The following is a 70713-nucleotide window of genomic DNA, read 5'->3' on the forward strand; positions in this document are numbered from 1 at the left end:
TTGCCACAATATAAAATAATTGGAAAGGAGCTAGGGAGATGGCTTCGTAGGTGAAGTGCTTGGCTTGCAAACATAAGGACCTGAATTTGGATCCTCAGCCCCCACATAAGAAGCCAAGCATGACAACATGTGCCACTAACCTAGCACTAGGGAGGCAGAGACAGGAGGAGCCCCAAGGCTGGTTGGCCAGCAATTCTTACTGGATCAACAAGGTTCAGCTTCAGTGAGAGACCCTGACTCAAAAGATAAGGTGGAGAGCCACTGAGGGAAGACACTTGATATGGATTCTAGTTAACATGGGCATACACACATACACACACACATACATGCACGTGCGCACTCATGAACCTCATGCTCAACTAAAACATAGCTATTGAACCATGAACAGAGAGAAAGGCATCTTGAGTGTGTATTGGGAATGGGAAAGAGCCATAACCCAACCATATGACATTCTGGAGAGAAACAAATGGTGGAGACGGTGAGGCAGTTAGAATGTTCCAGGGGAAGGGAGAGGGTAGCCGTGGAACAACTAGGATGATTAGCATGGAAAAAAGTACTCCGCCTGGTACAGTGGTGGCCAGTCCCTAGCCCAATACACTTGTCAGAAGCTACACACATCTCCCACCAAGACAGAAAAGCAGTGTGACCTAGAGACTCTGCTGACAAAGGTGTGTCAACGTGACCTGTAGACTGTGACAAGTGTCCCTCTCTGGAGTGATAATGGGTCAAGCTGTATATGGGGGCTGGGGATGACTGGTACATGTGGCTGACAGGTAGATGGAAGGACAAGTGGGGTCAAGTGGGGAGACTGCGGGTGCATGGGAAGACAGGTGAGCGGGCTGGGGGACAGATGTGTGTGGAGTCCAGTGCACGTTGGGTCTGTGTGCTCTGCCCAAGTCGGTTGTGAGCCCAAAGCTACTGAAAAAAATGAGGCCTATTTTTACAAAATCGATCAAAGGCTTAGTGATAATCTAACTGTACATGTTCAGAATTTGTTTACTACAAATTACAAGATATTGACTGGAGGAATCGATGAATATATGCGTGGAAAGAGCATGCCCTGAGGGTTCAGTTTAAGACTCGGAGGAGAGACGATGCCAGGTTCCTCAAACCCAGTTTCAGACTCACCGGGGTTTACGAGCAACACAGGGTTCTACGCAGAGAAAGACACACTGTTAGTGGAATGTATGTGGAGAGGGGGTAAAGGAGCATCTAAAGAAACTCTGAAACAAGAAATCAGTTAGGAGGAAAGGGAATTTACTGATTATATAAGACTTTTGTGAAGTGGCAGTGGTCTAGACAGAAAGCATAGCCCCATGTTTTTGTCTGAAGTTCATTATGCTCAATTTACTCCCTTGGTGTTCGTTTGTCCATGTGGATGGGTAAACATATATGCATGTGTGTGTGCGTGTGCATGTGAAGGCCGGAGGTGAAGGCCGGAGGTCAACACCGGGTGTCCTTCCTCGATCACTCTCTACATTGTTCTTTAAGACAGTGACTCTCAATGAGCCTGGAGCTTGTTCACTCAGCGGCCTGGCTGGCTAATTAGCTCTGGTGTGGGATTCCCCTCTGTATGCTGTGCATATGTTTCATTAGCATTGGTTATTAAAGAAGCTGTGGCTAAGCCAATGGCTTTGCAGAGTAAAGCCAGGCAGGAAATCCGAACAGAGATAGAGAGAGAGTAGGTGGAGTCAGGGAAATGCCATGTAACTGCCGAAGAAGAAGAACATACTGGAAGAAGAACACAGCCTCATGGCGATACACAGATTAATAGAAATGGGTTAATTTAAGATGTAAGGGCTAGTTAGGAACACACCTAAGGGTATTGGCCAGACAGTGTTGTAATTAATATAGTTTATGTGTGATTATTCGGGTCTGGGAGTCTGGGAACGAAAGAGCAGTTCCCAACAACGTAGCTCCAGGGATCCTCCTGCCCAACCTTCCCAGCACTGGGACTACAGATGCCTAACACCACAGCTACCTTCTTACATGGGGATCTGAACTTGGGTCCTCACACTTGTGTGGCAAGCACTTTAGACTGAATTGTCTCTCCAGTCCCTTGGCAGTTCATCTTGAATGGGTGGGGAGAAGCCTGGGCATGAGTGATACTCCCTTCTGGTGGCTCTGTGAGGATGTTTCCACAGACATTGGTCCAAGAGGCAGAGGGACGATCATGAAGGGGAAAGACCCATCCTCAGTGTGGGAAGTACCACTTAACAGTTTGGTCCCAGACCCGATGAAAGTGGGAGGAGAGGAAAGCAGGCAGCGCACACAAATGCTATTCACCTTGCTGGTGCTGCTACCATTTCCATGAACGTTAGAATCCCATTTCCTCCAGCTCTCCACATGAGCTCACAGGAGTGGCCCTCGAGAAATCAACCTCCGGCTGGAGTTGCATCCTTGGTCTCTCTCGTTCTAAGGCTCCTCACGTCTTGAACTGAGCAGCTACCAGATTCTTAGCTTCTCCAGCATGCAGACATCACTGGACCATCCAACTGCCTATGATGTAAGCCAGCCTACTAAATCCCTCCTTAGGACACATAAACATGTTTACGTACGTAGATACATGTACTGAAGAAAAAGAAATCCCACCGGAGGCAGTCCAAATTTCCAACCACTTTTACAATGAGGAATCTCAGAGGGCAGAACACTTCCTGTGTCTGAAATAATAAAAGCTGACTGGCATGGCACCCCACACCAGTAATCCCAGTACTCGGGAAGCTGAGGCAGGAGGATTGTAAATTCCAGGCCAGCCTGAGCTACATGTCTCAAACAAACAAACAAAAAAGACAATAGTAGAAAGTCAAAGATAAATCTGGTACATAGGGAGTTCAAGGCCAGCCTGGGATACGTGGGATGGAATGAGAGAGGAGGGGGATTAATGGACTAACAATTTATTATGAGATACTAGAATCAGGAAAAGCGAAAAGAACAGTAACTCTTTAAGAAATTAAAACCAGCCGGGCAGTGGTGGCGCACGCCTTTAATCCCAGCACTCGGGAGGCAGAGGCAGGCGGATCTCTGTGAGTTCGAGGCCAGCCTGGTCTACAAGAGCTAGTTCCAGGACAGGCTCTAAAAAAGCTGCAGAGAAACCCTGTCTCGAAAAACCAAAAAAAGAAAAAAAAAGAAATTAAAACCATCTGTATCTGTTACCTTTCTCAGTACTGTGATCAAATGCCCCAGAAGAAGAACCTTAAGAGGAGGAAGGATTTACTTTGCCTCATAGTGCATTGTGGGGAAGGCCAGGTAGCTGTGGCTTACAATGTGGCTTGTCACATCTCAGTGGATCAGGAAGCAGAGAGGTCGTTCTGGAAGGAGAATCAAGCTGTGGGCCCTCAAGTCTTGCCTCTGCGGACCTCCTATGTCTCCATCCAGACTCACCCCATGTCCTAAAGGCTCCAGGAACTCCCAGGACAGCAGAAGCTTCTGGGACCCAGTGTTTATACATTTAAGACTGTGGAGTGCGTTTCAAATTCAAAGCATGACTCCTTCCACTTAGAGACTCCAGGGCACGTGGCCCCATCATCTGCTGCTCCAAACACAGCACAAAGACACCCCACTCCCAGTGATATGTCCCCAAGGGAGCGGGAAGAACACCAAGTCTATCACATGCCTCTGCGTCTGAAGAACAGCAAATACAGCAGTGTTTTAAAAATACTAATACAAAGTGAATATTTAAATTTGGTTCAGACATACAAGGTTATTTCAATGTTAAAAAACAAATAGAATAATTTACACTCATTTTTTAAAGATTTATTTTTATTGTGTGTGTGGGGGGGGGTTGAGTGCTTATAGTGCTTGTAGAGGCAGGAAGAGTGCGTTAGATCCCCTGGAAATGGGGTTACAGGGGGTTGTGAACTGCCCAATGTGGGTGCTGTGACTCAAACCCAGGTCCTCTGCAAAGGCAGCCGGTGCTCTTAACCACTGAACCTTCTCAACAGTTCCAGGTTTATTTTTTATTTTAAATTATGTATAGTGTGGTGCGACACATGCGTGTGAGTGTGGTGTCTAAGGAGGCCAGAAGAGGACGTCAGATCCCCAGGAGCTGGAGTTAAGGTGTTATGAGCTATCTAATGCGGCTCCTGAGAACTAAACCTGGGTCTTTCACAAGATCAGCCAGTGATCTTAACCACTGATCTATCTCTTCAACCTCTAACTTAATAAGGGAGGAAAAATCACACAATTAGATCAAAAATGCAGAAACACTGTTACAGAGCACTCCGTAGAAATTAAATATTATTGTGCTGGCAAGGTGGGCAAAGGCACTTGCTGCTCAAGCCGGATGACCGAAACTCAATCTCTGGTCCTTGAGTAAAAAGAGAAAAACGGACTTTAGACTCTGACCTTCACATGTGTTCTATGACACACGTGTGGCCATGCTCACATCATACACAGAATAATAAAAACATTTCAATGTTTAAAAAATTGCTGGAAAGCTGGCTCATGGTTAAGAGCACTTGTTACTCTTGCTAAAGACCTAGGTTTGCTTGCCAGCACCCACATGATGGCTCACAGCCATCTATACCTCCAGTTCTAAGAGAGCTGACGCCCTCCGTGGGCACCACATGCACACAGTGCAGACATACGTGCAAACGATATTCAGCGAGAGCGAGGGCAAGCAGGCAAACACAAGCACTTCCTTCTTCCACGTCTTTTTATATAGGCTGCCATCAGCATGTGTCCCAGATTAAGGAAGGGTGGGACTTCTGGCTTCAGGTAATCTGATGGAGAAAATCCATCACAGGAGTGCCCAGCAGCTTGGGTTTTAGTGGATCCCAGATGCAGTCAAGTTGACAGCCAAGACTGGCCGTGACATATCATTGCCATTGCTGGTCCTCTGCTGACTTCAGATTCCAGCTTCTTCGGCCTTGCACCCTGACTGAAAACCACTGTTGATATGCACTACATTTTCTTTATCCATTTCCCTGCTGATGGACACCCAGACTGGTTCTGGAACTTCCCTATTGTGAACAGTATTGCAGTGAATGCTGATGTGCGAAGTCTCTTTGATATGTGCCCGGGAGAAGTATGAGTTTTACCGTTTAATCTTATTTGAGTATACGTGTGTAAAAGGGCATGTAGAGGCTGGAGGTTGACGTTGGATGTCTTCCTCAGTTGCTCTCCATTTTATCTTCAGAGACAGAATTCCCATGAAGCTGGAGCTCACCAATTCTACTTGGCTGGCTGGCCAGTGAGCCCCTGGGATCTGCCTTTGTTTCCTTCCCCAGTGCCAGTGGCTGACTTTCATGTGGGTCCTGGGGCTTCTCATGATTACAGGACAGGCGCCTTACCCACTGAGTGCCTCCGCAGCCCCAAGCTTATTACTTTTTAATGTACGTTTTCATGGAATGCAAAAATTTGTCCTACCATCTTTGCAGTCTAGCAAGGAAGCCCTCATGGGCATATTATGAATAGTCGTGAGCTTCCTTATGCAAATTCTAGAGAACTGCAAATAGTCAGAATAATTATCTTAGGAGGTCACGTGACCTTGAAGGACTTATCTTTCCCATGAGGGTTACACAGAGAAAGCCTGCTTTCCCAACTGCTCTGCCACACTGTAAATGAGGCCTTAGGAAAGGCAGACAGTGAAGAAACCCAGTGCATACTGATGAGCTTAGATATCCCGGGAGCATACACAGATAGAGCCCCACAGCTACAGAAAAAAAAAATCAGATCAAAAGACCCACTGAGAGAGATGCTGGCCGTGCACCTGTGATTTGAATATCAGTTACATTTCGTGACAACTGTAATGTATACCCAGAGAAGAAAATATCTCAGGCTGTGGCTTTAACAACCACATAAAAATTCTTTGTTTAGAAATCAACCCGACAAACTCTTTGAGACAGTACAGAAAAGTAGAAAACATTCTGGGCAGAAATCAAGAGAGGCCTAACGAAAGGCAGCCTACTGCACACTCGGGGATTTGGGAAATTCAGTGTTGTTTGGCAAATGTAAGCTCCCTCCCCCGGTGTATCTACGGATTTAACCAAATTCCCACGAGGCTTTTGCTTTTGTTTTTGTTCTGTACTTGACAGACAGACGGATTCTGAAAACCGAATGCAAAGCAGAGTGGAGTAGTCAGGGAGGTTTCTGAAGAAGGACAGCACGAGGTAGCTCTGCGGCTGTTGCAGGTCTGAAGTGCATCCCGGGCAGAACTTTAGAAGACTCAGGTTGGAAGGGACAAAGAAAGAGTGGCTGTCCAGAAAAGCAGGCGGAGTTTGCATCCACTCTGCCCGACTGTGTACCTACATGTTAAAAGGATCCTAAAAGCAAGTGCAGACAAGTTAGGACTGTCTGTTATTTAAAGGAAAAAAAAGTCACCCTGGAAGGAGACTGCCTCACAGGAAAGGATGTCCCAGTAGGTGACATAAACACTACAGCCACCAGAAAAGACTGATGGCACCTACGACATTGAAAACCTATTCCTTTCTGGTCTTTCTGGGGCAGGGCAAGAGTCCCAGGCCTGGTTTAGTGTCCACCATGAGAGCAGCCGGAGAAGATGTCCGCCGAGGAAACAGTGAACAATGTCTCCACTAGGTTCCCAGCCTGTCAGACATTTTGTGTCCATCCTCACTGACAGTGACGACCCTGACACATTTCCTAATATGGCTATCCCTTCGTGGTCAGCCTCCATCACCTGTCCTCACACCTGGATCCCTGGCCACCTCTCTTCCTGCCCTTCCTTTTATGTGTCCTGCCTGCCCCATGGATTTTCCCCTGTCTTTGTGGGTGTTTTAGTTCCTAATAATAACCATTAAGCCCCTCCCCACCTGCTTTTATCCCCACGGAGACAGCTTGTGTCTAGGCATAATAATGAGCAAATATTTTTTTTAAACTAGCTTTTCTTTAAAAACCAAAGACAACACCTGTTCTATGCTGGAATCATTTATGAATGACTTCAGGATGACTATCCTCAGGGAAGTTACTGGAAACTCAAACCAAGATGTGCTCATGCACATATTTTGTATTCTTATGCATGTGAAAACGTATTAAAGGGTGATTTTGGTTGTCTCCTCCTGTGGCATTTATGCACAACACACTATAAATGTGTACGCATAAACACATGCACGTTGAACAGAAGTTACATAGAGTAAAACCTGTGACTTTATACTTTGGAAAATAGCCAGGCAGTGGTGACTCATGCCTTTAATCCCGCAGTCAGGAGGCAGAGGCAGGAAGATCTCTGTGAGTTCAAACCCAGCCAAGTCTACAAAGCTAGCCCAAGACTTCCAAACCTACATAAGAAATTTTGTTTCAAAACAAAACAAAACAAAACTGGGAAATAAACGCGTATGTGACCCCCACCAGCATCCCACAGGTCACTATGGGTACCTGATGGTCATATAAGCTGCCACAAGTCACTATGGATACCCTGACGGTCATATAAGCTGCCTTTTCATCCTAGTGTCTTCAATTTAAAAAATATATTCTTAAGAACTATGTATTTCTTATTTTATTTATGGCCCATGCCTTTGCTGTGTGAATATATGTGTATCATGTGCATGCAGGAGCATTGGATCCCCTGGAGCTGGAGTTTCAGATGTTTCTGAGGTGCCATGTGTTTGGGAGAACCGAACCTGGGTCCTCTGGACGAGCAGTAAGCGTTCTTAACTGCTGAACCGTCTCTTCAGCCCCCAAATGCCTTCTATTGATATGTTACAGAGAAGCAGTAGTCATGTAAATGGTGTCAAGAAGATGTGGAGAGCTGCCTGCCACACCCTCCAAGTGTTGGCTGACAAGGAAGTGGCTAAAAAGTGACAGCCCCATAGGAAGTGGTCAGGACTCTACCGTGTTCTACTAAAGGGGCCAAATATCCAGGGAGGTACAAGCTGAAGCTACCATTTTACCACCATGAGCTTGGCAGATGCAGACACCAGGCAGCAAGGAGGGCGGGGAGCCACAGGGGCATAGCCTCTGATATAAACAGAGGTATGAGCTCTTTAAAACTGGCATCTCCTACCAAAGAATGTGTTCTTGGAACCCCATGGCCCAGTAATTTACCTAAGGATGAGCCCCAAGAAATGCACTATTTCCTGGAGGTGCTAAATAGCCCATCATTTTTCATGAACAGTCACCTCTCCCCTGCAGCTTTGAAAATAAGACCAGGATAAATACGCCATTCTTCTTTTCTTTGTCCTTCTGCAAACGTGCAATGATTTTCTTGCCTCTGCTCAAACGCCTGATGAGAAACAATGTGCACAGAAGTATCTCTTGGCTCAGGATTAAAGTGGGAGGGCATGGCTGTGGCAGAGGAATGTGGGCTAATTCGCATCTCAGTGTACCTGAGAGCAGAGAACACCGACTGGGGGTTCTCAGCTCCTGTTCTCCTTTCCTTCTTTGGGTTGGTCTGTTATTATTTTCTTGCCATGTAACTCAGGATGTATTGACCCCCCAGTGACCCCAGGCCTCCTCATCTCTCATTCTCATCCACAGTCTTCTCTAACCTTCCAGCTATCTAGTTAAGACAAGCTCAAGCTTCTGCATGTGCACAGCCCCCCACTGACCTCCATCTATACTCTGTGCCCACTGCTGGCGATGACCTCTATTCTTGCCTGTCTTGGCCCAACACTTCTGACACTGCTGAGGGTTTGATCAGACAAGGGGGCCGAGCCTCCCCACCACTAAGCATGTCACTGGCCCCTGTCTGAGTCCCATGGTACCTACTTTTTTCAGGCCAACCAGGCCCTCATAGGGTGGGGGCTATGTCCACTCTGTCCACTGTCCATTTTTCAGCTTATCCCCACCCCAGCTCACAGGGCAGCACCCTTCTGGGGCAGCACCACTTCCAGGATCAGCACACTCTGCTGCTGGTCTTGACCTTTGAACAGTGACCTTCAGTTGACAGGGAGTCCCTTTCCCCATTTCAGGGGCTAAGTAGGTAAGAACCTGAGCAACACCCTGCGGGGTACCCCGAGACTGGCAGCGCTTCACCGTCACTGTAGGATGTTTTTCCTGGATACTCCACATCATCTCTCCCACTCCCTACAGGTTTCCCAACTCTGCAAATCCTATGTGGAATCCCTCCACCTAACACCCCTCATTTCACCATCCTACACACCTGGCCATTCCAAGACCACCTGGTTTCTGAGCAAGCCTTGTGCAGAATTAACCGTGTGCAGGCCCTGGGGTTATGGACTGCAAGGAGCATCTGATAAAGGTCCCAAAACCTCCAGGTGACACCTAGACCCTGCTTGGAACATGGACAGAAGACGAAACTGAGCTGGGCACACGTTTTAATGAAAGTTCACAGATACAAGAGCTTGGAGCAGGGATCACAGCTTGGAAGAAGTTGGGGTCAGGAGTGGAGGAGTCCCAGGTGCTGGCAGCTCCCCTTCTGGGAGCTCCCACATAAGCCCTTCTTGCTGGGTGTCAGGTCTGAGGGATGCAAGAGCTTGGGTAGGATGCATGGGTCAGGGAGGGTAGTCACTGGCAACCAGGCAGCAACACAGAGGGAGCCCAGAGATCCAGTGGCAACAGGGCAGGGCAGGAGGCAGATAGGGTGGCTGGGAGGAGTGTGCCACTCCATTGGGCACTCAACTTCTGGCGGCCTTGCTGCCATGCATGGCTCTGGGCCTTGGTAGAAGCCCATTCTGCCCCCACACACTCGGCATCCTGAATCTCAGTGACCATCAGTCTCAGTGCTGTGTCTCCAAGGCCACTGCCTGCTGGGCTCAGTAGTCAGTGAGGGGGTACCGCAGGAAAATGAAGATGAGGATGATGCAGGAGGCCGCCAGCGCAGAGCTGGTGATGTTAAACAGCCGTGCTGTCTTGGCATCTTCCACGGCTCCATTCAGGTCATTCAGGAGCTTCTTATCCCGAACCTGGAGGCAGAAGGAGGAGGAAGACAGGCAGAGGTCAGAGGAAGCAGTGGGTGGAGGTCAGTAGAGAAAGAAAGACAGGGGTCAATGCAGGAGGAGGAAGGAAGAGGGAGCTGTCAGAGAAAGCAGGAAGAGGAAGCCAATAGAGGACAGGGGACCATGGTCATCAGAGGGTGAGGAAGAGATTCAGAAGTCAGGAGAGAAGACAGGACAGAGGCCGGCAGAGGAGGGAGGATCAGTTCTGCCTCGCTGAACATTAGCTAGGACGCTGAGCAGACGAGACATCCTAGGGAAGTGAGGACAGAGCTGGCCATTCCGAAGAGGCTACTTGGTCAGGGCAGACATGTCTTAGGACAGTCCCCATGCACGACATAATCCAGTGAGCGCCAGCTGAACATGACGCAAGCTGAAAGCAGAGCCTAGGAGAAGATGGAGGTGGAGATGAAGGCAGGAGATGAGAACTGGGTTTGGTTGAAAGAAGGAAAGTGGACAGAAAGACACTTGGACTGGCTGATGCCAATGCCAGGGTCAGGAAGCGTGGCGGGAGGGAGGGTGAGTGGGTGGGGATGGGGTTGGGATGTGGACAGGCAGAGGACAACTGAGGCCTACTAGGAGGAGGGACTGTCCTGGGGAGGAAGGAGTGGTAAGGTGGAGCAAGGGCGAGGAGGAGGTGTGCAGTGGGTACCCAACAGCGGGCAGAGGGGGCAGAGAGGAGGAAGGTCGGGGCTGGGGTAGAGAAAGAGGAAGTGATGGGCTCCAGCAAAGGGCAGGGGTGACTTAGAAGGTGGGTTGTGCTCTGTGAAGAGGGCTGAGGAGTCAGGAGAGCAAGGGTAGGAGTGAGACTCTGCCCTCTGGTGATTTGAGGGGGAGCCGGCATCTCTGTCACCGAGAATGAGGTGTGTCCTCATTTACTTAGCTTGCACAATTTGAGTGAAGTTTTTGATGACGTTTTATTATTTTCTCCATAATGTTAAATTCTATCTTCCCTTGGATTTAGTATTAGCCTACTTGGTTTTCAGCTGCAATGTCAAACCCATTCCCCCACAGATGCTTGCTACAGATAGTGGATAACTACCCCGCTGCTATCATTAGCCAGGTGTTCTCTTTAACAAACCAGCTGTTCTACTTCCTCCTGTCAGCCCCTCCTCCGGGCTGCAGCTGTGGTAGAGAAACTCTGCAGGTGTCCACTGGTCACTGTACAGAGTTAAGGGGCCCTGTGGCTTCTCCTAGCGCGTGCCTGTGGGGTGAAGTCTGTGCAGTGTCCACGGCACACTGTTGGGAAAGGCCGTGATTAGTCTCATGCTCCTGGCTCAGCATCTTGCCCATAGGCTCCTATGAGGAAGACAAAGAGGATTCTAGAACAATGCTGAGTAGCAGAGAGTATGCAGGACAGCCTCGGCTCGCCCTTGTTCTTTTGCATTTTATTTTTTTTTAAGAAAATAGATATTTATTCTTTGACAGTTCTGGAAGCTAGAAGGTAGTATAAATACAGAAGTGAATATCAAGTGAACAGTGTGTGTGTGGGCAGGTAAATAAACTCTCTCTCTCTCTCTCATGCACACACGCATGCACACACACACACACACACACACTCCAAGTAGCTTAGGCAAGTGGGGGGTCACTGGTGTTTTGATGTGCGTTCAATGGACAGGAGAGACAGTAGGTGAATTTGGCCATATGCTGGATGAGGGAGGGAGGTACACAGAGGGACCTAGGTCAGATGGAAATAGCAGGACAGAGAGATGTGAGTGGATGTTTGTTGTGGGGGCGGGTAGACAGACAAGGGTATGCATACGTGTGTCCCGGATGAGCAGAGCAGGTGGTGTGAGGAGACAGGAAGTATGTTGCTGTGTAGGGTGCATTGAATGATCAGACAGGTACATGGGAGATAGTAACACATTTATGTACTTAGGATGGATGCCTAGATAGAGGTGTGCTGGATGGGTGGGGCAGGTGGGCAGATAGGTTTTTGAAGGTGTGTCAGATGGGGTATAGTGGTACATTTTGTATCTTTGGGATGAATTCCTGATATGTCTGCTGGATGTGTGGGCTGAGTAGACAAACAGATTTAGGATTACACGTGGGATGGGTGAGGAGAAAGAGGGAGGAGGTTAAAAGAATATACCATTGACTAATGAATGGAAGATAGGTACAGACTCTCAAATTCATCAACCATCGGTCAGTCTTTACTTCTCGCTTGCTCTGGCATCCTGGGTGTGTAACGGCAGCCGTGCATAGCCCAGCTGTGCCCTGGTATGCAGCACAGAACAAAGAAAAGACCCTGTCCTCGTGGTTCACAGACCAGTGAAGAGTCACAAGGCACAGGGCAAGCAGGGCGGGTATCCATGGGATATGGGTCTAGAGAGAGATCTGATGATGTGAGGAGTCAAAGGTGTCCTGGGAGATCCAGCCGCAGCAAATAGCCCAGAAAGACTTCATTGAGTGGATGTTTGTCATCAAATCAGTGACGGGTTTGGTCTCATGGGGGGAAGCACACCAAGTCAGGGGAGCAGAGCCCCATGAAGGGGTGCCTGAGGTCAGCTGGGAGCTGCTGATGGAGGTCAGAGCACAGTTAGGGGGAATCAAGGGAAGCCATCGAGAAGATGGCGGGGCTCTGTGAAGGCTTTTCAGAGCGATATAGAGCCAGAAGAAAGGCAAGGCCAGACAGACTCTAACAGAGACGTTGGCTGAGGATTCAGGTCAGGCAGGGAGGAGGCAGAGTCTGGCATGGGTCGAGTACCATGGACAAGAGCTGTGGCGGTAAGAGTGGGCTGGCAGATGGGCTCTGGACCTGTGTTGAGGGCGGTACTGGCAATGCAGAGTTCAGCATGGTGGATGATGGTGGATGGGGCTTCGGATGAGGATAAACAAAAGGTAAGCTGAAGAAGGAAAACTGGGAGCTCGGCAGTGCAGGTCCCAGCACCAGGCTTACGGCTGGACAGCGGGGAGAGCAGCGCTGCTGAGCCTGGCGTTCAAGGAGGAGGTGGAGGGCAGAGATGAACACGTGAACTGTGCGTGTGATGAGATCACATTGGGCCCTGGGGGAGCTGGCTCCACAAAGATGAGGAACCCAAATTCAAAGACCAGGAAATCAAATGGGAGCAATAAGAAGACTTGGGATACTGGACAGAGAAGCAACAGGAAAGCTAAGAGAGGAGCAGGGGATGTGGGTAGGGCAGGAGCAGAATACTGGAGAAGCAACCCGAGCAGGAAAGACACGCAGTGCTCTGTGGGGCTGAGAGGTGACAGATGACATCTGCTGTGGTAAAGGAGAATGGAGAGACTGGCGGGTGAGTCCACCAGAGCAAGCAGGGAAAGACAATAATGGCAGAGAGTTAGACGAGAAGGGCGGATGAGCGGGACCATGAACGGCAGCCTTTTGGTGAACGTTCATGGTCTGAGAGATAAATCCATGAAGGGAAGGGAGAAAGGGCAGGCCTTGGGTGGGCAGACCAGTGGGTGCCAACTCATCCTCCAGTGCCAAAGAGATGGAAAGGAAACAGAGGCTGCTGGGGACCAAATGGTCAGGAAGTGCTGAGCTCTGGGTATGCTCTCCACCAGCTTGTACAGTGAAGGTCCTGGCCCCCAGCGATGGCAGGGGGTGGGGCCTTTGAGGGTGAGGCAGCCCTCGCATAGCAAAGGCCCCACATGACCTTTGCCCTTCCACGTGTGAGAGATGTGAAGAGCCTACAACCCGGAAGAGTGCAGACCTCACTGGAACCTGGCCATGCTGAGTCCTTGTGAAGTTCTGGAAGGTCAGCAGAACTGTGGGGAAGGCACTTCACACATGCAGACCGAAGCAGGTGACTTAGATTGGGGGTGTGTGACAGGAAGGACGAGTGAGGGAGGTGACATGGTGGGTAGTCAGCGGATATGTGAGTGAGAGGAGAAAGGAGAGAGGCTGGAGGGCGCGTGGACAGGGATTTTAGGGTGTTCGCTGAAACATAAGGGTGGAGTGGGGGTGAGTATTTAGAATAGACGGCACTTGACTAGAAGAATGGACCAGTTGAGACGGGAAGGAAGTACCGGAAAGTAGACAGAGAGGGGTGGGGAATGTAGCTCAGCTGGGAGAGAGCTTTAGCATGCATAGAGCCCTGGGTTGAGATCATCTGAGTGTGTGTGTGGGATCCAAACAAATGCTGGACTGTTTTAAATAAGGACTTGGGCATCCACGAACTTGGGTGTCTGTGGAACCAATCCCCTGTGTGAATGCTAAATACTAAATAAATAAATACCAAATACTAAAGGAATGGCCAAGTAACAGCCTTCCACCCCCACCTCCCTGGGCAGCTCCGTATCACTAGGCAGCTCCTCCCATATGGGCTCCCAGCCCTGTCTCTCTGAATCCTTAGTCTGTCACCACATGGAAGCTTCATTTCATGGGCCCACTCACAAAGATGACAAAACCCTCACCATGGAAAACAAGGCTGTGGCTCGGCATGTCTGGTCCCATCTCCTGTTTTAACCATACAGGCTATGGAACTTTGTCCCTGACCTTCTGCAAGGCCTGCTCCCCATCCTGGGATACACTTCCTCTGGACCACCTTGGGCTACACTCAATACACCAACATGAACTTCTGTCGGAGTCCACCTTTATCTTTATGAAATGCCAATCTCAGCCACTCCCCTTAGTCTTCACAGATGTTATATAAGTGCATTTTATGATGGTCTGAGTTCCCTGCCAGAGGGACGTCTCCTGTGGCTAGGGGCTGTGTGGCTGGTCACTCCTCATACACCGGGCAGTTATTCCCTGCATGAGAAGTGAGCAGGGTAGTGAGAGAATGCATTCCGATGAACCCGTGGCTACATGGTGGACTAGATAATTTAATGAGTGGCCATGATGGTGACATCATAGGATAAGGAAAAGAGCAGAAGAGAAAGAGGAAGGTAGACATAAGCTTCAAGGTGAAGAAAGATGGGGGCTGAGGAGATGGCTCAATTCATGTAAACTGTTTGTCAAGCAAGCAAGAAGACCTGCATTTCATCCAAGAATCTGTGTTTAACATCAAAAACAAAAAGCCAGGGTGGCTGGAGAAATGACTTCAGAGCACTTGTTGCTCTTACAGAGAGGACCCAGGCTCAACTCCCAGCACCTAAAGGGTGGTTCACAACCATCGGTAACTCTAGTTCCAGAGCATCTGGCAGCCTCTTTTGACCTCCTTGGGCACCAGGCATGCACGTGGCACACATACATACATGCAGGCAAAATATACATGCACATAAAACAAAATCAATACATCTAAAAATACATTTTTCAAACTTCAGACATAGCAACACGTGCCTATAACTCAGCACTGGGGAAGCAAAGACAGGCAGTTTGATGGCTATCCAGCCTAATTTAGCTGGTGAACCCCTAGTCTCAGAGAGAGACCTTGCCCCAGAAGACAGAGTGGGGGTCTGAGAAGATGGCCCCGTGCATCAAGATACATGCTATCAAGCTGAACAATGTGAGTTTGATCCCTGGGATCTGCATGGTAGAAGGAGAGAGTAAACTCCCGCAGGTTGTCCTCTGACCTCCAGACAATACACACAAGTGTGTATTCATGCACACACAAAAGTGAGTCATTTTTAATAAAAAGTGAATGGATCCTGAGGAATGACACTTGAGGCTGACTTCTGACCTCCACATGCATGCTTGCTTACACACATGTGCACTGGCACACATACAAATATGCACACACCCCATACATGAACATGAATATGCGCACACTTGACACAGACACAGGCGTGAAGAGAATGGATAAGCATGGGACACAGGGCGAGTTCAGGGACAGAAGAGGGTGAGGAAGAGTCAGGAAGAAGAGGAAAGTGCATGGTAGGTGTGTGGGTGACCAGAGGGTAGAAGAGGCAAATGGCCTGTGTGGCGTGGCAGAGTGACAGTGGAGGAGAAAGGATGGAGGAACACACGGGCAGGACATGGATGAACGAGAAAACATGAGAAAGGAAAGCGGGAAGATGAGCCAGGAGATCACTGAGCGAGCCATTAGTGGGATTTGTGTTGATGCTTGTGGGTCTTTTCTTTCCCCTTTCCCCCTTCTTCCTTCCTTTTTTTCTCACTTTTTAAAGAGAGGGTCTTACTATGTAGCTGATGCTGGCCCTGAGCTCTAAATCCTCCTGCCTCGCCTCTGACTCCCAAATGTTAGGATTTCAGGTTTGCATCACCGTATCTGACACATCTAGGGTGTGTTGTCAGTGTCTAAAACTAAGAGAGGGCAGAACAATGAAGGAGTAGGGGGGGGGGGGGCCAAGTGTGCACATGGCTGAAGTATGAGTGTGCAGCTAGGCAAGTGAGAGTGTGCATGTGTGTCCACAGTCACATATGGATCAGTGTGCAAGTGTGTCTACAGCTACATAGGGATCAGTGCACACGTGTGTCCACAACCACGTATGGATCAGTGTGCAAGTGTGTCTACACCCACATATGGATCAGTGTGTAAGTGTGTCTACAGCTACATATGGATCAGTGCACAAGTGTGCTCACAGCCACATAGGGATCAGTGCGCACGTGTGTCCGCAGCCACATATGGATCAATAAGCTATTGGACGAGACAGACAGATAGGGAAGAGATTGGGGCTAGGAGAGAGTGAAGAAGAAATAGGAGAGTAAATATGTGGGAGGACGTAAAGCTGGAGACAGGACAGATACTTGAGGCTGACAGATTTGAATGTTGTTAGATGGGAGCCAGGATAAAATTCTACACAGGGGGAGGGATGGAGGTTATGAAAGTTGGAATGAGAAGAAAAAGGATGGGTGGATGGGTGGGTGGGTAGGTGGGTGGATGAGTTCAGCCTGTGAAGTTGAAGGGGAACTACAAAAGAAGAAAAAATGAATGTGGATAAATGGATGCGTGGGTAGAAAATAGAAGAAAAAATGATAGAAGGATGTATAAACTGAGCAGGGAAGAACGCAAATAAGGTGAGTGAGAAAAATGCACCCATGGCTACTTGGAGTGGAGGGATGGACAGGCGGGAGGATGTGCAAAGCGTGCTGCAGATGGGAGGTCGGGCTGGTGAGTGCTACGGGAAAATGACATTAGGGAAAGTTTAGCGAATCCGTGCTCAGGTTGGCAAGGATGGAGTGTGACAGTGGAGGGCAGTCAGAAGGACAGATGACTGTGCCAACAGGTGGGTGGGAAGCTGACGCTGTCTGCATGTCGTGAACAGAGTGGAGGACGGATTGACATAGCCATGCGCCACTTACTGAGGGACATCCGAGAAACTCCAGATGGCCTCATCGTCTGCTGACATCACCGAGTGTATGTACAAATCAGCGATGACACTAGCAGGCTGTTGTCTGAAATGTCCCTCTACTGACTAACAGAGGTGACTGCATACGTGGATGAGCAGATGTGGGGGGGGTGGGTTGTGAATGCGTGGAGCAGTGAGTGGGAGAACGGCAGGGTGGGTAGATGGGTAGATGCGCCGACGATGTGTAGGACGAGGGCTGTAGTGTGGATAGATGGGTGGGTGGGTCAGTGGATGGGCTGACAAGCGGGTGGATGGGTAGAAGGGTAGGTGGATGGGTGGCGGGGTGAGTGAGGGGATGGGTTAAATGGGCAGATGGACAGGTGGGTGCTGGCTGGGTGGTAGGTGGATGGGTGAGTGTGCACGAGCAGATGGTTGGGAACAGGAAAATGAATAGCTAGGTGTGAATGTGTGTGATGTGGATAGACGGATGGTACACGGGCAGGTGATTGTATGAGTGGATGGGTGTGGCGTGGATAGGTGGATGGGTTGATATCTGGAATGGATAAGTGGGAGGATGGCCGGCTGATTTAGTGGATGGATGGGTGCGTGAATAGATGGGTAGATGAACAAATAGGTGTGGGTGGGTGGGTGGGCAGGTGGGTAGGTGAATGGACGGGCTGATAACACTGATACTCAGAGGATAGATACATACATACAAAACCTAACCAGAATCTACCCTCCTAACCTAGTCGTTTAGGCTTTCCTGTCACAGGAAGTCCCCAAGCCTCCTAAGCTCAGATCAAACATCTGCCGCATGCTGGCTGCAATGCACTCCTGCTCCCGTCCTTCACACTTCTGCTCCCCACAGAGGATGCCCCGCTTAGTGTCTGTTCCTTTCTCCAGGTAAAACTTCATCTCACCCACCCCTCAATGGCCATAGAAAATCCTGCCTCCTCCCAAAAGCCCTTACTCTGACCCCCTACTTGGTCCCAAGCTCAGTCTGATGTTTCCCTTTTCTAAGACACAAGGCTATATATCCCCTCTAGTGACATCTTCCATCCAGTCAAATAATATCCTTAGGCCTCCCCCATGATGGTCACCATGCTTTGGACACTGAACGGTGGTCCTGAGGGTTCGACAAGCAGATGTGACCAGGGAAGGAAGGCCACAGAAGCTCTGCAGGAGAGACACAGGCTTCATACAAAAGAGAGGATATCTGTGCACCAATGTGTGCACAAAACTCAGTATTTCCCCCAGGAAAAGGGTGATGAGGAACCATGAAGGGAATTGAACACCAAAATTGGATGCTGGGCACCATCCAGCTAACGGTGGGGCTGTGTGGTTATGAGACAGTGAATGGAGAGTGTGTTTACTGAATCTTCCCTAGACACAGAGCAGGCTGCATGACGCTGACCTGACCCCTGTGGTGGGAGGAATGGATGGGGGCTGATGGGACACGGACATTTAGGGCAGGCAAGAATACCATCATCTCACACCAGCCTGCCAGCCCCGCCTGATCACGTGACGACTTGAACAGTGTTGTGAGCAGATGAGAGGAAGGGCTCAGCAAGCAAAGATAGCCAGAAAACCTGCCAAGTCCTCCTGACCCCTGGTCCACCTGCTGTCCTTGGACATGCTTGCATTGGGCTGCATGAGTGGCAGGTGCAGCTGGTCAGGAGGCTGAAGCTAGATACACAGGTGGACTGATTTTCAGGCATTAGGTCAGAGTTACCCTGGCCTATGCTGACCCTGCACATCCATCCAAAAAGTCCCAAGGCCTGTCCACTGTTCCCTCGGAAGACCTCAGGGAGCAAAACAAGGGAGAGAGAGAGTAAGCCTTCTCTCTTCTCCAAAGTGTCCACCTCACATCCCAATACAAACCCATAACCATCCAGAAATGCCTGACCTACCTACAACCCACACCAGATGGGCTACCCTGCCCAGCCAGCCGGACACAGCCTGAGCCAGGGGAGGAGGGGACAGCTCCCGGACCAGAGCCTGGGCAGCCATGCCCAAATCCTCAGGCTGTAGACAGTGCAGGGACAGAGGGCACCAGAGGAGGCTGTGTTCCACTAACAGCCTGGCAATGGTGCTCTCTGCCTGGCACTGCCCCAGAGAACAGAGCTGAGCTGGCCTTAGGACATCCCAAGTCCCTAGGTCCCCTTCTCATCTTGCTTTCAGCACAAGCATGCACGCGCACATGCGCACACACACAGCTGTGGTATATTTATATGCAAACACAGACTGACTCACAAATATTTGCATGCACATATATTATACTCAAACATGTGTCCACTCATGATATACCTAAATGGATGTAGGCATGTGATTATGTTGGCTCTGCTCACATGCAGTTGGACATACGTTTCTATATACATTCACGTACACCTACACACAGTTGCATTTGCTCACACACATGCATATGTGCATGCACATGACGACATGCATACAATATTACTCAGATGTATGCTCGTGTCCACACTCACATGCATATAAACATACCCACCCATGCATGCAACACACTCAAATGTACCCCTCATGCTCTCCACACACGGTAACTTACATGCATGTGAGCATATGTGCACACACATGCTATCACATGTTCTCACAGACATGCCCACTTATGTACACAACTCCCATGTGGTACCAGTCAAGGTGAGAAACCCAGGCCTGGAGGTGAAGGCATGAAGAGAACGTGATATGCTGCACATGAGTCAGGCAGAGGAGAGGAGAACCTGGTGGCTAGGCATGTGATGCAAGGCAAGGCAGGGTTCATGTATGCAGATGAATCGTGGGTTGAGCTGCCTGGGTATCCTTCCCCTTGGGTCAGTCTTGCCTTCACGTTTTACTCCGTGCAACACCCTGCTACTCTGCCAGCCCCTGGCACCTCTCCTTGCTGGGCAGCTGCAATCTCTGGGCTGCATCTGGCTTGAGCCATTCAAGTCTGGGCTCAGGAAGTGATGATCTGTGTAGTTGTGAGCCAAGCCCTTCTTTCCGGAGACGCAGGATGGGAGGAGGGCACCCCCCCCCCCCGCACCATCCCCGCACCCTGCTGGTGGGGCTCCCACAGTTCAAGGATGCTCAGTCCTTGCCTGGGACACATCTATCACAGCTTCTCCCAGCCCCACTTTGTCATGGGAAGGGGTAGGGAGTAGTAGTGGCTGAAGGGTCCCACAGGCTTGCCACATTGTTCCCTTCCCAGCTACCGACTCCCAGTGTAAAGGGGAGTTGGTCCTGGAAGTTGTAGCCACTGTGGGTACAGAGTGGGTGGGGATAGGATGAGTTTCCCAAGTTCCCCCCCCCCCAGGTCAGCTTATGGTCTTCTGCCACACACCTGGCTAAGTAGGCATAAGTGTCTAGCCACAGATTCCCCCCGGGGAGGGACTGACATCAGAGGGTCTGCAAGGGCCCTGAGACCACCCCTCTGCTTTCCACAGCCACGGGATTTCAAGTCCATTGGCTCCCTGCAGTCTGCATCCCATTTACGTAGGTGTGACTACTGGCCATGTTGACTCCCATGTCTCCTGACCAGAGGACAGGACCTCGAGCTCTGAAGGCCTGCTCCCAATGATTTAACTAAGCTAGCTGTACAGAGCTGACAACCCTACCCCACTCCCCAGGCTGGATCAAGTTTCCCTCAGAAAGAGAAGTGGCTCTTTGCTGTCCAGACCTGGCCAACAAACAGCCTTACCTCCCTGAACTCACAACAGATCTCCTGGCTGTGCTTGCATGCTCTGCCCTGGGCTTCACTAAGTGACATTGCATCCTGCTAGCCCCATTAACCCTGCTCCCTCCCCCACCCAGGCTCACTTTGAGGGAGTAGGCCAGAGCAATGAAGCCTAGGCAGCAGAAGTTGAGGTAGACGAAGTTGAAGATGGACCACAGATAGTAGTCGTTCACCTCCGTGGTGTCGGGGTAGACCTCGATGACTGTTGTGGGGTTCGTCATGGTCTTCTTCTCAGCTAAGTGCTTGCAGGCCTGGGGGACACCTGATGCCCGGACGCTGTCCGTCTTGCTGCTTTTAGATTCCATGGGGAACAGAGTGGGTGCCATGGGAGGCGAGGCCGAGGGCTCAGGGGCTGGGCCCGCTGCAGCCTGCAGGGCAGGAGGCTTGGACACGCAGGTGAAGCAGCCCTTGGGTGAACCTGCTGGTGGCCTGGGAATCCAGAAGGCCCCGTCCAGGGGGACTCGGGCTTCCTGGGTGCCGTCCGTGGTGCTGGCCGGGGCTCCCAGCAGGGCTGGGCACTGGCTGGGGCCCTGGGCCTGGAGGAAGGGACAGAGTGAAGAGGAACTGGGTCCTGAGAGCCCAGTAGCACCCACCCTGGAGCCTTACAGCATCTCCCCTGCAGCCCTATAAATGGCCTTCAGGAGATGGAAATCCCTGCGAGCTTGCCAGCTGCCAGTCTGCCTGCCACCTGCCTCCCCCACCCAGCCGGCCACGGCCAATACCAAAGCCATTCGCGGTAGACTTGGCAAGCACATCGGGGCTTTTCATCGCTTTGCCATCTGCACCCACTGACACATACAACAGCACCCCCTCAGCACCCTGACTGACACCCTGTTGCGAATAAACAGAGCGCCCCTGCATCCCCACGCACTCAGGGCATTCAGACCTACAGGGACACTGCTCTAGTCACCGACTGGCAGAATGAATAGCTCTCACTGAAGCACATACGCACCAAGATGAACCACAAACATCATAGGCTCTCCAGTCCCAGCACACCCCTGCGCCCAGACGTGCCAGGTAAACAACTGCCCACCAAGAAGCGCAGCACTACACACACCGCCCCACAGGCTCAGACACATCTCTGGAGGATACGCGCAGGTGCGGGTCTCCAAACTCGCTCACATTCCCCCCCCCCAAGTCCGGCAGGAAGTGGCACCGGGTACCCTAAGAGCGCACACGGTCACACAGAACCACTCATCTCCCCCCTGCCCCCGTGCCATCAACAGACCCACAATGACACTCAGCGAAATGGACACTTCCAAGAGACAGCTTGGCGTTGGAGACCTGCGCCACGGGGCGCACCTGCCACCAGTGAGGAGATAGCAGGGGGCAACGGCGGGGCTAGGTGGCCCCTGGTCTGACCCCGGCTGCAGCAGCCACCAGGACCGCTCACCTATTGGCGACGCGGCGGTGAGTGGGCCAGACGCCTCGGAGCGCTCGTCCTTCCGCCGTCCCGGGCCGTTGTCTGTCCGCTGGTCGCTTCCCAGCGGCCCAACCTTGGGGGCGGGGAGCGAGCGGGGCTGGCGCCGCTGCCTCCCCCGCTGCCCGTGCGCGCTCCGCAGCGCCAGGCCGGCCACGGCTACAGCCAGAGCCTGACTCACAGCGTCGCAGACACCTCCGCCTCCTCCGTAGGGAGGGAGAGAGCCCGCGAACACGGAAGACAGGACCCCAGGGAGTCGCTAGCTGGGCGAAGCTGGGACTCATGCAAACCAAGAGCTGCATGACTCCCATATCCGCTGACCATGGAGCCGCCACTCCAGCCCACCTGTCCTCACATTCTCTCGCGGGTCCTCAGGTCCCGGGCAAGTCTGTCTGCTGAGTACTCCACCTTGTTCCCAGGGCTGATCCCTTCTCTCTATATTTCTCCCACTGAGCCTTGCTAGTTCCAAGACCTGTGCCTTCAGAACCCTTTACCTCGAACCTCTTCTCCCTCTTGCCCTGTTGAGTCCCATCTGCCACCCTCGGTCCTCATGGTAGTCCTTGCCCTTTCTTCATGGGGCCTGTCCTGATATCTGTTTCCCAAGCTCCCACCCACCTCTTCCTTGATCCTGCCCAGCTAGGCTCCTTCCTTACTAAGTCCCTTTCTGAGTTGACCCAGCCCCCATCCCTAATCAGGCTTCTTTTTGGAGTCTCTGGGTCACTTGAAGCCTCCAGATTGCGGATCACAGTTCCTACCCAAATGGGATGCAACACACCAAATCCCAATTAAGTATTCATCTTTGTTCAATCCTGTCTCTCAAGTCCCCAAGGTCAACTTCCAGGGTTTTTCCTCCTGAGCCCCCAAATCCAGGCCTTTCACCAACAATTTTCAATCCCCACCCGCCAGCCGAGCCCTGTTGGATTAGAGTTCCCGTCTCCCAAGTCTGACCCCACCAAAGCCTGGTTCATTCGTGCTAATCCTGTTCATCATAAATCTGCTTGAAGAATCTGACCTGTAACAGGCTGGCCTGTCCTTGCACAGCCAAGCTCCCCTCTGCCCTCAGGGCCAGGTGTGCTACTCCAAAGCCCTGAACCCTGGTCCCTCTCAGAGACCCCCTACACTGGTCTCCTTGGAGCTCAGCCTGTAAGCCCCTCCGGCCCCCATCCTGGGCCCCAGTTCCCTAACAGTAATCTGTCCCTACATATTACTTGCTCTAGGCAATACTGACCTCCATGGCTTTGCTCCATCTCTCTTCCCTAATTCTCAGTCACTTGAACACTTGTCCCAAACTGAATATACAGATCCAGAGAAGTCCCAATGGTATCTCTTCACCATGGAAGACCCCCCAACAGTCCAGTCCTCCCTCCCTCAGAACCCGTACCTCACCATGTGTGGGGGGTGTTCTCAGTAGGTCCTCTTCACCCTACTTTCAAGTTACCCAATCTGTGCACAAGAGCCTTGTTTCCCACCTTCTTCTTTGAATCCCCCTACACACACAGAGAGAGACACAGAGAGAGAGAGAAAGAGAGAGAGAGAGAGAGAGAGAGAGAGAGAGAGAGAGAGAGAGAGAGAGAGAGAGAGAGCTCTGGGACCCTTTCTAGAGTGGTACAGGGCTTCCTAAGCCCTTAGTCTTTCTGGTCTCCTGGAACCCGGACTCTCTGAACCCTGAGTCCTCCAAAGCCCTGTCTCCTGGATAAGCCCTGCCCCATGCCAAGATCCTCCCTTTCCAGCTCAAACCCCACCTCCGACCCCTGCTGACCCCGGCACAGCTCAGTTCTGCACATCAGGAATTTTCTGTTTGAAGTGGATCTTAAGTGTAGATTACAAAAAGAAGAAAAACCCTCCTTTAGTGGGTGGAATTAATTTCCAAGCAGGCAGGGACCCCTCCTACCTTTTCCTGGCTTTCTTCTGAACACTCCCTAATGGCGCCTAGCCTTGTTGGTCCAATGAGCCCGGGGGTAAATGGGCCTTGCCAGAAAGCCATCTCTCCTTTGGATCCCAAGGGCCTGGCAACCAGACTGGCTGAGGTCTGAATTGAGGAAGGTCCTCCCCAACTGTGTACCATACCACTAATTTCCACCCATTTGCACCCTTGACTTTCTCCTTGCCACACAACCTGGGTCAGCTGTTACCCTTGGCATATCTGGCCTGTGAGACTCAAGACTTCAGGAAGCAGAGGGGTCCTTTGGCCCTCAGGTCAGAGTCTGCGCAAGGTCATTGACAAGGTGAGCGATTAATCGGGAAGCCTTCTTCCCAAAAGTCAGCTTCAGGGCTCTAGAGTCAGTGTCCCAACTCTCCACTGGTGAGGAAAGGGCTAGCCTCGGGTATGGTCATGCCTCACTGTCCACCAGATCAGGGGTTTAAGGGAAGAAACACCCACCATCAGAAAGCTAGGATGCAGGGTTTTACAGGCAGCATGGGTCCTGTTTCTTCCCAGGGACTGCAGGCCGATGTGAGGGTATCACTCAGCTAGAAGAAACCAGATTGGAACCCTGAGCTAGATTCCAGGGCATCCTCAGGGCAAGCCTGGGTGGTAGTGGTGGCCGCAGCAGCAGCAGCAGCAGTAGCAGCAGCAGCAGTAGCAGTAGCAGCATGACGGCCTGGCAGTGCATCTCAGCCTCAGGCCCGCAAGGGAGGGAGGAGCTTCATCTTCAGCTTTGGTGCACAAGCCTTTGATAACACTAGTCTCTAGAAGTCCTGCCAAGCCCTGCAGGACTCCTCGGATTTCAGAGAACACTGGGCATATGTTTACTGGCCTTCCAGCAATCCTTGATACTGCTCAGCACCATAGTCCCCCAAACGCCTCCCACTGAGACAATTACAGCCAATGTCCAGCAAGTGAAGGATGCCAGGACAACCCCAAAGGGTGACAAAGGTCACACTTTCTTGTATCCTGCACCTTCTGGTGTGGGGAAGGGGCTTCAAAACGACAGGGTTACTGATTCCAAAGTGAATCCCCACCCTACCAGTAAGGACTCACGAATTTCTACTCTCAGTAGCTATGTTCACCCCTTTTCTCCCAAGACCCAACCCTCACACTAATGCTTGTACAGTGACTGCAGCCCATGACCAGGGGTTTCTGATGAACCCAAAGACCCCAAGTAGGCAGGCTTCAGCACTGGCTTGATTCAAAAAGCAGAAGGCTGCTTCTGGCAGAGGTCCAGGTAGGAGGAAGGCTGCCCACAGACCCAGCAACAGTCGAAGGACTGGCAACCGTTGAGACGGGAATGTATGGAGCCCTAGATACCCTTTGGGGCTCATTCCGTTTTCTCTGGGGACAGGCTGGTTTCCTGGCAAAGTATAGCAGGTGTTGGCCTGGCCACCTCTGAAAATGATTCAACACAGGCCCTGCCCCAGAATTCTAGGCCTGTCCCAGTCTCTAGCCAAGGCCACATCCGGCTGCTGACTACTGCCTGAGGTCCCAGAACCTGCCAGTTCTAGGCCAGACTCATCTTGCCCACAAGGCTGAAGAGCAAGCCAGAGCCTTGGGAGTCCCCTCTGTGGGCTGGCCAAGCCCTGAAAGCCAAACCTAGGCTCTAGCCCCACCCCACCCCAGGCCAGCTTGACCCTGAATGAGTCCTCAGAAGCAATGTGTCTCCATCCTCAGGCCCCATTTCGGAAGCAGTAGAAAGCACACCAACACAGAAAAAGAGGCCCAAAACAACTGTATTTGTATACCAACTTTGGCTCCCAGCTGCTTAGCCCAAAAATGAACACAGCAGAGGCCAGCCAAAACCAGTCAGCCATCCTTCCTCTGCCCCGGGCTAAGGCATGCTTTCCAGGGTGGGTGGGGTCAGGCCCCAGGTAACACCCCAGGTTCATAGCTTTGCTTCTGTCCTCTTGCTCCTTCCTGCTGGTCTTCAGGCCTTTCAGGCCAGGATACAGACAGTGGGGCAGTAGAGCCTGGTGCCATCCCCAGGCTGGGTGAGAGACCTGGGTCAGGTAAGGTTTCTAGGAGGGATCCTAAGACCCATTTGCCTACTTTGGAATGCTGCCCATCCGCAGAAAACGAAAGCAGGACAAGGCAAGCTACCAAACCAGTAGGGGCCTTTCAAGGCAGCCTGAATACTGGGTGGGCCTTGGCCTTCTTCAGACAGGCAGAGGACAGCATTCTGAACCCAGGGACAGAACCACAGAACAGAACAGCTGGACCAGCACCAGCCAGGCCTCCCAAGAGCCCGGCAACGCCAGGCGAGTGTGAATGTGTGTGAGCGGGGCAGGTAGAAAGGTGGGGCTGGCTGGCTTCCTCTCCTGGACTCTGATCCGTTTCCCTGCCGGTGGGCAAGGGGCAAGCTAGAGTGTGGCAGCCTTGGCAAAGCCCACCCTATTGTTGTCTCTGTCAAACACAGTGTAGTAGGTGCCAATGAAGACATCGCCCAGGATCCAGAGAGGCCCACTGGGAGGGGGGATGTCCATGCCCATGAAGCCACTCAGGCAGATCGTCTTTCCACCCTGCGACACCTGCAAGGCCAGAATGGTCACATGATCACATGGCTCCCATCTCACCCAGGTATCCCAGATTCACACTGGCACCGCTCGTACCCACTCACCTTGAGTATATACTTGTCTGGGGACAGTTCATAGTTTTTGCCTCCTAGCTTCAGGGTGACAGAGGGCAGGCTGGATACCTTCTCACAAGGAATCATGTACTGAGAGACACAAAGACAACACATACTGAGGGGCTGGCCTCTGGACCCCCTTCTGCCTGCCGGCCCGCCCACACAGGCCTGTGGCTTACCTCGCCCTGGATAAGAGGTACTGCTCCAATGGCCTTCTGCAGTTCCTTCACCTCGTCCACAGGCCCCACCAGAAGGGACGTCCCTGTATCCACAATAGCCTCACAGCCTCCCTTGCACAGCGTCAGGCCACTGGCCACATCCAACCTATAGGGCAAGAGTGTATCTGTCACCTCACCCTGACACAGTGAGTCTGGGGCACAGATTGTCTAGTCCAGCCCTGGAGACACGTGCTTCTTTTCTGTCAGGACCAACCAACTCACACAGGATCCTGAATGGTCCAGGGTTACAAAATGAGAAGACTCAAATGGTAAAGTAGCACAAATGGCTGGTAGGGCCCCCAGCTTCCCACATGCCACCCCTACATAACATTCCCAACCCCAGCCACACCCATGACTCACTGTTCCATGTGCACCTGCCAGTAGGCCCTGCGGGTGACATTCAGGTAGGACAGCTCCCCCTCGTAGTACTTTGAGTCAATGCCGCCAATCATCAGTTCCCCTCCAGGTTGCCCGCTGGGGTCCCTGGGAAGAGAGGGATCAGTCGGTCTCCACTCACTAGCACAGGAGGGTCATCAGAGAGCCAGAGAACAGGGGTTAAGGAACAGGGGCTGTGGAACAGAGCCAGGAAGGGGTTAAGTGGGGCAACCAAGGAGGGCCTCCCGGGGGAGAGACCTGGGGAGCTGCTGAGTATAGCTGGACCTGCTCTGTGCCTAGACTTGAGTTTCTCTACTTTATAAAGCATCATCCTTAGCCTGCGTTATTCTGCTGAGTGTGAAGTAGCAGTAAGAAAGACTCACATCTTATTTACACAGACAAATCCCCACCATCCGGCAGCACGCCAGGAAACAAACGGATAAACAACAATTGAGACTATCAGATCCTAGCTCCAATAGACTCCAGCTATCAGTCACACCAGATGGAAACCCCTCACCTGGGACTCCAAAGAGGCCACCCAAGGTTGAAATGCAGCAGGTATACCACGAGCCTGGTCCAGGAATACAATCATGGCAAAGGACCCCAATTCTGTCCCCAGGCTGTAGGCTCAAATAGATTATCTTGCCTCTGAATTCAGTGTACTTCCAAAGTGACCCTGAATAGGGCCCAATGCCAAAACCTACAACTGGCATCTCTGTCTGTGATTCAGAAGACTTCTTATGCGGTTTTCCCTACATTCTTCCTGGTGTTTGTATCGACTCTATCTCCAGCTTCTATGCAGCCTCTCTGGGCTCTGCAGCCTCTGGAGCGCTTTCTTAGCTGTTCTGCACCTGAACATACAGACAGTATTGTGTGAGCTGCTAGTATGTGTAATTAAGATCGAAATAAAAGTGGCTGGAGAGATGGCTCCGTGGTTAAGAGAGCTTACTGCTCTTGCAGAAGACTGAGTTTACTTCCCAGCACCCAAGTCAGGAAGTTCCCAAACAGCTGTAACTCAAGCACCTGGGAATCCCAACACCCTCTTCTGGCCTCCACTGGCAACTGCACTCATGTGCAAATACTCCCACTCAGACACACAACAATGCAAAGATGGGGAGTTAAAAACCTGAGATCCCAGCAGCTGGCTATCAAGCAAAACTGGGATTACCAGGCAAACTGCAGTAAGTAAAACCTATTTAGATTGTGAATTTATAGCTATTCAATAAATTCTAATACTGCGGAAAGACACAACATGCTCATCTACATTTCCAACACGATGCATTCACAATGCCTTGCCTGCCAAGGGATAAGCCTGGAGTACAGTCAGCCAAGGGCTCAGATCCTAAGCACAATTCATGTTTTCTGACATGCTGTCCTGTTGAACATCCTTGATTCCACAGGGATGGGAAGATCCAGAGAAAAGAGGAAGGTGAAGCCATTCACCCAGAGTGGGGCTTCCAGCCTAGTCTCACATAAACTGCTGGGTACATCTGGCCCTTTTCTGCAGGATTGCTGGCTGGCTGGCCAAAGCCAAGGCTAGAATCAGGCTGGCACTGAAGGCCAGACATGCTCTCTGCCTGGCCAAACTCAAGGCAGGCTTCTAGGAAGCCAGAGCCATAGCTCTGAGAGGCTCCATCCATGGTCACAGCACTTGCTGTCTGGGAATTCTCTGCACCCCCCCTCAGCTTCCCCTCCAAATCCTTCTCTTGACTCCCCACCTCTGTCTCATGGAAACGCCCGTCACAATGCCCTCAAGTGGAACACAGGAGTGTGGCACGTAGCTGCAGTGTTGAATGTCAGCAGTTAAGTATGAGCTTGTCACCTCTAAGCTAAGGGGCAGAGGATTTTGAGTGTCATGCCTGGCCAGGCATCATCCTGGGACACGATCACCTAAAACTGAAGAAAAACTTTCATTTCGGGATCTGCCATCCTGCCAGGCCTTACTAACCGGGCTCTTTGCCTTCTTCAGGGCCTAATGCTATACTCAGAGGCCCTGAGCCTCACCCTGCTCTCCTGCCCCAGACTCCACCCTGCCTGGCTTTTGCTTGTCATCACCTCTAAAATCCCAGATGGAAACATGATGGGTACTGGCCCTGCCTCTCCCCTCCTCATCCAAGTTCCACCCACACACCTGGTCACAGAGCCACAGCCCCTCACTCTGCTGGTTTCACACCTGCTTGCTCAGCAGTCACACCTGTGGGTCACCAATCTGGGACCTGGCTGGCAGAGTAAGCGCCCTGGGGCCTAAGCTATAGCTACCACATCCTTTCCAACTTGCTGAGCCTAGGGGCTCCTCCTAGAAAACAGACTCCAGCAAGAGAGGTTATCTTGAGATCCCAGAGCTGAGCCTTTTGAAGACCACTAGGCCATCGTGCACCATGGGCCCGGGAAAAGGCCACTATTGAAAGTAAAACAGAGGTCTCATGTCTGTGTGACCTGGTCAACTTTTTCAGACAGTGTCTCTGTATGCAGTCCTGGTTGTCCTCAAACTCACAGAGACCTCCAGGCTCTTTCTTGAGTGTGGGAATTAAAGGCTTGTGCCACTAGGCCCAGACTGGTCAACTTCTGGGAACCCTCCTGTACTAGGGAAGCAGAGCCCAGGGGTCCAATGACCCTGTCCATTCACCCATGCCCCTCCCCCTAACGAGTCACTTTGCTCAGAGCTGAGTAAGGGGCAAAAGTAGACAGGGAAAAGCAAAACTAGAAGATTCTGGGCTGGACAGCGCCAGTGACCCACAGTCAGGAGCTAGGGGTCAGGCCTGGAAACAACATGGAATGGGCATTTGGAGGTTACCCTGGCTAAGGCATGTAAGTCAGCCAGCCCAGAAAAAAAGAAGGATGTGGTCAACAGCAGCAGCTGAGAGCAGGAGGCCACCTACTTACACCCTGTCTACACCCAGGAGATGAACCCAGCAAGCAAGGAGCCCTATGTACCCAGCTGTCCATCTTGTCTGAAGTTCCTGAAACAAGCTGTTGGACAGGCCTGCAGGAGGGAAGAAACGGATGGTGGAAGGCCCTTTCAAGATCACGTGTGTGTGTGTGTGGGTGGATATGTATGTGGGTGTCATTTATACTGTGGGGAGATCTCACTAACAGGAAGGTCTGCCACTCTCGGTGTGTAACCAGAGCTCTCTGTCCTCCCTCCCCCACTCCGCCACCGTGACTTCTGCCTCTGCCCCAGCGAAGGCTCCAGAGTTATGTGTGTCACATGTCAGGGTTCATACCCATATCTCTCCTAGCAACCAGAAGACCAAGCAGAGACCACATCTGCTCGCACCAGTCTCAGGACTCTAGCCATAGGAGGAAGACCCCAACAGCCAAGACTCTGACCCAGGCCACCAGCATCTCCTGGGTGAAGCCTCTGGCATATGGCCTTCTCTCCCAGGCAGATAATAGTAACTCCTGCCTGCCAAACACCCTCGGGTCTGATGTCATGACCAAGCCTGCAAGTTCCAGCTATATCCCTCCCCCTGGAGCTGAGCCCAGGGGAAGGTGAGAACCACGCCTCGCCTGCTGCACCTGTTCAGGTAGAAGGAGAAGATGTTCTTGTCCACCAGCTTCTGTTGCATCAGGTTGTCAAAGACTGGAAGCACATTGTTGACAGAGATACGAGGGTATGCCATGCCCAAGATGCCATCAAACTTGGCTGCGATGAATGTGATTCCAGGCTGCTTGGTGGCTTCCCCAAAGATCTGTTTCTCCACCTTGAGACCTCCTGGTTGCTCGGACTTACACGGCACCTGCAGGCCAGAATACATGTTTCAGCTGACAGTCCTGCTCAGGACAACCAAAGCAGAGAGGGCAGACAGAAGGGCTGAATATTGCCACACAACTGGAGACAAGGACATGGAATCAACATAAAAAACTATAGCTCTCTGAGGGACTTACGAGGTCTTTGTAGGCAGAGATGAAGAGGGAGCAGAGAGACAGAGACACCCCTCCATATCTGTATCCACCAGGACAGGGTTGTGTTTGTCCTGGACTGGGGATAAGCCACTGAGCCTGCAGCCTGAGCAGCTGGGGAAGCCACAGCAACTGCCACCCTGAAGCCACACTCCCATCCGCCCACCCCACCAAGCTGAGGCTGCAGACAGAACTCGATCAGGAAATGGAAAGAGCTGCTGCCGAGGACATGTCAGAAGGATGTAATGCGGGCGGGCGGTTGACATCCTGTGTGCAGAGAGGCCCCTGAGAAATATCACAAGGAGCCCTCTACATACGGGGAAAGGGCAGAGCTCTGATCTCATAGGTACAGGGTGTCGCTCTCCAGACAAAGGCCAGGTGAACAGAATGCTGGCTGGACTCCCAGCCCCAAAAGGGCCCAGTTGGGATTTGAAGTTTCCTGCCCTCTGACCCCTACAACCCTGCTGTCCTGATGCTAACTCATGAGTGGTGAACAGCCTCTCCTCGAGGAAGGCTTGGCCTACACGATCCCCCTACAAACAGACGAAGAGCCCATCCCAGATGCACTCTCTCCTGGCTCCTTCACAGCATTTGTTCTGGCTTAGAGGGTTTTCCAATCCATCTCAGCCTCGACAAGTTTCAGGGACCTTTTCTATCTCCAGGCCTAGCCCCTTGGCCTAGACCTTCTGGTGGCTGCCAGGCGGTGGTGGCACATGCCTTTAATCCCACCACTCGGGAGGCAGAGGCAGGTGGAACTCTCCGAATTTGACACAAGCTTGGTCTACAGAGCAAGTTCTAGAACAGCCAGGGCTACACAGAGAAACCCTGCCTCGAAAAAAAAAAATAAAAAGACTAAAGCATCCAGAACAGTCCTCCTCAGCCAGAGTCCCCAACCCCAGTAACAAGCAGCAGATCTGCCCATGGCTTGTCAGCAGCTGCTCAGGGTTGGCAGTCTTCACTAGCCAACGTTGCACGCCCCAGCTCTGTCTTTCCCACTCACTCAACCAACCCCAGGAACTCCTGGCTGTCCCTCCAGTTTACACACAATAAGGCTGCCCACTCCCATGTCCTGCCCATTTCCTTTCCAAGCATGCTGGGCCCTCCTTCCCCAGGGCCTTTGCTCAAGTGGCATCCTAATCTAGCAGGTCTGCCTCTGTTCCCTACCACCCAGCACTGCCACAGCCACCTAAACTCAGGAGCCCTCTCAGAGGGCTGGAGTTGCCATGCCCTCTCTCCTCAGCTGGAGGCGCTCCCAAGATGAACCCCTTGCCACAACAGGGCCTCTGGGGTCCGGGACAGGCCGCAGGAACTCACCGACACAGTGTCCTGACTCAGGTACCCCGAGAGGCTACCTGAGCCGTAGTGGATGTCAAAGGAGGTGCCGTTCTTCACAAAGGTGCTGGATTTGCCACTGTTGTACTTGTGGTGAATCCCTGCAGGGGGGCAGGGCCGTTGTTAGTCTGTGTGCCACCACCATAGTTTCTAGCCTCCCTGGGGTGCTGTGGGGCCAGCAGCCTATGCTATTTTTTCAACTTGGCCTCTGACCATGACCTATGCCCACATACTGAGGACCCCGTGGGCCATGGGCTGTATACCCAAGGCAGTGATCTTGGCCTTACAGGTGGCCCAGCACTCAGCTTGCTCCATCCTTGACCAGCAAGATCCCCAGCCTCAATGACAAGACTGCAGCTGACCAGACCTGGTAAGTGGGTACCACAGGGCAAAGCAGGAGAACAGGGGCTGTTGGAGGTGGTGGACAGGTGGAAAAAACATTGCCCAGGAGGTGATCTGGATCTAGGTGTCTGCACATCTCTAGCCCAACCCGCCTCCCATAGCTCCCAAAAAGGTTGGACTTCAAAGAGACAGGGCTGAAATCCCAGCTCTCCAGAGAAATGGAAGTCAATACCAGTTGCTCAGGGGCCCCCACAATAGGGCCTCTGTCATTCTGGTTGTTCCAAAGGCCACTGAGCATGGCGGACAGTGTAAGACAGCAGAGCCAGGCACCTTAGGGCGTGCCTTTAGCCTTTCCTCTAGATCCTTGGCAGGGTGCTGGGACAGAGGACCTCAGGGAGACTCACAGCAGGCTATGTCCAGCAGCTTGCAATGAATGGAGGGGACCCACAGGTTAGAGGAGCCGGTATCGAAGACGACGGTGAAACACTGGGGGGGGGTCCCGATGCCGATCTCGCCATAGTACTGGGCCTAGGGGAGGAACAACGTTCATAAGGGTGAGGAGAGACTACCCGACAGGGCTTCTGGCTGTCTAGGAAACCAAGCCTAAAAGGCCCAGGCTGAGGCAGGGAGTACCCTGGGGTGCAGGCCTCAGCTAGCACATCTATCTCCACCTACTGGAACTGAAGGGAGGGAGATTAACAAAGAATAGATTTTAGAAGGGTGGACCTGAGACCCCAGTACTGAACTCCAAAAATCTGGGTCCCTTTACCTAATGTGACACTAATGGTCAGGCAGACTTGGCCCTCCACAAGCCCAGTGATGCCTAGGACCAGCCAAGAGGACCCTTCTGCTGTTTGAGAGGCCTTAGTCTGGAGACTGTCCTGTGAATCAATGGTGAGATGGGCTACCCTGGGAGGCAGTGGTACTGGCCTCAACTTGGTCACTGCTTCATAGAGAAGCCTGGCCTTAGTTCACCATTTATTCTGAGACAGCAGGGACCACCAGGGCTGCCAACTCCAGGGACTAGGCAGACACAAGAGTTCCCAAATGCCTCTGAGGGAAAACCTAGTTGTTAACTACTGGCTACGGGTCACCCATACTCTGTCTGCCCCGGAAGAAGCCCGAGCCACTGGTGTATATAAGGTCCTGGGTCCAATTCCACTTAACTCCAGGTAGCATCAGAAAAACCAAGAGAAGTAACTGGGGAAAGAGCATTGCTTAGCAAACTGTGCTCTGCGTGCATGCGTGGGTGTATATAGGAACTAACCAGCTGGACCCAGACCCAGACCCTCCACCTTCCTCATGCTTCCTGTCACTGCCACAGCTCGGGACAGGCAAGACAGAGGGCACTGCCAATTCAGCCCAGTGGGCCACAAAGTCCAGGGCTGCACAGCCACCCTGGGCTTATACGATTTGGAGGCAGGGGCATAAGAGATGCCAGGTTCTGGCCCAGAGCCTTCCACAGAGCTGGGACTTGCAGAATGTTTTCCCTCAGAGCTTGTTTTCCCTTCAGAGACAGAGGGCTGCTGAGCCAGGTCTGTAATCTCAACTGCTCAGAAGGCCAAGATAAGAGATTCCAAGTTCAAGGTTAGCTTGGGCAATTATCTCAAAATACAAGAGAGGTGGGTACACAGGGCAGTGGCAGAGCAATTGCCCACCATGTACAAGGCCCTAATCAGTTCAATTCCCAGGAAGAGGGTGGGGTATTAAAAAAAGCAAGGAGGAGGTAGATCCTGGGGAAGATGACAAAGTGATGGTACTTAACTGCTCCCCCAGCCCTAGGGCAGGCTCAGGCCAAAACTAGACTTAACACCATGGGATGCTCCTGAGAGTTCTGAGCTAGAAAGCCAGCTGTGAACCGAAAAGTCAGTGTTTGAGACTTAATGTGGGGTTGGGGAGGGCATGACTGGGGATGTAGCTCAATGACTAAGCACTGGCCCATCCTGCATGGGGACCTAGGCTCAGGCCTAGTACCACACACAAAACAAAGAAAAAAGCTCAAGACCCAGGAAGAACCTTCTGCAAGGACCAAGCAAGGCCATCCTAACCTACCCTTTAGCCTGAGCAGGCCCCTGTCAAGACAGGAGGAGCAAGGGTTGCAGGGTGGCAGGAATGAAGAGCTGTCGGGCAAGGAATGGCATGGCTGAACCTGCAAGCCCACCTTGCCAACTAAGTGCTCTGATCCCAGGAAGCTAGTCCCTTACGCGTTCCCCCCTCAAAGCAAGCCCCCAAAACCAACCCCACTCACATCCAGGTAGTTTTTGAGTATCTCTGACACTGGTTCCTTGGTCTCAGCAGGTGACTCCATGGAGTACTTGGTTATGGGACCCTTAAGTATCAGGTCTTCCACAGAGCCGCCTACCTCCGTCATGGACCGACGGAGAGACGTGAACTTGTGCAGGGGGATTCTGTCAAGATGGGACAGGAGTGTGTTAGGGCACAGCTCTGACTATTGTTCTCCCACCTCCCACCCAAGGATACTCCAGGCCAGGCTAGGGTAGGCCTCTTAATCCACAATGACTTCTCATCACTGTGTTCCTCGGTGCTTCTAGCAAACTATGTCCACTATATCTCAAAGTATGTATCTCAAACTGGCCATGACATTTAATAAACGCCTGCCCCAGTGGCCCACCAAATCAGCTAAGGGCCATCACCATCACAGACTCCTCAGTTCACCCTCACAGAAGCCTGCCCCACTCCCCACATTCAAGCACAGGCTAGTGTGCCCAGCCCTTCCCTTCACCAATCACATCCCCGTCAGGTGGTTCTCACTTCAGAGGCAAAACAACATACACACTGGTCCCCAGTCCTCTCTGTCAGCCTACTCTAGCCTTTCCTGGGTTAGTGGCTAGTGGGCTGTGTTTAGGGTGTAACCAGGCACTTGTGCCCTGTGCCCCAGGGAACCCAACCCTGCAGGAAGAGAAGGTGGTGGCACAGTTGCATCCAAAGCAAGGTGCACACAGGACTCCAGGACTAAACCACTGAACTTGGTGGCCCTTAGTGACATCTGTTGCCACATGAACTCTACAAAGATGTGCCCCCTACCCCAGGCTTGCAGTGACAGTATCATCCTGACCTCCCTGGGGTGTTCTTCCCCTAACCGTGCAGAAGCTTGCTAGCTGGCCCTGCTACCCTTCATAAAGCCCAGCACCCTAACCCAGGTACACCTACATGTCCTACCACCACACAGACTCATGGCCCACACATGTTCCTTGTAGCTCTGTTGCAGCTCCCTAAATAGGGAATTCTTCCATTAGACAGCAGAGTGAGGAGTCCCCACCCGTCCTCCAGGTCACCTCTCCACCCCCAGCTTGCTCCCTGCTCCTAAGGAGAGCTGGCCTGAGTCTGCAATCACTTGGTGAACCTTCCCTGCCCCGGGGAATCTGTATTCAAGGTCACAGCTGGCCTTTCCTGGCACTCTGAGGGAGTGCTCTTGAGAGATAGGAGGAGTCTTGCCTAAGAGTGGTGGACCGGAAGAGCCAGGCTTCTGGCCTGGGAGTGGGTGGGGGGCACACATCCTGCAGAGGACAAGAAACATGCCAACAGCCCAAGGTCCCGAGAATCATAAGAGTGGCTTTGATTCTGGTGCCTAGTCCCTGGGAGTCTGGAGTTCCCTTCACTGGTAATGCCACCTCTCCTCAGAGAAGACCGGCCTGAGGGTAGGGAGGGCAAGGCCAGGGCAGGATCAAGCCCGGGCCACTCCCTACAATGGCTCCACTGAGGCTACCCACCCCCAGCTAGCAGCCTACAGGCTGTACTTCTTCCCACCCAGCCCTGGTGCCCAGCCGGCTGAGCCAGCTCTGCCCCAGCAACCTGTGGACTCATCCACCTGCCACAATAGGACTCCATCACAGAGTGGGAAGACACTGGCCACCACAAAGGCTGAGTCCAAAGGCCTGAGAGGCGCCTTATGGGATTGACCTCAGACCCAAGGTATTTGAACTGAGCCACTCCAATACCTCCTCTCTCTTGGGACTTGTGCGACTCAGGAGGGAGGAGGAGAGATTCACCACCCAGGACCAGTGGGAACATTTTTGAGTAAACTTCTGTTCAGTAAACACCTGTGCACAGCTGTCAAACAGGGTCCCTTAAAAGGAAAGCCCTGCCCAGGTTCTGGGGGACACGAGCAGACTTGGTATTCCGACTTCCACAGCTGAGTTGGTAGTCACCACAATCCCACCCATGATGGAGCACTGCTCCTCGGAAACCCCCCGTGCTGGGGAGGTTAGAGCCAAACTCATTTGTGGCCACCCTACTGTCTCCTCCCGTCCGACCACAGGAGTAAAGGGGGACCCAGGAGACCCCTCCATTCTGAGTCTCTCGCCCCACAGTCTGCAGGGCTCTGTGGAAGGCCGGGCTGAGAGCACAGGTGCATTCCAGCACTCGCGACTACGGAGGACAGGCCCCACATCACCGGAACAGGCCGGGTCCTCACCTGATAAGCGCGGAGGCAGACGCGGCCAGGAGGCCGAGAGCGAGCAGCAAGAAGCCGGGGGTCTGCATGGTAGCGGCGGCCCGGCAAGAGCGAAGCTGTGTGATAAAGGTCGCGCGCTTATAGCCGGGATGACGCCGCAGTCCCGTGAAGTCAGCTGACCGCTTGTTTGCCCCCGAACAGGTCACGTGGGACGCGGGCGCGGGGCGGGACGACCCGGGAACCGCCTACCACACCTCCCGGGCGCCGGCGTGCGCTGCTCCAGCCTTGCGTACAGCCGATCTGGAGCGCGCCCGCAGACTTTCCCGGGACCAGAGAATTCCTGGATGCAGATCACGTGGGAGAAGGAAGACCGCGCCCGTCCTAGTCCCGGAAGCGTCCGTGGGGGGGAGCCCCTCCCTCGGCGCTGTCCCTCCCCCTCCACCTGTCTTCTTGCAGAACTAAGATTCTCATTACCTAGATGTTGGGCCCTGACCCTCTCCGGGACACCAGCTTAAACCCAAGCCTCTTCCCTCCTGTGTTCTTTCCCTGGAGCCTTTCTGGACCCGCATCCACCGTTCTCTTTAAAGGTCCACTGCCTACTCACCTCCCCAGAGAGATGCCCCTTTTCCTCGGGCTAGAACACCTAGCATGCAGATTCAGAATGTAGCACTGTCCTGGGACCATGCATCTAGTGATATAAAAGTCCCGGATCTGTGAGTTTGCAGAGAAGGCAGGTGAAGGGAGTGCACAGGGAGAAGAGGCCAGGATTGTGATTACACTTTGGGTCTTCACGAACTCACTCCTTAACTACCTGTTTGGTGTCAGCAACTGAATTAGGTGCTGTTGGAGACAGCCGGGGTCCATCTCCCCATCATGGGGAGTTCCCAGCCTGGAGAGGCATTTAAGGAGAATGTCCTCTCTGAGAGGTAATATCCAAGCAAGGACAGGAACACTGAGGGCCTTTGCAAGGGTCTGATCCAGTAAGCTCTTTGGGGCATGTTCTGCCCGTACAGTTCATATGTCCCACTCTATGAGCTGTTCCGGTTCCCGGCTTCAGGGCTGCAATTCTCATCGGTTCTGGCACCAAGTTGGGCACTTGACCTCTGTCGAGGCTACCCACTCAGGGTCAGTGTTACCGCCACAGTGTGTGAGCGCAGCCTGGACCCTGCCTCCACAGTCAGCACTCCAAACATTACCTAACCTTGGATGTGAGGCAAGAGCTTAAGGCAGCTATCTCTGGGTTTAAGACTATCCTCTGGTATCCAAGACTGGACCTGGCCTGGAGTCGTTACTTGCTTTCTAGGATGCTATCTAGAGATAACTGCTGGACCATGGGTGGGCAAGGTATAGGATCCTCTGGGACACCATGCTGGGTCCCCTAGCCCTGCCCCAGATAGTGTTGCAGGGTGCTCAGGTCTAATATAGACGTCTATAAAATGACCAGGCTGCTGAAGGGAACAGACAGTGTGTGTCAGCATGACTCTAGAGGCAGGACACAGCAGTCAGTTGTGCTCCTGTGTGAGGCTGACCCAAACACCAGGCCAGAGCAGCTGCAGTCAGTAGGGATGCAGGTCTTATCTGGTGTGTAGCCTGAGGGGAATGAGGAGGCAGGTAGGGGAAGCCAGCCTAGATATCCAGCCTGTGCAGCTACAAGGTAAAATGTCGATAGGTCACCCCCACCCCAGACACCCTCTGCATTTCATTCTCTTCAAGGAGTATTAGCTGCCTCTGTCCCTGGGCTTTCCCATACCTGGTACATGGTAGGAGTCCCGCAGTCTCTGTGTGTGAATACCTGGATGCACCTGCTCCTACAGTTGCTAGCCCACAGGACCTGGGAGGCTCAAAGGTGAAGGCTGAGGTGTGTGTCTTCTGATCTTCTCTTAACTGACAGCACTCAGCGGTGGGCCACAGCTTCTAGAACTCCTGAGTCCACCCACCCACCCTGATACTGGAGTACTCCCTCCTTCTCTGCCTGTCTCAGGCTCCCAGGCTCTCTGGGCTTGTGAGGCTGATTGGAACCCTCTTTGAGCCAGGCTTGCCTTTGGCACTCCCCAGTCAGCGAAGGAAGAGGGTCAATGTGTTCAGCCCCAGGCGTTCTGAATTTCGTCATCCACCTTTGGTTTGGAGATACACTTAGCAAGGCCCACGGCCCTTGCCTCCTATACCATATGTCGACATTGTGGATTTAGAAGGACCCTTTGCTTATGACAGCGCACAGGGATTCCAAGGAGCTCCAGGCCAGAGGAGTTGCATTCAGTGGGGACACGGGGCTTATCTGTTGCATGGTGTGAGGGGAATGAAGAGGCAGGTGGGAAAGAAGCCAGCCTAGATATCCAACCTGTGCAGTTACACACATGGAGCTCCCTCCAGAAAGAGGAGTGGCCCTGGGTCCTCCCTAAAGGCTGGGCCCTCAGGTTGGGGAGCTCTCTAGCATCTTCCCCACCCCAGGCTTTTCCTGTCCATTTGACAAACGGTCCAGTGTAAATCAAGATGGCTTATTCATTTCCCGGCCACCAAGACCCGAATAATCACACAAAAACTATATTAATTACAACACTGTGTGGCCAATGGCTCGGGCATATGTTTTAGCTAGCTCTTATCTCTTAATCCATTTTTATTATTTTATATTTTACCACGAGGCTGTGGCTTACCAGCAATGTTCTGGCATCTTTCTCCTTCGGCAGCTACATGGCATCTGCCTCACTGTGCCTTCTTTCTCCCTGCATTCAGTTTAGTTTTCCTGCCTACCTATATTATGCCCTGCCATAGGCCAAAGGACCTTCTTCATTAACCAATGGTAATAAAACATATTCATAGCATACAGAGAGGAATCACACATCAGTCCAGCAATGAGGGAAGAAAGGCCAGAAAGGAGAGCAGACCTGCCCAGCACCCTCTATGTAGCTGTTCCTCCTCGTGGAGATATTCACTGCTTAGAGACCATCCCCAGCCTTGGCTCCAAGGTGAGACAGCCCAGGCTCAGGTGATCAGAAGCTACTTTCCTGGACTTGCACTTCGCAGCCTGCCAGGGGCCACTCTATGCCTCATGGGTCAGGCCCTCCCAGTACTGGTGCATTTGTCTTGAGTTCCCATGACTACGAAATACCAACTGCATGCCAGATTCTGCCCTGGGTGTCCGGAAAAGGGAACAATGCAGAAAGTCCTGCCTTCCTGGAGTCTATACGTCAGGTGAGGAGAGACAGAATAGGAACCAGGCAGTTCATGCAGACCTCGAAAGCTGGCACAGAAATGGGGTGCAGGAAGTCAGGGGGTATTGCAGTCACAGGGCCCTCATTTGAGCAGCTCTAAGGAGGTGAACAAGAGCCAAAGACACTGGAAAGTAAAGAGGCCAGAAGGTAGCTCGAGTCTTGGTCTATTAGGAGAGAAGAGAAAGAGATGGGGGAGAAGTAGACAGGGACACTGGGTGCTCAGGAGAGGATGAAGGCAACTGAGAGATGCAGCAGCTGTCCAGGAAAAAGGAAGCAGTACGTCATCCTCATTCAGGGCTTCATCCCAATCAGAGTGGGTGAAGCTAAGTGCTGGGTGTGCAAAACCTGTGCACAGAAGCGATCTAAAGATCAAGCCCTGGAGCTTCCCAACAATACGAGGCTAAAATGAGGGGACACAACGAAGGAGACCAAACAGTACTCATCTGGAGGCAGAGGCCAAGAGAGAGGAGTGCCTGGGAGCCCCGAAGAAAGTGTCTTATGGGAGGAGTGGCCACAAGGTTAGGCAGCTTTGCTGATATGTGGGGTGGAAGACAGAAGCCACCACGAGACACTGAGATTTGGCAATCTGAACCGGACGCCAGTCATGTCAGTGAAGAGGGGGTGACTGTTCTGTTCGGTAATCAAGACAGGACTGTGTTGACAGAGACGTGGGTGGCAGTGAAGGAAGAGTGCCACCCGTGGATCTGTCCAGGGGATAGGAAGGGCAGTGGAGGAAAGATAACCTTGAAATAGCTGCAATTGCAGTAGAGTTAATGATCCTTCTCTCGCATCAAACTGAGCAATCGATAAATCCCAGAGGCACTGGAGACTTAGCGGGGAGCAAACAAAAAGATGCCTTTCTCCATGACTTGGGAATCAGCAGGTTTGTTTAAATAGCAGGTGTCAGAAGGAGATTGCTGTGCGTTCCAGACCAGTCTGAGCTATAGGGTGGGACACTTTCTTAAAAAAAAAAACAAAATAAAAAAATAAACAAAAATGGCCAACTTGTCTAAACAATTACATGACCAAAGACAGAATCTCAAAGGCAATTATTCAGAATAGATGCCTGGCACCTGCTGTCACCAGGGAATTACAGATTGAAACAACAATGAGACACCACTGCACACCTACTAGGTAGCCCAAATCCAAAAGGATGACGACATTGGTTTAAGGCAGGGCAGGGGCGTAGTGGGCAGTCCCACTCATTGTGGTGAGGATGCAGGATGGCGTAGCCACTTTGGAAAGCAGTGTGCTGTTCTCTTTCAAAACCAAATGTCCTCTTGTTGTACAATCCAGCGATTGTTCTCCTGGGTATTTACTTGGAGAAGCTAAAGACTGAAGTGGGGCATGAAGGCTTGTGACTGCGAGGAGAGTCGGAGAGCAGTCTGGGCCACTAGATCCTGCCTCAAGAGACAACAGAAAAGAAACGTATGTTCCCACAAAAACTCACACATGCAGGACAGTGGGGACTTTATTCACAATGGCACCAATCTGAAGGGACCCAGATGTCTTCAGAAAGTAGTTGGATAAAAGAGTGGTATGTGTCCACAGGGGAGGACAGGATTCAGGGTGACAGAATTGAGCTATGGAGTCATGACGTGAGGACCCAGAGATGCACATTGCCAACAGAAAAGCTAAACATTTGAAGCAGTGTGAGCCCAGAGAAGCGTGGAGAGGAAGGCAAACATGTATCTGAGGACTTCTTCAGGACAGAAGGAGCAGCCTAGGCCTCAGAGGTAGGCTTCTGACTGCCTTTGGTCCTGTGTATTTTGAGCTCTCAGTTAAGGGTAACAAAGAGTAGAGTAGGGTTTCCATGCTGTCTGAGTCCCTGGTGGTGCCCCTCTGAGCCAGTTCCCAGGCCCCATTTCCTCATTTTTCCAGCTCCAGCAGGAGGTTGGGAAATGTCTATAAAGGCTTCTGGTTGGGGGTTCCTGGACTACAGGCCTTCTATAGGTCACCCTGGTTCCGGTCTCACATCAGCTGGCCTGAGTTCTGCTAGTGAACCTCTATTACTCACTGCCAAGATGTGTGGTCAGGCAGAGCTCAGCTCTGGCTGGCTTCGTTCGGGTCAGCTTACAGGTTTCCCTCTGCATGCTGCCTCTTCAAGGTGACCCCCCAACATGCCCCAGTCCCACCCAGCCTCCCCTACTCTCTCTCTCTCTCTCTTTCTGCCTCCACTCTCTACAGAGGGTTGGGTATAAACTGAGGACATCAGGATGGAAAGAGACTTCAGTGTGCGTGTGCGTGCGTGCGTGCGTGCGTGTGTGTGTGTGTGTGTGTGTGTGTAAGCTTTCCTTGGAGTTAACCTCCAGGTCTGCCAGCCTTGCAGGTAGGCTCTGAGACCCTTGTCTCATTAGCTGTCATTAAATAACACAAGGAGGGGCCATGTCCAGATCTCCTTGACCCCCACCAAGCACTGAGATGCCCATAGACTCTCTGAGTACAGGGGTGGGCTGTAGGGGTAGACGGAGGAAATGAAGATAGAAGGTTGTGGGTGGCCCCAATGCTAAGTGGGAAATGGTTTCACCCCAACCTCCAACCTTGTGATGAGATGCTGAGTCACCCCATTCCTCCTTGCCCCTCCCCCTCTTGGCTGAGTCATTGATCTGAGACCTCAAGGCCCAGCAACTCAGGCCCTAGGAGGAAGGGGGTGTGGCTTCCTGGCACCCAACAAGTTTCCCTACAAGTTTTTCAGGGGGCATCTAAGGCCATTTGAAAGAACAAGCCATGGGTTAGCTGAAAGGAGGGACTTTAGCTGTTGGGGGGAGGAGCAGGGATGGGACAGCTGGCATAGTTAAGGTAGGGGGCTTCCCTTAATACAAAGGTAACTAAGGATCTGCCTTCAGCCCTAACAATGTCCAAGATTCCTAGGGTGCCTGAAGGTCTCTGCTGATTGTTCCAAACATGAGGCCAGCTTGGTTTCCAGGAACAGCAGAGCCCTGCAGATAGATCACAAAGAGATCATCCCCAAGCAAGAGCAATCACCTTCAAATCACCTTACAGAGCCAGAAATGAGATATGGCCAGCAGGACCACAGCTGAACCAGAACCAGTCACCCAGCCCACCTCTCACCTTGCTAAGTTCCTCCTGTTTAGATTCAGAGCTCTCACCAGTGCCCTGAAGTGCATCTTTTCAACATGGCTTTGGGAATTAAAATCCCTTCTTTGCCGCTTTACCATGTTGCTGCTTTCTTTGGGGTGAGTGACCATAGGTGACAACTTGGCAATTCAGAGTTGGGCCTCTGGCTTAAGACTAATTACTGGTAGGTGTAGGGTATAGGGGTGAGAGCAGACACTAGAAGAGAATTGGTGAAGAGAAGTCCAGGGTTCCAGTGACCCATAAACCCTCTGGAGAGGTTGAGCCTAAGGGTCAAACCCTGGGGTGTGGTATTCCTCCATCTCGGCTGTTCTGGGGGAGCTGGGTATCTGTTAGTCATATGGACACCCCAGGAGCCCACAGGCATGCGTACCTTATAGACGACTACAAAAAGGCTGGATAGGAGGTCAAGAGGAACAGCATACAGAGACCCTGAGGGGCAGAAGTCTCCAGGAGCCTGGTAGGTGGGGGAAGGCTTGTGAGGACCCCAGAGATGACAGGGTCAACTAGTGGACCATGAATCATGCATGTGGGCATGAAGCTGGGTTGGGGGAGGCAGGAGGCAAATTTACTCTGCCTGCACTTAGCGCCTACACAAGTTCCATCACCGTCACCCGTGGGTAGATGGAACACTTGCCCGTGCTCGATGCCTTCTTGTTGGCTCTGGGTGTGATGTCAAATTTTTGTGTGTGTGTACCGAGATGTTAGTAGACATCTAGCAGTCTAGATGTTCCTGTGAAGGTATTTTCTAATGGAATTAACATTGTTCTCAGCAGGTCATGAGGAAAGCCCACGATATAAGCAGGCCATGTTCAATCAGGTAAACACCTTAAAGAAAAATGCATCCCCAGGAGCAAGTGTTCCTCCCTCTTCTTGGAGGTCCAGCTACTCCTCAACTGTAGCCAGTTGTTTAAAATAAGTTTCCCTTCCTCCTCATATCCCATGTTTGGCTTCTAGAGGACTGTGATGAGACAGACAGGCTAGGGGAAGGAGCCCTGGGAGGTACCTTGATGGTCAGAAGCCATGCAATCTTGCCACATAGTCCCATGGTGGGGAGGAGAGTAGGAAGGGCCAGAACCAGGCAGCTGAGAGCCCCAGAAGCTAGAGCCCCACTCTTAAAGTGGAAGAGAACAGGCTTGAACTGAGACTATGGCATCAAGAATAGGAGGAGAGCTTGGGAATGACAGCAGAGGAGTGCTTGCCTGGAACACAGGAAACCATGCATTGCATCCTCAGGACTGTAAAATGTAGAGAAGGAAGGAGGCAGGGTGGGGGCCAGGGAGGAGAAGGAATGAGACAAAGGCTATAGATGCTGGGACACAGATGTCATGCTGCTTCCTGCCTGTGTCTGTGTCCTATGGCTGCTGCTGTCTTAAGGGAATACAAACTGTGGGACTTAAAACAACACATCCTTGTTCTCTTGCAACTCCAGCGTCCAGAAGTCCAAACTCAATGGCTCTGCGCTGCTTGCTGTCTTATGAGCATACTGTGCTGTCTCGGAGAGCTGGAGGAGACTTCTTGCTCCCTTCTTCCCTAAAGTCCAAGGCTAAGACCCCACCCTGAGCCTCCAAAGATTTCTCTCTACTCCACTTTCTCCCTCACATCTCCAGCAACCATCTTGCTTTCTCTGGAAGGACCCGTATTTTACACTGTGAGTTCCCCTCTTCCATCTCAGCTGCCAGGAACCCAAAAAAGGACACCTCAGAATGGGATGTTATTCTAGCTACCAAGGCATGATTGGTGGAAATGGAGAAGGCTGTGTTTGGAGTAGACAGCACGTGGTATCTGGGAGTTGGACCCATCACTGGAATCCCCGGGACCAAGAAAATGATGCTGGAGAAAAACTGTGAAGTTTGCAGGAGGATACGATTGGTGGAAGACGAGGTTCTGGGAGAAGCGTAAGACGATGAAGGGCTGGGCCCTGAGGATGAGGGGATGGAGAGGTGAAGCTAGGTGGTCAGAGTCATGTGATATGGGTCCACAGGAAGATCAGAAGGGACAGGTTCTGGGGGTGGGCTGGCAGCCTGGACTGTGTATTCAGGATAGTCAAACGATCATCATAGAGACTTACCAGGGCTGGCCTGGGTTCACTTCAGAGCCAGAGAACTCCACAGATGCCATCTGTCATGTGACTTTTACTCTTGTGGCTTTTGGGGGGCGCACCACCCAGCTCCCAAATAAATCACACTCAGAGGCTTATTCTTAGTTATGAATGCCTTACCTTAGCTCAGCTTGTTTCTTGCCTGCTTTTCTTATCTTAAATTATCCCAACTACCTTTTGCCTCTGGACTTTTATCTTTTTAAATTCTGTAATCTTATTTTCCTTCTTACGGTTTATGTTCCTTGATCTTAGCTGTGTGTGGAACTCACCCACTGTGCTCTAACCTTGGGCACCCTTCCTTCCTGGCACACAGGCTAAGATCAGGCTACTCCTGGGAGCCCTCTGGCCCTGCCTCTGGAACCCCACCTGGTATTGCATTTTTCTCATGCTCTGCCTATCCCCTCTGGCCTTGGGAGACAAAGTCTCTCAGCTTTGTGTGTGCAACCACACTGGGACAGAGTGGGTAGGTGACCCAACCTATAGCTATGGCCACCATCAACATCACTGCAGATATGGCCACCAATGTTTCAGCAGGAGAGAAACCTGTCTGAACTCCATTGCCAGTTGCTCTGGCCTAGACCTTGGGGAAATCCTGACTTCCCAACACTGAAGGCCACAGGCCATCCTGCCTTACAGAGTGTGTCCCTGCTGCAGACTGAAAGGATGGAGAGAGCCCAGCCTCCCTGTTTTATGACTGTGGTCCAGCTCCTATACCTGCGGCAAGGCCATATCAACCCTGGTATGACCTTGTCATGCATGAGCCTGGTAGGAAAGTGCTGGCTCCTGGGAGGCCAGGGCAGGGACTCATCCTTCAGTCCTGCCCAGGAACCTGTTTTGCAGGGGCTCCAGGAAAAGACTTTATATGTCTGCCCTCCACCCAGAGCCACAAGGCCTGTTCCCCAGGGTAGGCTGGTGGCAGCGGTCAGTACCTTTCTGACTTTGGGATACCAGCTTCCTGTGGCACCTGCTCCTCCCAGGCAGCTGGGTCAACGGGTCTGGGGTTACAACACCCCCTTCTTGGAGCAATGACTCAGGAGGAAAGGGAGTGGTGGGTGGGCCACTTGTCCCCTCCATCCCTGAACAGAGCCCCAGCTCTTCCGGCCTGGATGGATGGCCCCGGTAAAGGCTGGGTGGAACGATGGGCCAGTACATCTCAGAGATAAATCTGAGAGCCCACTTCTCACTGTGGAGAGCGATGCTGGAGGTGACACAATACTGTCCTCTGCGTGTCCCTGCTTCACTTGTAACAGTAAGGATAGATTAGCCAGCCCTGTAGCTGTGGGTAAACCCTTCACCTCTGCAGGCCTTAGTATCTCTACGGTCGGTTTGTGGCTCTCATGAGTGCAGGGTGGGTCACCTACCCATTCTGTCCCAGTGTGGTTGCACACACAAAGCTGAGAGACTTTGTCTCCCAAGGCCAGAGGGGATAGGCAGAGCATGAGAAAAATGCAATACCAGGTGGGGTTCCAGAGGCAGGGCCAGAGGGCTCCCAGGAGTAGCCTGATCTTAGCCTGTGTGCCAGGAAGGAAGGGTGCCCAAGGTTAGAGCACAGTGGGTGAGTTCCACACACAGCTAAGATCAAGGAACACAAGCAGGGCACAGGGGAGGACTTCATATGAGTAACTGAACCCTTCCCTCCTGCCATAGGGACTCCACAGTTCTAACAAATGACATTTATTCAACTTCAGCTATACTTAGCCTGGAGCCTTCGGAAACAAGAGCCTGAAGAATGGAAGTGTAGCTCCACTGGTACTTGCCTAGTATGCACCAAGCCCTGGGCACATCCCTAATACCACATAAGCCAGGTGTGGTGCACACCTATAATCCTAGTGCTTGGGAAGTGTAAGCAAGTAGGATCAGAAATTCAAAGTCATCCTTGTCTACTGAGGGAGTTAGAAGCATAGGCTAGCAGCTGGGTGGTGGTGGTGCATGCCTTTAATCCCAGCACTCGGGAGGCAGAGGCAGGCAGATCTCTGTGAATTCGAGGCCAGCCTGGTCTACAAGAGCTAGTCCCAGGACAGGCTCCAAAGCTACAGAAAAACCTTGTCTCGAGAAAAAAAACAAAACCAAAACCAAAAAAAGAGAAAAGAACAAAAAAGAAAGAAAGACAGAAAGCCTAGGCTAGCGACACCTTCCCTGCAGGGGGATCTGGTACAAAACCTTCTGGAATCAAGGTCCCAAGACAAGAACTCTGTGGTTAGTTGTCACAAGAGGCGTAAAGCTTGGGCAATAGTTAGGTTTCATGTCTGGACCTGAGCAGGGCCTCTGGCTTCTGTGCCCTCCCTCTAAGAGAGAGAGGGTGAGAGGCAAGAAGACGGGAAGGGGTGGCAAGGGGTCCCCAAACTCCCTGAGTCCATCATACTCAGGTATACCAAAAGGTTACCCTGTGGGGCACCATGTTGGGAGCCTCAGCAAAGAAGAGTTGAGGTGTGAATGCTGCAGAGAAGGGTGTGGTTCTGTCCGGTCTAGGCAGGTCAGGGGTTGCTGGTAGCGCTGGAAACAGGGTCCCTTAGTGGTCACAGCCCAGACACTGGATCCCTCTATCTCTCTCTTCTGCACTGGGTTTCCAGGAGTAGTACAGTGTGAGACAGCTTCACCTGTGGGGTCAGTGAGCAGGAAGAGAATAGTGGGGTTTGCATGGCCCCATCACAGCAGGCCTCTCCTCCGGGTGTTCTTATGACAGCCTGGAGTCCAATGGGAGCCAGCCTCTGGGTGGGGTTTGTACCAGTGTATCCAAAGTCAGTGCCTACCCCCTCCCAGGATGGAGCGTCCGCAGTAGGACAGGGACCTTTCTTTGGTTCTCCCTCGTTTCAGGGTGATGCTGTGTGGGCATCCAAGCTGGCTCCTGGACACAGAAAGAAAGCTAGGTTACTGAGCACAAGGCCAAGAGACAGCCAAGAAGGGATGGGAGGAACTTTGATGGCTTCACTCTTGTGTACACAAGGCCTTCTTCAGACTGAGCACTGCAGAGAGATGGCCATCTCTGTAGTTGCCCAGGGAGGGGTGTGCTGTGGGGGACCTGGCAGAGACAGACTTTAGCAGGGCTGGTGATGAGCATCTGACCCCAAGCTGTCACACTTGATAAGCCTAAGGACAGAAAAAGACCACTTCCTCTCTGAGTGTCCATCACCATGTGACTGTTGGCCCCAGGGTGCTGACCTCTGAGCACATGACCAGGGCTCTTCCTGCAGATTTCATGCCAGCCAGCAACTTCCTTCCCTTTCTGGAAGCTGTTCTTGCTGCCCCTACATTGGTATTGTCATGTGGTGCTGGCCTTGGCACCTCGACCCCAACTCTGGTCCTCAGGAAGGCAGCCCCTTCCTCTCTTGGATACAGATGACCACCCCACATGCACAGAAATGAATCTCCCCATGGGTCAGAGCCTTTTCAGAAGTAAATCCTGCACAGATGCTCTGCAGCGCGGCCTTTGACCCAGGCTCTGGCTGCAGGAGATGGTCTTCCTGCCTTAGAGGCCAGGTTTGTCAGGTCCTTCCCCTGAAGAGGCCACTGTGGATATCCGCTTCCAACTAGGCTGTGTCCCCAGAGATATTCCAAGGGGTGCAGAGAGGTGCAGTCATCTGCCCTGCTGGCTATGGGTCTGTGGTCATTGATGTTGATTGTCAATGTGACAGAGCCTAGAATCACACAGAAGTCACACCTCTGCACACCTCTGTACGTGAGGGATTTTCTAGATGGGATTAATTGGGATGGGAAGACACCCTAAATATTGAGTGGCACCATTCCATGGCCCAGAGGGGAGAAAATGCTGAGCAGTGGTGTTTATCTTGCTTTGTTTCCCATTGGCAGATTATATGTGACCAGCTGCCTCATTCTCCTGCCACCATGCCTCCCCCACTACAGTTGTTTGTGAGCCAGAGCTGGAGCTGGTGGCGCACGCCTTTAATTTCAGCACTTGGGAGGCAGAGGCAGGTAAACCTCAGCAAGCTCCAGGCCAGCCTGCGCGACGTACTGAGACCCCTGTCTCAAAGAAAAATCAAAAGCAGCAGAGCGGTGGCGGTGCACACCTTTAATCCCAGCACTCGGGAGGCAGAGACAGGCTGATCTCTGTGAGTTCAAGGCCAGCCTGGTCTACAAGAGCTAGTTCTAGGACAGGCTCAAAAGCTACAGAGAAACCCTGTCTCGAAAAACAAAAACAACCAAACAAACAAACAAACAATCAAAAAAGAGAAACCAAAAGCAAAACACTGACCCACAGGAAAGTTTCCGTCCCTTCAGCTGCTTCTGTTGGGTATTTTGCCACAGGAGAGGACAAAGATAACATCTGGCCTGCCCATTTCATGTGTGGACTTGAGCAGAGTGCATGAAAGCCTAGGCTAGGAGGTGACATTTCAGACCTCAGAGGAAATACCACGGTGAGATCAAGATGAAGGGCAAGAGTTACCTGTAGATGGTGGCCCCCAGCTGCCTTTCACATCCATAGACCACACCACAGCCACCAGACTGTCTTCTTTCATCCCCTCCACCCTTGCCCAAGGCTGGGCCTTGTCCCTGTGCCCCAGATGAGGTCACTCCAGGCCACCCACAGGAGGAAGTTGCTCAAGGACACGGCATCTCCTAGTCTGGACCTGTGCGGTTTTGAGGTAGTCCTTGTCTCCATCAGAGTTGTGACTGGGCTCTCCCATTTAGAAACTGTATCGATGAGTCAGACATCAGGATCCCTGATGGGTCCAAGGCTGTGGTACCCTAGTGCAGGATGTGCCAACACAGGGCCTCACTTCTGTAGACACCGGAGTGGAGGGACTCTCAGGTCCTGCCAGTTCCATTCCTCTCCTTGCTAGGCCTGGGCAGGAAGAGCCTGCAGGTCCTGAACCCGAGAGATTCTAGCCCACAGACAACACTCAGCCGCATACCACTGCTGGACTAGGAGGAAGGCCCACGCCCTGAGGCCCACAGAGCAGTCCCACTGCCACTCACCCATATGGGCATCTGCCCACGCCTCTACCTTCTATCTCTGTCCCTCCCGCTTCTTAGTTCACTGTCTTGTCCTGGGCTGGAATTAGCCCCAAAGATGCCTACATGATCCCAGAATCAGAGGTTAAGGCGTTTATGATTGGCCATTGGGCCTGAATCAGATAACCTCTCTCACTTCGTGACGTTAGCTTTGTTTTAAGCCCCACAATTGGGTCCGCTCGCTGCAGCGTGGTGATGGAGACAGCTAGTTTATACAGGCTCTTCTGCTTTCTGCAGGACTACTGGAAACTTCCAGGGCTCCACCTACCCAGACACAAACCCTCACAACCTTAGCCTGTCTTGATCGTGGAGTGGCAGCAGCTCTACCCCCACCTCCACCCTAGGGACCTACCTGGCAGGTGCAGACCCCTCTTTCCTTCTTGCTGTGTGAGAACACTGCAGTGTCCCCTAACCAACTCTCCCACATTCTGAGCCAGATATCAGCCATGTTTTGTTCCCATCCCGTTTTCAGCAAGTGTTTATCAACGCCTCTCTTGTAGCCCAATTGTACACAGGAAACCGAACATATTGGGATTTGGACACCTAAGACATTCTGGGATACGTCCCCTGACACAGTGCAGGCATCTTCAATGCCCCATACTTCATGCTGCTCCCTCCCCACCCACAAAGTTCCCCAGCAGACTCTGATCATCTTGTCCCTGCAGATGAGCTAAAGTTTTATATAGATGGAACCAGACGTCATGTGTCTGTCCTTGTCTGGCTTCCGGCACTCAGCGTGATTATTTTGAGATTGCATCCACATCGCCTGCATTTCACTGCATTTGTTTCCCACAGCTGCAGTAACAACTTGCTGGGCCTTAGTGGATTGTGGAGGTCAGAATTCCTAGGGGTCATGGAACCCAAGTCTGGTGTCAACCGGATTAGAGGAGGAAACCCCCAGCTCCTTTCCTCCCAGCTCCCAGACCTCGGTGTCCCTTGGCTCTGAGCCCAGTCCACCTGCAGAGCAAGCATTGGCCATTGGGGCACTGATGTCACCATGTCAGATCCACCTCCCAGGCCTCAACTTCAGCTTTTATAAGCACCTCGTGATTACATTCCTCATTCTGTTATCCTTGATAATTTCCCAGTGAGGTGGAGAGGTCGGCTGCTTAGCGACCTGAATCCCTGGTACTGAGTAACTAGTGCTGGGCTATGGGGAACTAACACACACAGATTTCCAGAGCCTGGGGCGTGAGCCTTCTTGGGGGCCACTCTTCTGCCCTCCTGCCACTCTCAATCCCTCTTTAGTTTTAATTCCTGAGTAGTTTTCCAACGTGCATAGGTTGGTCTACTCATTTAACTGTCGGAGGCCTTTTGTCGGATGCCAGGTTGCGGCTATTACAAGCAAAGCTGCAGGAAATTTCACATACAAATTTGTCTTCTCTGAGGTTTATTATGGTTTTGCGTCTGTACAAAGACTAGTCAGAGTTTGGGGAGACACAGGGTAAAAGTTTCTTCTCCAACTCGTGCAGAGTTAGGCAAAGCTTCAGACTCTAGTTTTGTTTGCACTGAGGTCAGAATGCTTCCTGACTTCCTGCTTGAGGTCTCCGGCTCCTGTCTGCTAATCTCAGCATTACATCAGTGTTCTGTTGCTGGGTAACAAATGCAACAAGATATAGCAGTGCCAGCACCCACACTTGCTGCACAGTGGCCAGTGAAAACCAGGCTGGGCTCTGGAGTCGGGGCTCAGCTGCCTGTGCTCATGCCTGGACTATGGGGTCCACTCCCAAGATCCTGTTTGTGGGTAGAACTCAAACCCTTGTGTTTGCAAGACTGATAAACAGGTCTTTTAAAAAGGAGAGGGGAGAGGATTTGGAAAGATGGCTTAGCAGGAAGACTGAGTTCAGATCCCCACGGGCACTCTTTATAAGCCAGCATCTTGTGCACCCCAGCTCCAAGGAGGACGGAGACAAGAGGATTGCTAGGATTTGCTGGATTCCACACTAGCTGAGAAAACCTGAGCTTCAGGTTCATGGAGAGACCCTGCCTTAAAGGAACAGGTGGAGGGTGGTAGACGAGGACACTAGAAGACCTCTTCTGAACTCTGTGCACACAAACATGCACACCCATACACATATAATTTTTTTTAAAAAAAAGGAGAGCTTGGTATGGTGGCTTATACCTAGAATCTAGCACTAGGGAGCAGAAGAATCATTTGTTCAAGGTCAAGGCCAGCCTGAGTCACATGACATTCTGTCTGCATTTGAAACTGCACTTGAAAAAAACAACTTAGGGGAGAAAAGTGTTTATTTAAGTTCATAATTCCAGGCACTAGTCCATCATAGTGGAGAAGTTACAGCCTCAGGAGCTTGAAACAGCTGGTTGCATGATATCCACAGTCAGGAGCTGAGCGAAATACATGCGTGCATGCCTGCTTGCACGTGCCTACCTCAGTTTCTCCACTCCTTGTTCAGGACCCCCTGCCTAAGGAATGGTGCTGCCCATATTGGACTAGGTCTTCCCATGTCAATTAAAAAGCTAGACAATCTATCACAGAGACGCCCACAGATTAAGCTGATCTAGACAATTCCTCAAATGAGACTCTCTTCCCAGGGGAGTCTAGGTTGTGTCCAGTTGACGGTTTAAATTAACCAGCGCAGGTGCTTTCACTATGTGTGTGCAGGTTTCACGTGGACATCCATGAAGTTGCCGGATGGATTCTATGGTCAATCGGACTAAGGTTTAGAGGAAACTGCCAAACTGTCTTCTAAAACCACCATTCTGCATGCTCAGCAGCTTTCTGCTGCCTGACATCCTTGCCAGACCCTGGTGATGTCACCGTGTGAGCATTAGCTATTCTAACAGCAATGCAGTGGTATCTCATTGTTGCTTTAGTTGCCATATGACACTGAGCATCTTTTCATATGTCCATTTGACACCTGCATATCTTTGATGGTGAGATTTCCTTCTACATATACCTTTGCCTATATTGTAAGGCATGTATAGGGTATGTTTATCTTTGAACTCAGAGCTTTGTATATGCTAGACAATCCCTCTCAACTGGGTTATGTGCTTCATCTCACTCATTTGTAATATCTTTATTACATTTCTTTACTGGAGAGAGAGAGGCGGGGGGAGAGCGCATGAATGAGGAAGCAAGAGGAAAACTTTCAGGAGTCTGTTTTCTTCCTCCATCATGTGGGTCTTGGGATCAAACTCATGTCGTTAGACTTAGCAGCAGCAGAACCTCTACTCGAAGAGCTGTCTTTCCAACCTCTTTGCTTGTATACTTTGGGATCCAAGTACCTTATCAGATAAATGCTTTTCAAAAGTTTTCTGCCCAGAAACTTTAAACTAAAAAAAAAAAATAATTACTTACCATATGTGTACAAGTGTTTGCCTGCATGTGTGTATATGTACCACGTCCACAGCAGCCAGAAGCACATTAGATTCCCCTGGAACTATATTTACAGACAGCTGTGAGCCATGATGTGGGTGGTAGGAATGGAACCTGGGTCTTCTCAAGAGCAGCCAGTGCTCTTAACTGTTGAAACATCTCCCCATCCCCAGTTTATCAGCCCTCCCTTCACAGGCAGTGTCTCTGCTGTCTTGCCGAGGTCGGCTAACCGGCTCTTCTGTTCTACTTATCTTGAGGGATTTTGTGAGTTTGCTGTACAGCTGTGATTCATTCATTTGCTTACCTAGCTATTATCTGTTTGTCCGCTTGTCTATTTATTTATTTATTTATTTATTTATTTATTTATTGTGGTGCTAGGATCAAACCCAGGACATTGCTTATACTAGCTGGGCCTGTGCTCTTCCACTGAGCTGCACCCCAGTCCTGGAATACACTTTGAAGTAAGTTTTGAAATCAGTGCTTAGAATTCTTCTTTCTTCATTGTGCGTTGCCTGTGGAAGTCCAAGTGTTCGGCATCATTTGGGACAAATCTAATCTTCCCTCCCTGGTCAGAGTCCAGTGGATTCTGTTGTGTGAGCCTCTTCCTGGGTTACAGAAAGTCTATTGGGCTGTTTGTCTATTCTTTTGCCTATACTACACAACTTTTAGTCTTTTTAAAAATATTTTTATTTATGTGTGTGTGCACTCACACACACACACACAATTGTGCATGTTTCTGTGTGCATATGCCATGTGTGTGCAGTGCCCAGAGCAGCCAGAAGAGGGTGTCACATCCCCTGGAGCTGGTGTTATAGAGGGTTGTGAGCTGCCCAGTGTGGGTACTGAGAACCAAACTCAGGTCTTCTGCAAGAACAACAAGTGTTCTTAACCACTGAGCCACTTCACCATTTTCTGTAGTAAAATTTGAGGGCAGGTTGTGCCAGTCATTGGAGTGGGTTTCTCAACAATACTGTGTTGGCTATTTGGGGGTCTTTTGCCTTTTCATATAAATTTTATACTCTGTCTTTTTAAAAATTGATATTTATTGAGCTCTACATTTTTCTCTGCTCCCCTCCCTGCCTCTCCTCCCCTCTTCAATCCTCACCCAAGGTCCCCATGCTCCCAGCTTACTCAGGAGATCTTGTCTTTTTCTACTTTCTACTTCCCATGTAGACTAGATCTATGTAAGACTCGCTTAGTGTCCTCAAACCTTGAAATACCTCTCAGAGGTTGTTTTTTTTAAAATTGTCTTTGTTTTGGCTTTTGGATGGGGTCTTGCTGTGCTGCCTGGACTTGAACTCAAGGTCTCTAGCCTCTCTGATGCTGAAGTTACAGGTATCTACCACCATGCCTGACTTACCTGCTGAGATTTTTTTTCTTAATTGAATAGTTTTAAACCTACAGATCTAATCGAGAAGAACAGAAATATTCAGGATGTTAGTTTTCTACCCAGGAACATGAAGTTACCTGTTTATCCTTAGAGTTATGTTGTTTATCCCTGTAGTTTTGGGGAAACTTTTGTTATGTCGGGACATTAGTGGCTCCTCTATAGTTAAAAGCACTGTTGCTCTTGCAGAGGCCTGGAGCTCAGTACAACACTTATATCAGATGGCTCACATCTGTAACTCCAGTTCTAGAGGATCTAATGACCTCTTCTGGTCTCCACAGATACCAAGAATGTACATAGAGAACAGACATACAAGTAGGCAAAACACCCAAATATATGAAAAAATAAAAATTGAGATTAAAAATAATGACTAGGGAAACGTGCTTTGGTTGGTCCAGTTTCTGGATCTATTTGGGATTTAAGGATAGAGAATTGAGTCTTAATAGGTTAAAGAAGAGGGAAACCGTTCTAGCCAATAAGCATGTTTCTAGGGTAGAGAGGAGCTCACCCATCCCTCCCTAGATGTTCAAGGAAGATTTTAATCTGTAAGGGACCAGCTTCAGGTGTGAGCACTGACTACCCAGACCTGAGCTCACTTGCCCATGGTCCACCCAGGACACTTGACCTCAAAGAAGCTGAATAAAGGAGACACACATCCCAAGCCTTGGGCAGTCCTTGTGAATCCGAGTGAGAGTCCCAGGGCTGGAGCAGGCCAAGGGCCCCTGTTTCCAGAAGCAACGTGACTGGGCTTGAAGCCCTAATTGGACCGAGAGACAAGAGCCAACACAGTCTGAATCAGAGATCCTATCTCTCTGCAGTCTTGCTGCAGGTGGGTACTTCCTGGAGGAAGGGCACAGAACAAACTCATCCGCCTTGATGTATGATGCTAGCAGTCTGCAGCTCTGGAAGGGAGCCAAGGAAGTGATAACTCTGGCCGGAGAAGACATACGTGGGTGTGTGTGTTCTTTCTGGTGCATGTGTGTGCATGCTTGCGAGGGCCAGAGGACAACCTCGGGTATTGTTTCTCAGAAGCCAACCGCCTTGTTTTGAGACAAGGTCTCTCACTGCAGATGGAGCTTGCCATGAATTCTGGAGTGGCTGGCCATTGAGCTCTAAAGATCTGCCTGTCTGACTCCCCAACACTTGGATTACAGGAGTGTGGCATCACGCATGGCTTTCTTACATGAGTTCTGTGGTTCAACTAGTGTCTTTACGCTTGCAAAACAAACACCTTACTATTTTCTAATTTTTTTAAAGAAAAAATTATTACTCTGTGTGTGTGTGTGTGTGTGTGTGTGTGTGGTGTGTGTGTGTGTGTGTGTGTGTGTGTGTGTGTGTGTGTAAGAGAGAGAATTTGTGTGGAGGTCAGAGGACAATTTGTGCAAGGGAACTTTCTCCTTCCACCATGTGGGTTCCAGGAATTAAACTCAGGTCATTAGGTTTGATGACAAGTGCCTTTGCCCATTGAGCCGTCTCGCTGGCCCCGTACTCTAGTTTTGAATAAGAACTGAGTATGCTGAGGGGTCACGTCTGGGGCTTGAGGAAAAAGGACAAGTGTTTTCCCTGGGTCTGAGCTCAGCTGATAGCCACGCTGAAGCAAATGCAAGTTCCTGTGGAAAGACCCTCTGGCTGTTGGTAACCATTGCCACTTTCGCAACAAGTTCAGTCACGTGAGACTGGGGCGCCCACGACTGGACTCCTGAGCTGAGCTCGAAGACGAAATCTAGTCTGCCATTAAACCTTTGGTAGTTGGGGCGTCCAAAGTCATGGAATAGACCCATTCCCTGGGAACAAAGAACGCCTCCAGAAGAGACTGGTTGGAGGCCGAATCAACGTGGCCTCAATGCAAGAGAAAGATGAAGTAACCACAAGGCAGCACCTAATAATGGAAGACTGAAGACTGCTGCAGGTGGGGGGAACAGCAAAAGGGTCCATGCCCCGCACACCTCTCTGTAGGGCATGTATGAACCACACAGCGATCTCGGAGAGTAAGCAAGGTGCCGCGAGCTCAGCACGTACAGCGGCCTGATGTCTATGAATCACCAACTGCCAGGTTAATGACAGCACTGCCTTACGTTATTGTCATTGTCACCATCTCGGTATGTAGAGGACCTTTCCATGTCAGAGACCTAGTTAGTCATTGACCAAGATGAAATACATAAGTAGCCCAGAAGAATTCCCTTAATGGACGGAGGCTTCCAGTAAGTAATTGCAAAGAAAATATTAACCACTGCTCGTTACGCTGATGTGAATACAAAGCAAAGCAAACAACCAGCTCCTGATGGAGAAGGAACTATTCATGCTCCCTGAGCCGTACAGGTCATGTGTGCATGTTGTGTGTGTTTGCTGTATGTGCTTGTTGTGTGTGCATGTCATATGTGCTTGTGTACGTGAGCATGCAGGTATGTGCTTGTGTGCGTGCATGTATGCGTAGGCCAGATGTCAACCTTAGATGTCATTCCTGAGACACTGTCTGCCTTTTGTTTGTTTGAAATCATCTCTCCCTGGCCTGGAGCTCACCAAGTAGGCTAGGCTGGCAAGATCTTCCTGTTTCCACTTCCTCCCGTTGGGGTCACAAGTGCATGCCACTGTGCTCAGATTTCCTTTTCTACACCTGGCTTCTGGAGATCGACTCAGGTCTTCACATTTGCAAGGTGTGCCCCTCACTGGCTGAGCCATCCCCTAGGCATTATACTCCATCTCCACCCCCTCCCCACCAGCTGAGGACTGAGCCCAGGGCCGTGCTAGGCAAACACTCTACCACTAAGCTAAATCCCCAACTTGCTTGATTTTTTTTACTCTCTTAACATGACAGAAAATAATACAAAACAAATGCCTAGAAGGGGTGGAGTACACCTTTAATTCCAACCATCAGAGGCAGAGGCAAGTGTGTCTCTATGAGTTCCAGGTCAGCCATGGCTATACAGTGAGACCCTGTCTCCAAACCAAACCAAACCAAAACAAAACAAAATAAAAGGAAAGGGATGCAAATGTGAGATAGCTCTGGTCGTCCGTATTAATTACTTCTCTTATAACAAAATACTTGAAAGAAATAATCTCAGGGAGGAAGGGCTTATGTGGCAAATCCCTCGGAGGGATTTGCCATCGTGGTAGGAGGCATGGTGGTGGGTGGTTCCATGACAGCTGTAGCTTATTAGTTGTTGTCCTTGTCAAAGGACAGAAGACAAATGTTGGTTCCTGGTCTCACGGTAGGGGTGGGCGCGGTGGCTGCAGCTGAAGCTTTGGTGCTAGAGCCTGTGGCTAGTCACACCTTGGGGGCAGATAAGAAGCAGAGGAAGGCTCAGCCTGGAACTGAAGCTGAGACCAGACTACTCCACAAGTTTCCCGTGCAGCCTGTGGCCAGCTCCAGCCTCCTGAAACAGCCAGCTGGGCCCCACGTGTTTCACCACATTAAATGAAAAGTTACCAGCAGAATCGCTGTTCAAACATACAATGTCCAGCACAGGGTCGTGTGTTTAAATCCCTTGTTTCCTTATGGAGCTGGAGCGGCAGATGGTTGTGCTCTGCCATGTGGGTCCGGGAACTGAACTCAGGTCCTCTGCAAGAGCAGCCAGTGCTCTCAACAATTGAGCCATATCTCCAGCCCCATGAAGGAAACTTTTTAAATTTGATAACCGTTAAATGCCCAAAACTCTACTGGGCAGTCAGGGAGATGGCTCAGCAAGTAAAGGCATTCACTGCAAGCCTGACTACCTGAGTGTGGTACCAGGGACCCACGTGGTAGAGGACTGAACTGATTCCTGATGGTCCTCTAAACTCTGACCTCCACACAGAAGCTGAGGCACAAGTGTGTCCTCCCTAGATAAATAGATAGGTAAATAATGTAATAAAATATTTGTTGTTGTTGTTTTTGAGACAGGGTTCCTCTGTGTAGCCCTGGCTTTCCTGGAGCTTGCTCTGTAGACCAGGCTAGCCTCAAATTCAGGGAGTCACCTGCCTCTGCCTCCCGAGAGCTGGGATTAAGGATGTGTGCCACCACCGTCTAGCAATAATTTTTTTAAAGTTAAGACAACCACTGTGATGAAATACTCATTGTTGAGTTCCAGATTAGCTTAAGCTATGGTGTAAGGTTAAATCTTGAAAATAAAAATGAAAGAGCAGAAAGTCAGAAAGAAGGAAGGAAGGGGAAGGAAGGAAGGAAGGAAGGAAGGAAGGAAGGAAGGAAGGAAGGGAGGGGGAGGAAGGAAGGAAGGAAGGAAGGAAGGAAGGAAGGAAGGGGGAGGAAGGAAGGGAGTGAGAGAGGGAGGGAGGGAGGGAGGGAGGAAGGAAGGAAAGAAGGAAGGAAGGAAGAGGGAAGGAGGGAGGGAGGGAGGGAGGGAGGGAAGGAGAGAGGGAGGGAGGGAGGAGGGAGGGAGGGAGGGAGGAAGGAAGGAAGGAAGGAAGGAAGGAAGAGGGAAGGAGAGAGAGAGAGGGAGGGAGGGAGGGAAGGAGAGAGGGAGGGAGGGAGGAAGGAAGGAAGAAAGAGGGAAGGAGGGAGAGGGAGGGTGGAGGGAGGGAGGAAGGAAGGAAGAAAGAAAGAGGGAAGGAGGGAGAGAGAGGGAGGGAGGGAGGGAGGGAGGAAGGAAGGAAGGAAGAGGGAAGGAGAGAGAGAGAGGGAGGGATGGAGGGAGGAAGGAAGAAATAGGGAAGGAGGGAGAGAGAGAGGGAGGGAGGGAGAGAGGGAGGGAGGGAGGGAGGGAGGAAGGAAGGAAGGAAGAAAGAGGGAAGGAGGGAGAGAGAGAGGGAGGGAGGGAGGGAGGGAGGGAGGAAGGGAGGGAGGGAGGGAAGAGGGAGGGAAAGAGGGAGGGAGGGAGGGAGGAGAAAACAGGACACGAGCTCCCACTGTCACTATTTCTTCTTTAGAACTGGCAGAGTTCTGATCAGTCGGGGGTAGGTGAGACCCTGTCTCAAAGCAAATGCATTATCAATAACGTGGTAATAAAAATATCCTCGAAATAATTCTAAAGTACATGTCTGTGACACTGATGGAGAAAATCATAAAAAATAAAAGTGGACAAAATGGAAGGATCTTGCTTTGTCCCCCAGACCTGTAGCCGAGTCACCCCAGTAACTGTGGTTGCTGTCACAAGTGTCAGGGGGAGGACGACAGGGGATGGGGGAGGGAGGATGGGGATGGGACTGGACTCGACTGAGACTACACATGCTTCCTAACATTGAGAAGGAAGAAATGGTTAGGGACAGAGTGAGCACAGAAGAGGGGTCGCTGTGTGTTCTTGGGGGGCGGTGAGAGGAAGGATGTGTCTACTCTCAGAGGGTTGGGTGTGGCTGTTGAGAAGAAGCAAGGCCTGTGGCCCAGGGCCAGCATTCAAAAGGTCTGTTTCATGTCCCTCTGAGGCTCAGATCCATCGAGGAGAGCTTCAGCGGGGCAGATTGTACAGTGGTCAGGCAACCGAATGGTTTTGGTCAAGATGCACAAAGACAGTGCGAGAGAACCAAAGATTCCTGCAGGGACCCACACAAACAGAGAAGTCTCTATTTGTGGATCTGTGGCAGCTAATTGATTTTCAATGCTGCTTGATTTAGAATCACCACGGAAGGAAACCTCTAGGCCTGTCTGTGAGGGAGTTTCTGGGTTGGATTAATTAATGTGGGAGACCTTCCCTGAATGCGGACGGCAGCATCATGGACTTGGGTCTAGAACTGACTAAAACAGAAGAAGTCAGTGGAGCACGGGCATTCTCTGCTTCCTGACTGTGTGACCAGTTGCCTCATGCTCCTGCCTCCACACCTTCCCCGCCATGATGGACTGCACTGTGAGCCAAAGCAAAGTTTCTCTTCCTTGAGTTGCTTAAATTGTCGGGTGTTCTGTCCCAGCAGCAAGAGAAGTCGCTGCTCCAGAGCCCAAACCAGAGAACTGGGGCACAGGAAAAAGAAATCTCGTCTTGAATGCGGACACTTAAAAATATGTCAGCTAGTATGACTGTAGAATGTAGGAAAAGTCCCTGACCAGCTTGGTTTTGGCTCATAAGCAGAATTCCTCAGCATCCCTGGCTCTTGGGTGCTAAGGTGAGGTCAGGGATGTGGGTGGGCTTAGGGTGGGGCCTTGTTCCAGATAAGCTTTGGGTGAGCACCTTCCAGCCAAGCTCCTGGGGCTCCCGTGAACAAACTAAGGAGCCTCTGTTGACGGAGGAGATAACGAAAAGTAGATGGACAGGTGGGGATTGAGACATCAGCAGGTGTGGTATGTGTTCTGGGTAAAGACAAAACCGTGCCACAGGTGAGTTGTTTGCCAGTCACGCTTACTTCCTGGTGGGACAAATCCCTAGCCCATCCTCTTGAAGTCCCCTGTTTGCCAGCTCTGCCCCTCGCTCGCCTCCCTGGGTAGCAGGAACATAGAAGGTCCGCTAACTGTGAGGTTCTTCTTGACTGCACTGCTCTTTGATGTAAGTTTTACAAATCCTGCCCTGATTTGGCTTATAATTAGACCCAGGTTCTGGAACAGTTTGGGGAGTGTGAGCCTCTTCTATAGTGAATGGCTCCACCGCTATTCATTGCTTGTCTCTTTGCCACAATAAAATACCTGACAAAAGAAACTTGGGAAAGAAGGGGTTTATGAGGCTAAAAATTCAAGGGTCTAGCCCATCATGGCGGGGATGGCATGGTGGCAGGAGCATGAGGCAGCTGGTCACAGTGTGCCCAGTTAGGAAGTAGAGCGGGTTGAAGGCTGGTGCTCATTTTGCTTTCTTGTTTTTTATTTGGTCTGGGACTGCTCCCCACATCCCCCCCCCAGATGGTGCTGTCCACATTCAGGGTGGGTCAGTTAACCCAATCTAGAAACTCCCATATAGACATACCCAGAGGCTTACCTCCCCGGTCGACACCAGTATGGACTGTCACAAGGACTAAAGATAGGGTGATCTCATGAATGCTGTGGAAAATAAAAAAGCCCGTCCTGGTCAAGGCTGCTGTCCCTTGGCCTTTTGTAAGAAGTCACCAGCTGTCATCTGTTGCTACAAGAGCTTTTGCCGTCTGAGTCAGATGGGGTGTTAACTTCCCTGAGAGTCATTTCTTTCTAAGAGTTTCAGTGTGTTTGCCAGGGAGCAGTCTGTAGCCTTCTGGTGTTTAAATAACAGGTTCCTTGGCATAGAAGTCTTTGTCTCTGAGGGCGACGTGGGTTGTTGTCAAAATGCCCTTGCTCTATCTGTTCAGAATTTGTCATTCTTAGTCTTCTTGCAGAACTTGTTTGTTGGTCTTGTGAGCATCTCTAATACACCTTTGTTTAAATTTCATTAGTGTTTATTGTGGTGCTGGAGTGTGCCTCAGTGGCAGACAGTGGTAGAGGCTTTTCCTGACCATGCACAGGGCCTTGGGTTGCATCCCTACCACAGAAAATAAACAAGAATACCATGTGTGTTTGTGTGTGTTGTTGTTGTATAAACTTGCTAGTGTAGGTGTGCGCATGTGCGATAGGGTCTCACTATGTACCTGGAACTTGCCATGCAAACCATGCTGGCCTTGAACTTACAAAGATCCCCCCACCTTTGCCTCCCAAGTGCTAGGGAAATGGATTCGCCACCATGTCTGACCTCTATCTGTACGTACGTACGTATGTACGTACACACACACACACACACACACACACACACACACACACACGTGCGCGCGCATATATTTTATCCTATTTATTTTTAGATTTATCTTATGTGTGTGAGTGAGTGTGTGTGTGTGTGTGTGTGTGTGTGTACAGGTGCCCACAAGGTCCAGAAGAGAGCCCTGGAAACCCGGATCTGGAAGCACTTGTGAGCCACTGATGTGGGTACTGGTGATCTAACTCAGGTCCTTGGTAGAGGAGACTTTACCTTGAAACTTTGCGCCATCTCTCCAACTCCCACTCTTATTTTTGAGGCAGAGTCTCTCAGTGAACCTGAAGCTCACTGATTTGGCTAACATGGCTGACCAATGAGCTTTAGTGACCCCTTGTCTTCACTCTGGCCCAGTGCTGGGGTTATACGTAGAAGCCCTCACATGGGTTCTGGGAGCCTGAACTCAGGTCCTCAGGCTTATGGACCAGGGACTTTACTGGCTAAGCCATGTCCCTAGCCTGCCCTGTCTTATTTTTAAAAACAGTTGAACTCCAGGGTTGAGTGGCTACCTGCTAATTTCATCCTCGCCTCTTTCCGTCATAATGACTGGTTTTCTTCTAAATACAGTTTTATCAAAGTTGTGTTCTTTAAATTCAATGGACTCTGGGAATAGAATGTATTTTCTGTTTTTGTAATTGTTCCATTTTGAATTCCATCTCATTTCTGAGATAACTATTCCTTGACCTCTAACTGTCTAGAATGTCTTTGCTTTGAGTTTAAAAGCATCTCCCTGGTTACCTTTCTTTGGTTTTCAGAGAGCATTCTGCTCAGATTGAGGTCTGTATGAGACAAGTAGATAGGGGTGCAGGAGACTTGTGTGAATGGAAGTTACCAGAGGAAAAAAGCCACACCTTTGTTAAAGATTCAACAAGCTGATTGACTGATAACAAGCTTCTGTGAGTGTGGGGAGCTGGAATGTTGCAGGTCCAGAGCCAAATTAACTTGGGCAATCTTCAAAAGCCCCATAAAAAGTCATTTATTGACCGGCTTGTGTGTGACCTAACATCCTCGTGACTATCGAGCAAATCATTTTGGACTGCATTGACTTGAAGGACCCCCTATCTGCTACCAACCCAAAGGCTAAAAATATCATGGGACGGCACCCAAGACCTATAGTAGATACTCCCCTATTCTTCTGTACCCCACCTACCTGATGCTTCCACCAAAACATTTTAAAAGTGTGCTTATTTGTGACTTTCTTTGTTCCGTTACTATTGAAACATCATAGAACTCTCTCTTGCCACACTGGTATTTGTAGGCAACCTGCATCTGTGCTCCCTAGCCATGGTCACTCAGATGTGTCTCCAGAATAAACTGACTCTTGTTCCCTCTGAGGTGAGAGCTGTCAATGTGTGTGTGTGTTCATGACATTTACTTATGGGCTTCCTTGCCATCAGTTTATTGAAAATAGATTATTTTCTCAAACAATATTATCTTTAGTATAGTTTCTCCTCTCTCTATTTCCCCCAGTCCCTCCCTATCTCTCTCCTCTCCAGATCCACTCCTTTTCTGTTTCTCATTAGAAAAGAACAGGCTTCTAGGAGATAGCAACCAAATGTGGCAAAATAAAATATAACAAGGTAAAACCAGAATCGTCACATCAAGGCTGGACAAAGCAAACTAACAGAAGGAAAAGAGCCCCAAAAGTAGCCACAAATCATCAGAAAGGCTTCAGCTGATGGGAGCAGATGTAGAGAGCCATGGCCAAACATTGAGTCCCTTCTCTTGGAGCTCAGGGAAACCCTGCAGAAGATGAGGAGAAAGAATTGTAGAAGCCAGAGGGTTGAGGACACCAGGAGAATAGGGTCCACAGAATCAGCTAAGCAGGGCTCAAAGGAGCTCACAGAGACTGAAGTAGCAATCAGGGAGCCTACATGGGTCTGTGCTAGGTTGTCTGCATATATGCTATGGTTGTGTAGCTTTGTGGTTTTGTGGGACCCCTAGCAGCAGGAGTTGGGGCTGTGTCTGACTCTTTCACCTGCTCTTGAGACCCTTTTCTTCCTACTGGGTTGCCTCGTCCAGCCTTGATATGATTGTTTGGGCCTATTCTTATTGCATTTTGTTATTCATATCTGGTTGATATCCCTGGGAGGCCTGCTCTCTTCTGAAGGGAAATGTAGGAAGAGTGGATCTTTGGGAGAGAAGAGGTAGGGGTGAGACTGGAAGGAGAGGAGAGAGGGGGAACTTTGGTTGGTATGTATCGTATGAAAGAACATTTTAAAGAAAGAGTATGCATAAAAATCAGAGACTCACTCATTCACACACTCAGGAGTCCCACAAAAGTACCAAGTGAAAACTATAATATGTACGCAGAGGACCTGGTGCAGACTCACTCATGCTGCACAGTCTCTGTGAGTTTATATGTGCCTTGCTCAGTTGATGCAGAGGGCCTTGTTCTACACTCTTTCCACCCCATCTTCCATAGGATTCCCTGAGCTCTGTGCGAGAGGGATTTGATGGAGGCATCCCATTTACAGCTGTGTGTTCCAAGGTCTGGCTGTGGGTCTCTGTATTTGTTCCCATCTGCTGCAGGAGGAAGCTGCAGTCTCTGATAATTGACTGATATATAAGTATAGCAGAATATCATTAGGAGTCATTGTATTGTTACTTATTATTATTTTTTAGAGCAGTAATATTTGGTTTTACCCTATATCTCTGAGATATCTAGTCTCTGGTTCTTGGTCACCCAAACAGTGCCAAGTATGGATTCCATCTCATGGAATGGACCTTAAGTCAATCAGACATTGGTTGGCTATTCCCACAAGTTCTATGCTACCATCACCCTAGTATATCTTGTAGGCAGGATATATGTAGATCAAAGGGTTTGTAGCTGGGTTGGTGCTTATGTTTTTTTTTTTTTTTTTTGGTAGCCTGGAGAGTTTCTTCCTGTACCAAAGACAATAGAACATGGTGAAGGCCCCATGTAGGCTCCAGCTCAACTTCTCCATGTTTAATGAATTGTGTGAGTGTAAGCAATGAGACTCCACAATCTGTTTTTATTTTTTTTTATTTTTTTAAATATTTATTTATTATGTATACAATATTCTGTCTGTGTGTACGCCTACAGGCCAGAAGAGGGCACCAGACCCCATTGCAGATGGTTGAGCCACCATGTGGTTGCTGGGAGTTGAACTCGGGACCTTTGGAAGAGCAGGCAATGCTCTTAACCTCTGAGCCATCTCTCCAGCCCCCACAATCTGTTTTTAGATAGCAACCCATTGTCTTAGCAACAGCCTGGGTTGTTTGGGGATTTCCATGGAACCCCCTTCGCCCACAACTCAATTGAATGTAACCCAGTCCCAGTACCGGAAGTCTTCTTTGGTGATGAGAGGACCAGTGGAGACTCCATCAGCCCCATTATTAGAAGTCCTCATTAGGATTTCTTCATGTATTTTAAGAATTTTCCCACAGCACTAGGTTTCCATACCACCCCTCAAGTGTCCCTCAAGTCTAGCTGTCTCTTCCCCACATTCCCTCCCTTCCTTGAGCCAGGACCTCTTTGTTACTGGAACCTGTGTAACACAGACTGGCCTCAAACTCCAGAGCTTCCTTCCTCGGCTTTCCTAGAGCTGGGATTATAGGTGTGCACCAGCACATCCAGCTAAGCACCTACCCCTAGCCTCTGACATAAAAGAGTGCATCGAGGCTGAACCCCACCCACATAGAGAAGAGGTACCCATCCCCATGATGTACTCAGGACCCCAGAGGACCTTTTCTTAGGAGGAGAGACTACAGTCCAAATTGAGGCCAGTCTAGAGATGTCCTTGTGCCTGTTGAAGTAGCTGAATTTATAATAAAAGGCTACTAAAGAGGCTGAAGGATGGCTCAGCTGTAATTAGGTTATATTGCTCTTGCAGAGGATTAAGCTGGATACCAGCCATGTCAGGTGGCTCACAATTCCCTCTCATTCTAGCCCCAGGGAGTTTCAGTGCCCCCTTCTGGCCTCTGTGGGCCCCTGTATTCTCATGCAAACAGCCCACACTCAGACTTACACAGAAACACACACAGCTAAAAATAATAAAAGAAACCAATTTTTTTTTAAAGTTTTAACTATGAAATCCCCAGGCCCTAATGTGTTTTCTGGAAGCTACTACAACCTTTCACAGAAGAATTGATTGTTCATACTCTTTCCAGGTCAGGAGCGAGTTGCTCAGCTGTGAGGCCCACACCAGTCAGACAATGAAGCAGGTGGAGGTGTGTGCAGACCGCAAACACTCAAAAGCTCTGTGCCTTCTGGACTGTGTGATCTGAATCCTGTGGAAATTAGAAACCAGCAAGCGAGACATGGTAGGACATCGCTGCAGCCCCAGCACTAAGGCTAGAGAGGCAGCAGAATTCAAGACTAAGGAGCAGGGCATAAAAGTACTGCCATGCCTGGCATCCTGAGCTCCAGCCCCAGAACCCGTGTAAAAGTGGAAAGAGAACATTGATTCTACAGATTTGTTCTCTGACCACCACATATACATTGAAATGCGCACACACATACAAACAATAATAAAATAAATTTTTTAAAAAATAATTCAAGATTATCCTAGGATACATGAGACCCTGTCCCTCAAACAACCGCTGTGTCCCCAAAAGAAAAATAGCTGGGCATGGTGGTGCATGCCTGGAATCCTGAGCACTCAAGAGCAGGAGGAACAGGGATTCAAAATCACCCTCAGCTACATAGCAAGTTCTGGTTCATATGGGCTACATAAGCCCCTGTCTCAACAAACCAAAGAAAGGAAGAAAAAGAGGCAGGGAGGGAGGGAGGGGGAGAGAGGAAGGAAAGAAGGAAGGAGGGATAGAGGAAGGCAGGGAGGAAGGAAGAGAGTGGGAGGGAGGGAGAGAGGGAGGGAGAAAGGAAGGAGGGAGGGAAGGAGGGAGGGAGGGAGGGAGGAAGGAAGGAAAGAAGGAGGAGGAAGGGAGGGAGGGAGAGAGGGAGAAAGGAAGGGGGGGGGGAGGGAGGAAGGAAGGAAGGAGGGAGGAAGGAAGGAAGGAGGGAGGAAGGAAGGAAGGAAGGAAGGAAAGAAGGGGAGGAAGGGAGGGAGAGAGGGAGGGAGAGAGTGGGAGGGAGGGAGAGAGGGAGGGAGGAAGGAAGGAGGGAGGGAAGGAGGGAGGAAGGAAGGAAGAAAGGAAGGAAGGAAGGAAAGAAGGGGAAGGAAGGGAGGGAGGGAGAGAGGGAGGGAGAGAGGGAGGGAGTGGGAGGGAGGGAGAGAGGGAGGAAGGAAGGAGGGAGGGAGGGAGGAAGGAAGGAAGGAGGGAGGAAGGGAGGGAGGGAAACACAGCTTACCACCACCATAGCAGCCCATGCATCACTGGTCTGACATCACTGCCCCGGTGTTCTGGCACACTGGCCATTTAAGACAAAGGCACTTGAGCAGCAGCAGGTGCAGAATAATCGCTCTGACCTTCTGCCTGTTTCTGAAAAGTAGGAGATGAAATTCTGTTGCGAATGACACAACATCCTTATCTGCAACGGCCCAGAAGTTTCAGCATGGGCCTTGTTAACTCTTATCTTTTAAGCCTTCCAATGTAATTTCATTTTCTGCTTCCTGACTTAAACACTCTGCATTCAGTTCGGCTCCTGAACTGAGGATTTCCAACTGCTTTTTGGGGTGGGAGAGGGCACGGGGGGTGTTTCAGTTCCTCTGAGAGGTTCCCAGGCTCCATAAAACCAGGCTTCTCTGTAGTTCTTCTGGGGCCACCAGAGAAAGCAGAGGAATGAATCACCCCCATGCTTTCTGCCCATGATGCTTGTGAAGCAAGCATCAGAGAGAAAGTGCTCAGGACCGGTGAGATGACTCAGCAGGCAAAGGGGCCTGTGGCCAAGTCCAACAACCTGAGTCTGATCCCCAAGACCCATGTGGTAAAAGAAGAACCAGTTTCTTCAAGTTGTCCTCTGACCTCCACATGCCCATTGACCCACTCCCACACGCAGATTAAATACATAGAACGAGCCGGGAGGTGGTGGCACACGCCTTTAATCCCAGCACTCGGGAGGCAGAGGCAGGCGGATCTCTGAGTTCGAGGCCAGCCTGGTCTACAAGAGCTAGTTACAGGACAAGCTCTAGAAACTACAGGGAAACCCTGTCTCGAAAAACCAAAAAAAAATAAATAAAAAAAATACATAGAACAAAAATTAATAGGAGACAGAATGGGGAGATGGTTCAGGGTTAAGAGCACTTTCTGCTCTTCCAGAGGACCTGAGTTCAGTGCCCAGCACCCATATCTGGCAGCTCACAACCATGACCACGCCAGGGGGTTGATGCCCTTTTCTGGCCTCCGTCCACACTTGCAAACATAAGATACACACTTATGTGTGTAACAGACCTCAGACCTTAGCACAACTGGTTCTGTGATGTAGGTACCATTCAGGACATGACATGTAGCATGTAAACAGCGCCACTTGCCAAAACTAAAACAAAGGCTTGATCTATCCAAGTTTATAGTTCTAGGAAAGTCTCTAAATGGACTAACCTTGCTTTTTGGCTCTGTAGTTCCACTTCTGGCTAACTGTTCTTGTTAACTGAAGTATGCCAACAAAGAATATTGTTTTTGTGTTTAATAGATTACCCTAAGAAAGGCTCGGAGCTATACTGGAATCTTGAACCATTCAATGTAGTCACCGGCTCATAAAGACTTTTTATTGTCTTAAAATCATATCTGAATTGACTTCTCTGGTGGACACACTATAACACATAGATAAACACAGAAACAAAATTAAATCTTTTTAAAAATGCAAGAAGGGAGGGAGTGGAAGGTAGACTTTCCAGGAAGGTAGATACAGTCCTCCACCAGTCCTACGAGCCGTGCGAGCTGTTCCCTTATGAGACTGGAGTTTTCTAAGGCTGGGCTTGCTGGGGGATGTCACCTGCTGGTCACACCGCTCTCTTCCGCAGTGCTCCTCTTCAATGAGACAGGAGACTCAGCTTCCTGGTTCTGAGCAATAGCACTGTGATCCTCAGGGACACCCGCTGGGAAAGGGAAGGACTGAGCTAGGAGGAGGGAGAGTCAATGACGAGAACAGAGATGCTTAATGAACTGAGAGCCTGGCCCCTGAGCCCAGCAGTTGGGAGACTCGGAACTGCTAATACCGACTATCTATGGATTCCTCTTGAGGTTTATTTCATATAAGCCCATCAAGATGCCAGTAGAGTACAAAACATGTATGGAATCTAAAAGAGCCAAGATGTTTCAAAAAGACATTATTAATGGGGTCCTGCAACCTGCTTTTCAAGTGGAACGTATTTACTAGGAAGTTGTGGTACTGGGTACCCTGTGTCATCAGTAATGACCAACCAAATGTAATAGAACGGCCATAACAGGTTCCACAGATCGGGTTTTGTAGTCTCAATAGAGTGTAAAGGCTCGGTCTCTCCTGAGACTCAAAGTAGTCTCTAGCTGTAATACAGGTATCTCAGGACATCGAAAATGCAGGTGGCAGACAAGAATGTGAGTGTCTGACTTGGTTGACTTTGAAAATGTTTGTTCTTCCAAAGACGCTGACTGACAAGAGGGGAGAAAAGTGTGAGAGTGTTCTGCTCAATAGAGTTCTTTGCTTCCTTCTTAAATTTTGAGAGCCCACAACCTCGTCTTGTCCCAAATCCATCGCTGGATAAGGGAATGGCATATTTCCTCCAAGCAGCTGGATTGTCTGTTGCTATTTCCTTTCTTTTATTTTTTTTTCACTAAAAGGAATTTTTCATTTCAAGTTTTATATTTATTTA

The 70713-nt window shown here is 50.7% G+C and overlaps 2 protein-coding genes across 2 annotated transcripts; both read right to left on the reverse strand.

Annotated features, from left to right (window-relative positions):
- Window positions 1-9308: 9308 nt before the first annotated feature.
- Ifitm10 (interferon induced transmembrane protein 10) lies at window positions 9309-22189 on the reverse strand. Its single transcript, XM_038314465.1, has 3 exons — window positions 22127-22189; window positions 20817-21269; window positions 9309-9821 (listed from the first exon to the last, which is right to left on the reverse strand). Exons 2-3 carry the CDS (start codon window positions 21057-21059, stop codon window positions 9672-9674), a joined length of 393 nt encoding a protein of 130 aa, XP_038170393.1. The 5' UTR covers window positions 21060-21269; window positions 22127-22189; the 3' UTR covers window positions 9309-9671.
- A 3612-nt stretch (window positions 22190-25801) lies between these two features.
- Window positions 25802-37488, reverse strand: Ctsd (cathepsin D). The gene is made up of 9 exons (XM_038313041.2): window positions 37318-37488; window positions 35131-35290; window positions 33287-33410; window positions 32523-32641; window positions 30825-31045; window positions 27291-27413; window positions 26892-27036; window positions 26704-26802; window positions 25802-26614 (listed from the first exon to the last, which is right to left on the reverse strand). The coding sequence occupies exons 1-9, from the start codon at window positions 37383-37385 to the stop codon at window positions 26447-26449; spliced, it is 1227 nt and encodes a 408-aa protein (XP_038168969.1). The 5' UTR covers window positions 37386-37488; the 3' UTR covers window positions 25802-26446.
- Between the last annotated feature and the right edge of the window lie 33225 nt (window positions 37489-70713).

The sequence above is a fragment of the Arvicola amphibius genome, chromosome 1, assembly GCF_903992535.2.
Source record: "Arvicola amphibius chromosome 1, mArvAmp1.2, whole genome shotgun sequence".
NCBI lineage: Eukaryota > Metazoa > Chordata > Mammalia > Rodentia > Cricetidae > Arvicola > Arvicola amphibius.

Coding starts and splice junctions, on each gene's coding strand:
- Ifitm10 (XM_038314465.1), bottom strand. CDS start 21,059: ATGGCACCCACTCTGTTCCCCATGGAATCTAAAAGCAGCAAGACGGAC. Junction 9,822..20,816: donor CTCTGGCCTACTCCCTCAAA/GTGAGCCTGGGT, acceptor TTCTGCCTCCAG/GTTCGGGATAAGAAGCTCCT.
- Ctsd (XM_038313041.2), bottom strand. CDS start 37,385: ATGCAGACCCCCGGCTTCTTGCTGCTCGCTCTCGGCCTCCTGGCCGCG. Junction 32,642..33,286: donor GCTGCTGGACATAGCCTGCT/GTGAGTCTCCCT, acceptor GCCCCCCTGCAG/GGATTCACCACAAGTACAAC. Junction 31,046..32,522: donor TGAGTCAGGACACTGTGTCG/GTGAGTTCCTGC, acceptor TCTGGCCTGCAG/GTGCCGTGTAAGTCCGAGCA.